Genomic DNA, 72,089 nt, shown 5'->3' with positions numbered 1-72,089 from the left:
AGCATGAAGGTATCCAGGGAGTAGTGTTAAATTTATAGCTGGCCCTTCTTCTAACGCTGTATATCTCTGTTCGTGACGACTCTCCGCATCAGGCATCAAAACTGTATTAAACATGATTAACGTCATTTAAACCTTTTAGTGCTTACTCGTTGTAGTGAGATCTCATAAAATTACCTTAATAGTATAAAAAACAGGAATTTAACCATTTTTATGTTGCTTTTGAGACAGACATAAAAGTCAGGATAAGTCGAATTTAGTAAATCATTATATGAATTATTTATGAGCGATAAATATGTTCATTTGCGCTATCGCTTCAATCCATCTTCCACGTGTTTAGCTCAGAAATACAGTGACTTAAGGCCTGTTCACATCTCGTTTCTTCCTCCGTCTCCGTTCAAGCAAGATTCCATTCATTTCACGAATTAGTGCCATAGAGAATAGTGTAATCCACTATGCTATATTCTCAAGGACAAATGCTGGAAATTAAATAAACACACTCAAATACAGACTTTTTTGGTCTCCGTTTGAGCAAGGGTCAATTCACACTGGGGTATTTCCTGTCCAGATTCAGTATGTAGTTTTACTAACTTAACACGGACGGAATTTGGACCCCTTAAAGGGGAATCTTTTAAATTGAATATACTGTCCAAACTGCCGGCATGATGTTATAGAGCAGGAGAAGCTGAGCAGATTGATATATAGTTTTATGGGGAAAGATTCAGTAGAACTTGTGTTTTATCCAGGGGCGTAACTAAACGTTCAGGGGCCCTGATGCAAAAGGTGAGCTGGGGCCCCCCTCTATCTGTACCCATACCCATACCTAAACCATGCTGCACAGAGGCATAACTTGAAGCTTCTGGGCCCCAATGCAAAACATGTAACAGGGCCCCCAGCTTTAATGCTTTATTCATAGTACTCGGCTTCCTATATGGAGAAGAGAGGCCTTATGGGCCCCCTAAGGCTCCTGGGCCCAGGTGCAACCGCATCCCCTGCATCCTCTATAGTTACGCCCCTGGTTTTATCCATTTATATCTCTGCATATTCTGAGCTGAGTGGTCCGGTGGGCGGTCCTAGCAGGGATTGACAGCTATTCCTGTATATACAGTCACACACAGATAACTGTCAGTCACTAATAGCTCCGCCCATTGGACTTTTCAGCTAAGAATTTGCTGATATATAAGTAGATAAAATACAAGTTCTACTAAGTCTTGCCCCATAAAGCTATATATCAATCTGCTCGGCTCGTCCTTCTCTATAACATCATGCCTGCAGTTTGGACAGAATGTTGAAGCTGACAGACTCCCTTTAAATTGGTGCATTTAAATGCGCATTTTTATATAATGTGCATGTGTGAAAAACACAAGGAACACATATGCAACATGTACTTAAAAAACGTACATATGCGCCAAAAACAGACCTACACGCACAGTTCAAATGGTGCGTTTTTCACAGACCAGAATTGCATACGCCTGTATGAGCAAGGCCTAAGGGAGGCCTTTGCTTTTGTCTAGGCTTCTGTCTGGATGTGAGGGTTTATTTGTGGTTAGTAGTTCTCTCTCGTTAGATATCCCACAGATGTCTGTTGTCTTGCAAAATGTCATGTTAATGTGAAATATTATAACATCCCTGACAATAGAAACATTTATATGTATCAGGCACTTTAGACTCAACATGACCCATTAGTATTTATGGTGGGGGAATCCGAATTTAAATGTTGCTTTTGGAGTATAGAGAATTCCTGGCTTATGTCTATACTTCTAACACTGGCCTTTCCCCTTCCCCAATATATGATGCTTACAGTTTGGCTGAAGGGCGGGTTGTGAAATGTCTCATGGGACTATGAGAATAAGAGGCCAAGAGCAGTGTGCAAAGCTAAATACCCAATGCCAAGAATATATTACATAAAGCACTTTATATCCTGTGCTGAGTCACGCTGGGACTTAATGGACCGATGATAGAGAGCACGGGTCATTCTCTTCACTTCTGAAAGTGGGGCATTATACTGAAGAATAACTTATTTTTAGTGAAACTTTTGTGATTCTTAGACATTGTTTTCAAGATGTATTCGCATCTCAGTGTTTCCTGACTGAGAGGAGAAAGCCATGGCTTGGTCCCCGACCACCTCACCGAGTGTTACGGAATCAGTGAATGGCAGTTATGGAAATAGCGCAGCACAGTTCTCATGTTACGGAAACAGCGCTGTTTCTGTATCCCCCATTCACTTCAATGGGAGTTACGAAAATAGAATAAAGCTGCCGTTTTGGTTCTTTCCATAAGGACTTATTCACACAGGCGTATTCATGCTCCATATTACGTATTTTTTACACGCATAGCACAAAGCATTGAATCCCCATTGATTACCATTGTGGCATTAAGATCTATGCTTTTCACATACGCAGGAAAAGAAGCAGCATGTCCTATTTTGGTCCGTTTTATAAACTGAAACTGCTCATTGAAGTCAATGGGACTGCACAAATACCTGCATGTACATGCGTATTCACGCATAAAATCAATGCGACCTGCTTACGTTTATTTTGCGCTCATAAATACACAGTGATTACGCGTGCAAGAAAAATTGTAATCAGGGCCAAAATATGTAGAGTATTCACGGACCGAAACAAAATATGTTTTTCACTGATCTTCAATTGGTGTTTCCTTTCATGACTGGGAATACAGGGCTAACAGTGTGGAGTCAACCACCCTGTTGTATTCCCTATGTAATGGCTCGACAGCTGCGACAGGGTGGTGCTTTAACGGCCACGAGGCAGAAATGAACTAGCGGCACAATGTCAGCCTGAGCCACGTTATGACACTTTTTGGGTTGCATGTTTGTTATGCCTTAAGGTTCCCCTGTCATTTCTAAGGCCCAGATTCAGGACGTGGGGCCGTCCTTGTTGGGGCGATCGCCCCACATTAGGCAGGGTTTTTCCCTTTTGGCTGTTAGGGCTAGATTTCCCATTCTTTCTCCTTGGCGTGTTTGGTGGTGGTTTTTGTGTTACATAGTAACATAGTAGGTTAGGCTGAATGAAGACAGTGTCCATCTACTTCAGCCTGTTTCAACCCCTTTGTTAATCCAGAGGAAGGCAAAAAAACCCAAAAGGTGTTATACATGGGACCTACTGATCTTTTTTTGTCCCATATGAACATTGCCTTGCATCAGTGCTGGGTGTGGTATGTTAACACTCAGCACACACATAACATCCTACCCTCAGAAGGGCATACAACACTTTATTGTGTTTCCTTTTTACAGCATTAACTGTGTGATAAAAATTCCATGTAAATTTTATTTTGCAGATCGGTAAGATTTTGGTGATAACAAAAACTATTTACGGTAAATTTGGTATGTTTTACTACTTTTAAAGAATAAAAATAAATAAAATGATCCTTTTGCTACCACACACACACACACACACAAAGCCTTTTTGGCAATGGAGCTTGCTGTTGGCAGAGCAAGCTTTAGTTTTTATTCGTAACATTTTGGGTTGTATATGAGTTTTTGATTATATTTATTCCATTCTTGGGAGGAGCGGAGTTTAATTTTTCACAGTCTTTACAGTGTGGGATAAATAACATTATATTTTATTAGTATGGACCTTTTGGGATACCGCGATATCAGTTATGTTTTTTTTATGTCCGAAATAGAAAAATGATTATTTTGATTTTTTTTTTTTTTTTCTTTACATTTTTTTTACATATCTAATTAAAAATGTAAACTTTTTCCACATTGAAGTTTATAAAAAGCTGGATCTGTATAAGATGATAACTATGTTTCACGCTTTAAATCAAGCATCTCTTTTAGGTATGACTGGGGGTATGGTATTTGATAAACAAAGCCAAGGCTAATTAGCATAATTTATACAATACAAAGTACAGTGAGTTGAAGCTAAAGGTATAGGAAGCAGAAGTACAATCTATTGTAATACAGGAATAATTGTTCTATTACACCCCCTTGTGCATGCCGCAAAACAACTTGAGGAACTGCCCAGTGGACAGCTACAATTTATGGTAACCTCTTTTTAAAGGGGTTTGCGGGGATATTTTTATTGATGACCTATCCTCAGGTTTTGGTGTAGATTTATTGATGACCTGTGGATTTGGTGCAGATCTGAAGCAGACCTCAGCTGTGGATCTGCACCAAAATCCATGTCAAAATCCACACCAATGGGATCTGCACCAAAATCCATGTCAAAATCCACACCAATGGGGTGGATTTTGATATGGTTTTTGACAGTGAAAGGATGTCGATTTTGTGCACATGTTCTGCTGTGGAAAATGGGCAATTCTACTATATTTGAATGTACTCTTACACTAGTTTTATTAAACTACACTAGGTAGAAGCGGCACAAACCTAAATCAGCTCATAGCAGGCATAGAATTATTTGTTTATCCAGAGATGGGTAAATCAGTCCAACCACCTCCTTTTCATATAGTGATGTGAAATACCACCGGTCTTCTAAAATCTGGTCCGTTACTTTTTTTCTTATGGAACATTGCAGCTATTTATTTTCCAGAACGTTCCCTCAGGGCAGCCACATTGGAGACAACACTTCATTCCTGCATTGTCTGTACAGACAGTATAGTGTCCTCCAAGGCAGCTTCAATGAATGTTAATTTATTGACAGAGAAACTTTATCAATTATTATAGTCTCCAGGAAGTGTGGAAGTGCAGCCCTATCCTGAGGAGGCCAGGTAGTGAGAGGAGAGATGTACAGTAGATACAAAAAGTCTAATGCCATGTTTCTGTCATGTTAAAACAATCTTTGCCCACTCTTCCTTGCATAAGCACTCCAAATCTGTCATTGCGAGGGCATCTCGTGTGCAGCGCCCTCTTCAGGTCAACCCAGGTCAACCCACAGATCTTCAATGGGATTTAGGTCTGGGCCTAAATCCCAAGACTTTGACCTTCCTCTGGCTAAGCCATTCTTCTGTTGATTTGGAGGTCTGTTTTGGGTCGTTGTTGTGCTGAAAGGTGAAATTCCTCTTCATCTTCAGCTTTTTAGCAGACGACTGAAGGCTTTGTGCCATAATGGACTGATATTTAGAACTGTTCATAATTCCCTCCACCTTGACTAAAGTTTCAGTTTCAGCAGCAGAAAAACAGCCCCAAAGCATAATGCCGTCCCCACCATCTTTACTGCGGGTATGGTGGTCTTCTGGTGATGCGCAGTGTTGGCTTTGCGTCAAACATACCTTTTTGAATTATGGCCAAAAAGTTCACCCTTGGTTTCATCAGATCAGAACATGTTTTCTCACTCACTTTTGTCATACTTGATGCAGGTTTTGGCAAAACATAGCCGGGCATGGATGTTTTTCATTATTAAAAAAGGCTTCCGCCTTTCCACCCTACCCCACAGCCCAGACGTGAAGAATATAGGAGATGGTTGTCACATGCACTAGACAACCAGTACTTGCCAGAAGTTCCTGCAGCTCCTCTAATGTTGCTGTAAGCCTCTTGGCAGCTTCCGGACCAATTTTTTTCTGATCTATTAAACAATTTTTGAGAAGCATACAGTTCTTCATAATGTCACTGTTGTGCCAAATTTAATCCACTTCTTGATGACCGTCTTCACTGTGTTCCACGGTATATGTAATGTCTTGGAAATGTTTTGGTACCTTTCCACTCTAAAAGTTTGCAGTTTGTTTTTCAATGGCATTGTACAGATAACGGGTGACACTGAAGGTGGAAATAAATCGGAAATAATTCATCTTTGTTGGATTTTTTAAAATGACAAAAACATGGCATTTTAATAGAGGTGTATAGACTTTTTATATCCACTGTATACAGAGCCTTACCTGTTTGTATAGTGTTAATATCCTGCCTCATCTAGGCCTCCAGCAGTACAACAGACCTGTCATCTGTCATCAGCTCTTCCACTTTCTAATGATAACGAGCTGACTCTGCTTATACTATCACAATCTATACAGCAAAACTGACAAGTAAGCTACAGAAAACAAGAAGTCCCAGCTTATTTTGCTTGCTTTGATGGACAATGCAAAAACTTAAATATTTCAAGATTTCCTTTATAGAAAGTAAAGAAGAATACAAACACAGCGTTAAAAAAAAATAAAAAAATAAACTATTTAAAATTTTTCGAATAACTCAATTTTTCCAGTTATTTTTGATATTAACACAGTTCAAGTATAGAAATAATGTGAAGTGGTTTAAGCCTGGGTTCACACAGGGCGGATTTGCCGCGATTTTGCCGCGTGGAATTTCACCGCGGCAAATCCGCCTGCAGCCGCTAATCTCGGGATTAGCCAGCCATGTGGACGAGATTTCTCAGAAATCTCGTCCACACAGGACGGCCAATCCGCTGTGGTAAGTCCGGCTGGAACCGCGGCTGCAGCCGCCGCAGCCGTGGTTTCAGAATATGCAGCATGTCCATTCTTTTTTTCATTCCACTGCAGCCGCGCTCTCCTCTATGGGAGCGCCGGCCACAGCGGAAGAGCGAGCGGCCGGGCCGCTTCAAAGCCGCCGCGGCTTTTTCCGCAGCGGTTCTCCCGGCTGAAATCTCGCGGTTTTTGCTGCGGCCAAACCGCGAGATTTCCCACGGGAATCCGCCCCGTGTGAACCCAGGCTAAAGGGTTCAAAAGTCAGTTTAAAACATAGAAATATTATGAAATTTTAACCTAAAACGCAACAATATTCTGAACTTATGATTTTAATCAAAGGGCTTTTTTCAGGGAACATATTAAGGACAGCGGCTCTGCAGCAGAGTAAACAAATTATAGTTTGAAATTGGATGCAAACTATTCGTACAAGTGTTTCAATTTTTGTAGATTACTTTCAAACCGTCTGATTTTATATAACCAGTGTTGGAAAAGACTGAATTACAACACCTTCTCGGGCAGGATTTGGACAGTTTTGCTCTTCGGGACAGAGCACATTTCTATCATAATGGCAAGAAAAAGGCAATAGATGAAATAAGGGCTCTTCCTCACTTGCGTTTTTTTAACGCTGCGATATTGCTGCGTTTTTTTAACGCAATTGTCAATGGGACTTTCTAATGTTAAAAACGCATCACACAAAAATCGCAAAGCACAAACTTGCGATGCGTTTTTAACATTAGAAAGTCTCATTGACAGTTGCATTAAAAAAAGGCAGCAATATCACCGCGTTAAAAAAACACAAGTGGGTAGAAGCCCTAAGGCAGACAATTATAACCTTTAGAAGTGTAGGTTTGTTCCACAGAGAAATTGCCAAGAAAGCCAAGGTGGCAGACAGTACAATTTCCTATGCCATCAAAAGGCAGTTGGAAACTTTGACAAGAAGAGGTCTTACAGACCCAAGGCCCCTGCAAAATCAGATGACAGTCAACAGTTTGCATGATTGGTGACTCACAGCACAAAATCTTCAAGCACAGCTTAATACAGCAAAAAATAAACAAGTCTCCATCCCAACTGTGAAGAGAAGACATCTATCTGCAGGTTTGACAGGTAGAGTATCTGTAAGAAAGCCACGGCTAAGATTGTAAAATATAAAAGAAGACTTGCCTGGCCCAAGCATCACCTCCAGTGGACTACTGTAGTGTGGAACAAGCTCTTATGGACAGAGGAATCAAGATTTGATATCTTTGTTGCATCGCGCAGGGTTTTTGTAGCCGTTGAGTAGGTGAAAAGATGGTTCCTGAGTGTGTGACACCAACTGTCAAACATAGAGGAGGAAGCGTGATGGTCTGGGGCTCTTTTACTGGATTTAAAGTTGTCAACTTGAATGGGGTGACTGGTACAGTGGACAAAAAGAGCTGCCACAGCATTTTGATACATCATGCAATATCCTCTAGTGTATGCCCAGTTGGTCAGAGGTTCATATTACAGAAAGATAAGAATCCAAGACAAACATCTAGGTTATATCAGAACTACTTAACAGGACAAGAAGAAGACGACAGGCTTCAAAGAATAGAATGGCCTGCACAGTCTCCAGACTAAGGGCGAGCACCCACTGGCGTTTTTTTACCTGCGTTTTGCGTTTTGCGTTTTGCGTTTTTCCTGCACAGGCATAGAGATAACATGTGTTCCTGTCCACTGGCGTTTTTTTTGCATTGCGTTTGCGTTTTTAACATAGGAACTGTCAGTTGCATATGTGTCCTTATTTTTCTCCATGGAAATTAATGGCAAAGCCGCGAAAACGCCGCGAAAACGCCGCGAAAACCGCCGCGGAAAACGCGCGGAAAAAACGCGGGACACGCGGCGAAAACGCTGCGTTTTTTTCCCGCGGGAAACGCAAACGCCAGTGGGTGCTCGCCCTTAGCCTGGATTCACACTGGGCGTATTCCCGTCGGAAATCTTGCGGTTTGGCCGCAGCAAAAACCGCGAGATTTCCACCGGGCGAAACGCCGCGGAAAAAGCCACGGCGGCTTTGAAGTGGCCCGGCCGCTCGCTCTTTTGCTGCGGCCGGCGCTCCCATAGAGGAGAGCGCAGCCGCAGGGGAATGAAAAAAAGAATGGACATGCTGCATATTCTGAGACCGCGGCTGCGGCCGCGGTTCCAGCCGGACTTACCGCAGCGAATTGGCCGTCTGAGAAATCTTGTCCACATGGCTGATTTGCCGCGGCGAAATTCAGCGCGGCAAAACCGTCGCAAATCCGCCCTGTGTGAACCCAGCCTTAAACTGAATTGACTTTGTTTGGGATTAACGCAAAGCAACCTACCAGTGCAGCACATTTATGGGAACTTCTGCAACAATGGTGCACAGAAATTTCTGAGCAATTTCTGAATGCACTTGTAGAAAGAATGCCTCCATGTGTAAAGCTGTTATATCAGCTAGAGGTGGCTATTTTGTCAAAAATCTTGATTTAATTTGGTAAAACAAAGTTAATCCACAGTTTTCTTTCATTTTAGCTTGTTTATTTGTTCTATGCTTTTATTTCAAAGGACATTTGAGATTTCACATTAGCCTCCTTCTACTATGATAGATGCATGAAGCCATTGGACTTGTGTTCACTTCAGTTACTCTCAACATGGATCGGTACCTGAATCTTCTGTGGACAACTTCCTGGATGATCTGCCCCTATCATAACAGTCATAGCAGCGGCCCCACGGGACGTAGAGAGACACACAGAGACGATTTCTGCTTCTCACTTTCTACTCTTCAACTTTGCAATAAGGTTTTACTCTCTCTCTTACAGGGGCCACAACACAAAATTTAAATCCATATTCTGGGGCCTACCATACTATATTGTAGTGCATCAATGCTTTCCTATTCAAGTACACTATTATTATTTCAATACAGAACACCAGTACTGAGATATAGGGCTGGATCAGTATTTTTGACTACACCCTGTATATGCACATTAGCTTTAAGGGGTTTGGTCATTCCAAAAAATTCTATACTCACCTATTCCTTCACAGGCAGACTCTTAAGGTATCTCCTCCTCCCTGATCTTCTACAGTGCCCGGCTCACATCCCCTCCAGCTGGCCGGTTTGTTATGAAGCCGACAATCCTTGCATTCTTCTTTCTGCAGGCCAGTGAAGGTCACATCCCTGTGACACAGCATTCACTGGCTAGGAAGGAATGCTGATCTATTGCAGAGACAGCAGGCATGCGCAGTCTCTGCAATAGCTCGGCACTCCCTGCTAGGTTGTGAATTGTGTAACGTACATTGGCTGGCAGGAAGGAGACTGCCTGTGAAAGTACCTAACGTCACAGGAAGTAGAGGAATCAGCCAGCTGGAAGTGAGGTGACCTGGTGGACTTGGGGGCCAGGAGAAGATAGGTGAGGTGAAGATCTGGTAAGTAGACTGATGGGGGAGGAATAGGTAAGTATAGATTTATTTTTTAATGAGGGAACCCCTTTAATGCTATTGTGTCTTATAAAAGGTATCATAAACCTACAAGAAACTGTTTTACTGTGCTTTAATGGTCTGAATGAATAGGATTTGCAATTCGATGTCTCACAAAAATTATCATTTTGCTTTCAACCTCTTATACATAAAGCTTCATCATCAACTAGGTGTGATTTCAGCCTGCAGTCATGTTTCCACTTATTGACAGCAGACAGATTTTTAAAACGGTGTATAAATGATATAAAAGAGTTGCATACATTTTCATTACCAAGCTTTGTTTACAGCCAACTGCTTTACTGTCTGTTATCCATTGTGCTACACTGTTATTCAATAGCAATGTGATTGCGAGACAGAAAAAAAAAAGATTTTCTTTTGCATTTTTGCTCCCGAGTCAAACTCCAGAACAATGCATCAAAGTGACAGTAATTGAGATTATTAAGCATTCCTTACTTGTATAGTAAAATTCACAACAGCTAACATTATTCAATTCTGCTAGCTCCCCATTAACCATGCTGTCCTGACTAAATGTGCCATACAAAGTGGAAAATAACGTCGCTATTAATGGCTTCTGTACCAGGCGCTCACCTGTCATATTTAATTCAGAAAGTACTTAAAAAGGGATTTATCAGCCTTATGGAACTATGGATTCAATTCACTGGGCATTTACCTGTCATATCCCAATGCAATCTCAAGTTCTGAACAGTAATAAAGGGCTGGACACCTATTAAATAAAGAGCACATCATGCAGGAGAACGGAGAATCCTCACCTTTACCATCATATTAAATATCATTTACATAGGGACATTCATCAAATTAAATATACTATAATTTACTTAACTTTTACAGACCCTAAGTTACAGCAATGATTACATAGCCCATCCTTATACCGTACATGTGGGAAAAACTAGAACTAGAGGTGTAGCTAAAGGCTCGGGAGCCCGAATACAAAGGCTCAGCATGGAGGCCCCCACCCACAACTTTCCTCTGCATCGTTGGGTCTAGGATCTTAAAAGGTCAGGCAAAGACTAAATGTAGGAAGCCCCAATGCAAAATCTGTAAAATGACCCCCCCCCCCCCCCAACCATCCATATGCATTTATAATACTTGTGCTTTCTTATATGATAGAGGGGCCTCTTGGAACCCTAAGGCTCCAGGGCCTAGTAGTGGCTGCTATCTCTGCACCCCCTATAGCTACTCCCCTTTCTAGAACTTAGTACAATACGCATTATGGGGGCCAAGTTAGACAGGTATTTACATCTGAGAATGTTATGGCACATCTCTGGGATATCCTGTAAGCTGCAGGTATGTGATGGTGCAAAAGTTAACCAAAATAAACTTTACTAACTATAGACTAGGCATTGTGTTACTCCTCAAGAAGGTACACATTACATAAACATTGCAGATTTTTCGTAACGGAAATTCAATCATATTACAATATTTAATCTCCATACCAGAGGGACGATTCAGAGTGACAAGGCACTCAACATGTCATTTGCAACTATTCATAGTCATCGTTGTACTCTATACTGTATTTACGAAGGTCCATGGCATTACAACATACTCACGGCCTCATGCACTGTAGGTGTCAATGTCTGCACAAAATACAGAAAGTCACTCTTGTCTACTTGGCTTACTGCAATTTAGGAGCTCTGAGGCAGGATATGATATTGTGGGCTCAACGCACCATAGGTGCATAAAGTACATCTCCCATGCATCATTCCCGTCTCATGTACACTTCCATCGGCACATCATGCCACTACTACATGTGCCTTGTCACCCTCACTTAACATTAAACGATACAGGACTTCCTAACTCAATTTCACACACCGTCGTTTACTAATACAGTTAACTCTACTGTTATGTCACAATCCCTGTCTCACGACAATTCCTTTGGGCAGAGGCGTAACTTGAAGCTCCCAGGCCCCGATGCAAAACTTGTAACAGGGCCCCCAACTATAATGCTTTATTCATAGTACAGGGCTCCCTATATGGAGAAGAGAGGCCTTATGGGCCCCCTAAGGCTCCTGGGCCCGGGTGCAACCGCATCCCCTGCATCCTCTATAGTTACGTCCCTGCCTTTGGGGAAATACTTCCCCAGCCCTACACATCTGTCATAGTCCCTACAGTTTGCCCACACTAATATCTCATTGGACAATTTTTAATGTGTCTAGCAGCTCTGTCATTTGTCCTGGGTCCATGGTGCCATCTGCATCTTCTGGGACCGAGTATCATACAGGAAGAGAGCCTCCTACCTCCCTTTTCTTCCATGTGGAGTATCATCTTCAGCCCCCGGGTCATCAGGGTCCTTTGATTCTTTCTGAGCCTCCGGTCACATGGCCCTGACCTTCCCTACTATGCGACTGGTCGCACTAGTAACTGGCACCACTTTGTCTGTTAAACAACCTCATGGCTGCTCTCCAATATGGGGATATGGCTACACTCGAGACTGGCACTGTTTCTCCACACTTTCTAAACAGCCTCCACTACTTCTGTTGTCTGGCTCCAGTGCTGCCTCTTATGCTGTTCTCCTTCTCTCTGAACTTGAGTCCCAGTCCCGAGCTGACCTTTCCTCCACTGAGTCACATGGGGTTACACAGCCAATCAGAGCCCTTTTCTGGAAGCTTTCCAATAGTCTCTAATAGCTCCATTCAATTCTTATAGCAATAACCTTTGCTTGTGTTAGAGCTTTCTCTTGTGGCCAACTTTAATAGTACAGACAGTTTCTTAAAGGGATTGTGTGAAAAAAAGAAAAACAATTTTAACATCCAGACAAATAACAGAATGAAAAAGACCACATATTCACCTGTCTTCAGCACCCCAGGACCTAGCTAAATGGCTCACACTACCCTGTCACCATCCTCCACCACTGACAGTCACTGGAAGTCAGGGGGAGCCAGTCAACTGAGTCCTAGTGGGCAGAAGACAGCTGAATATGCAGTCTTTTTCTAACACAACCCCTTTCATTTAGAGCTCCATCTGAAGTGCCACAGAGTGCCTGATAGTGGCAATGGATAGGACTTATCTCCAAAGAAGACCATTGCTCACTCCTCTTACAATTCCGTAACACAAGTAGTGGCAGGCTGACCTTGGGTTATGTCACCAATTCTGAGGACAGAGAATGGGGTCCTTTTACACAGCACCGTTCTTGGTCCCCTGTGTTTTTGTGACACTTTGTGCAGGTGTTATTTTCTGGCATTTTTGAAATTCTATAGACAACCTGTGGAAAGACTGCTTACAAAAATGCGCTCCTAAGGCAACATATACACGAGCGAGCAAGATATCGGCACAAGAAACTCTGCTTGATATCGCATTCATGAACGTGCAATTTACCCACAGATGAGGGTGTTTTTCAAGCAAAAACGCCTTGCATTGCATCTGTGAAATTCCAAACCCCCCACGTGATAGAGGATCGGGAGTGTTTCCCATTGATTTCAATGGTAAACCTCACAGCACATGGCATACAAGAGCCATGCGATGCATTAAAGTTCCTATTGAAATCAATAGGCGATGCCTTCCGGGGAACGTATAGGACTTGTGTACATTACTCCATTCAAAAGAATGGGGTTCATATTCGCACAAGATTTGTGCATCTTGCAATGCACAAATCTCACACGATTTTCTTGGTTGCGTGAAAGCGGCCTAAGGGTGCATTCAGACAACCGTATATCGGCCGGGTGTTCATGCCGGCCGATATACAGTGTCTCTCTCTGCAGGGGGAGTAGGCTGGAAGGGCCAGGAGCAGTGCTGAGCTCCCGCCCCCTCTCCGCCCCTCTGCACTATTTGCAATGAGAGGAGGCGGGACTAAGTTCCAGTAATTAGCCCCACCTCCCATCATTGCAAATAGTGCAGAGGGGCGGAGAGGGGGTGGAGATGGGGCAGGAGCTCAGAGCACTGCTCCCGGATCTTCCAGCCTCCTCCCCCTGCAGAGAGACGCCGTATATCGGCCGGTGTGAATACGCGGCCGATATACGGTCGGGTGAATAAGCCTTAAAGCTGGATTCACACACAGGGGGGATTTATCAAAGGTAAAATTATGGTGCACACCACATTAATTTATAACTTTTTCCACTTTTGCTCTGATTCGCCACTTTTCCAAAGTGTCAATAAAAGTGAAAAGGTAGTAACACCAGAATGCGACAGGGCCTCCCGCAGCCCAACAGATTTACTACCATTTATGTCAGAAATTGGTGTAAATTGTAGCACAGATCTCCACTATTCTCATATACAAAATGTGTGCATTGTGAGATGCACAAATATGAACCCCATTCTTTGAATGGAGTCCTAAACATGAGCAATTATTTTTTTTCCCAGGAAACAATTGCGGCACGTCCTAGTTTTCAGTGTGCCCTCGTGTCACATCTCCCATCGTTCTCAATAGGGCCGGCGGCATCATCACACCACACGGTGTAATTCCATCCTGTGTAAATGGTTCCTTAAAAATAATGGATTGCACACACATAACGAGCTGGTGATCTGTTTTAAAACACATGTAAAACACATGCCTATAAATTTGGTACACCTTGCATTTTTTTTCTGTACCCGAAGAACAGATCCAAAACGGATGGAAATCATACATGAAAAATCAGACCATTTTTTTCCGATTGTAATCACCTGTGCGAATACAACCTTATGGCAATTCTACCAAGCTGTGTGGAGTCATCCTCTCTGGGCAAAGTAGGTAACATTCAGGAGAGTCTTATAGCTGACCCACAGGCTCCCTGTATACAAGCCCAGTACCAAGCTTACTATATTTGCTGTTCCAGGATTTCGCGCAGTTCCTGACACTTCCTCATCTGCCCTGTATTTATGCCATCTAGAGTATATCAGATCCATCAGCTTCCTCTGCCTGCAGTGGGGAGTGACCACAATAATAGCTTGTGTGAAGTCTCCTGCTCCCCTCCCTCTGCTTGCACACAGTTCAAGCATTGCCTCCTCCGCTGAGGATGTAAGTGTCAGCTCCTCCGCACCCAGCAGCTGCACAAGGACTGGGGCACCTTGTGCCTCACACCTCCCTGCATTCTCCTCCACTGCAATGCTAGGATGGGCTGCCTCTCTAGGCACTCTCCTGCTCCTGCTCCTCTGGTCCTATAAGAAGCGATTCCTTACTAGTTTTTTAGCAGTTGTGGATGAAAAGGGTGAAGATTATAAACTGATCTGCAAACCTTCAGCTTTGGCCAACTACCTGCTAAAACAGTGCAGAAGTTTTGGAAGTTACTCCCATGTCAGGTGGCTGTGGAGGACTTTCCCCACCCTGCAAACTTTGGTTGGGGTGCTTGGACCTGTGGATAATGGGGTGCACTTTGTTAGAGAGTACCTGCAGCTGAGTGATGAGGGGCTGGTGGCTCTGGACTGGGCTGTCAAACCAGGACAACTTCAGAGGAGGAGGAGGACATCCAGTAACTCCACTGTGCCCATCCTGCTGGTCATCCCAAACTCTTTTGGCAAGATCACTAGGAACACCAGTAAGGTAATAATAACAGGGGAATTTCAGGTGCGCTTAGAGGGAAGGGTTAAAGTTGTATTTTATAGACTTTTTTTTTTTTCTACAAGTAGTAGACTAAGTTCTGCTGGTCATTATGCTACAGGTGGAGGAGCATTGTACTGGGGGGCAAAATCTGTTATCCAAGGTAGGCCGAACATATATTAGCTCTGTGTTTTGCAGACTGTAATATGGAGCTAATATTCACATGGCCGTATTCTTCAGTCATTTTTATAAAAAGGCAGTGTGACCTATTTTTTTTTTTTAACAAAGTCCACAACTGCACTGTGGGATGTCAAAAATAGAACATGCTGCAATTTTTATCCTCGCAACACACAAAAATGCGTGAGATTCTCGCCCCTGTGAATAAGTCCTTAGTGTTGTCACACCTGCATGTTTTGTTCAGGTTTTTTCATGCACTGCAGGATTTTGCTGCAGAAAATCTGCCTGCGGCTGCTAATCCCGGGGTTAGCTAGCCATGTGGACGAGACTTGTCAAAAATCTCGTCCACACGGGATGGCCAATCCGTTGCGGCAAAGCCGGTAGAAGCTGGCGCTGCGGCGCACACTTCCCTGCCGCAGCATGTCAATGCTTTTTCTTTTTTTTTCTGTTCCTCTATGGGAGCGCCGGCCGCAACGGAAAAGCATGCCACCAGGCCGCTCCAAAACCTGCGGCTAAGTGCCGCGGGTTTTGAAGCAGCGCTTTCCAGGCGAAAATCTCGCAGTTATTCGGTGCGGCCAAACCGCGAGATTTCTAGCAGGATTCCGCCCTGTGGGAACCCAGCCTAACTAAACCTATACATGTGACAGCACCCATATGATATTTCCTATTATAGGGGTTTTAGCAAAATTGCAAGTTATACGCTTTTCACAGGACGGGATAACTTGCTGATCAGTGTGGGCCTGGCTGCTGAGACAACCATTAATCTCAAGAACGGGGGTCCTGTGCCCAATGTCCACCCTGCGGAGTTACTGCAGCGACCACAGTGAGGAGGAGACTAGTTGGAGCAACCTAGCGATCTATTCACTGTCAATGGGACTGCCGAAATACCCAAGCAGCACCTCAGGTATTTTCGGCACCCCCACTGAAATGAATGAAGCGCTGACTGCGCATGCTTGACCGGCGTTTCATTCACAGTGACGATGGGGGAAAAAAGCAACAGTGACAGAAGAGTGAAACGCTGGGATTCCCGTTGTTGAGATCGTCTTGGGTCTCAGCTATGAGACCCCTGCCGATCAACAAGTGATCCCCTGTTTTGTGGAAAGAAGATAACTTGTAATTTTGGTACAACCCCTTTAATGTCATAAGACTGTTTTGTTTATTTTCCTTTTCAAAATAGAATTTAAGTACACAAAGTTCTTCCAAAATTCCATTCATGCCCTGACAGGCGGAGGCACTCAAGCTGGAACTGGGTGCAAAAGTTACATCATCCACTCGATTGCAACTATACAACCTATACACCCACTATTTATATATGTCACTCCCAGTTCTTTATAACACCTGCATGTCTTATCTCTACTGTCTTGTGGAATATGAGGTCGTGTATTCTGCTCAGACGCTGCTATGGATGGTGGGAATTGTAAAAACGCCATTTGTAGCACAGAGACCCGGTTTGGTATTGCAGTTCTCTCTTCTATTGAAGTAAATGGGAGAGAACTACAATACCAGACTGTGCTCTGCACTACGGATGGCTTTTTTACAGTTTCAGCCAATCCTATCAACTGCATGGCAGTGTTCCCAAGTGTAGGAACCCTGCTGTTCTCATATTGGTGACCTATCTTGTGGATCAATCACCAACAGTCATTCTCCTGGCAAAAACCCTTTAAAGGGATCATGTCCCTCCAGTAGCCAGAATGGAGAGCCGCTAAGGCAAATCCAGATTATCCGTACATCACGTTTGGCCGCCATGTGCATTGGCAATGGCTGCTGGTGAAATGAGTAGCCAGATGTGGCAATAACAGCTGATCCCTGAGGGGTTAGACAGAATTTGGCTTTAAAATGGGAGTGTCTTAGGGCTTCTTGCACGTTTTTTTTAACACAAAAGTCAATAGGACTTCCTAATGTTAAAAACACATTGCGATTTTAATGCGAGGCATTTTAAACATTAGAAAGTCCTATTGACGTTCGCATTTAAAAAACACAGCAAAATTGCGTGAAAAAAATTTGCGAGAAAAACGCCAGTTTGAAGGCACCCTAAGTAAGACAATGACTTTAAAATTAAAAGCTAATGACTACACTGCCCCAGAATTCCTTTCCCATGGACAGAAGAGGCTGTGATATTACTATGTTTTATTGAGGTTTTATGTCCCTTTCCTGAGTTCCCCAAGATAAGGGGAAACAATGTATAAGTATGGGGCTCCACACAGACTTGTTGTGTGCAATGGCTTAGGATGAGTGATAAAAGTCTGATCAGTGGGGGTCTCTCCATTGAGATCCCCACTGATCCCAAGAATAGGGGTCCTTCATCCCCTTTTCCCCTCACTACGGGTTTACTGCAACCCTACAGTGAGGCTTTATTCACAGGGGGCGGTTTATGGTGGCGAATGAAGCCTCACTGATAAAACGCTGGCTGAAAAGCGTGACCATCTGATGCATTGGATTACAAAATGGGAAATTTTGGGAGGCGTAAAATCGGTGCACATTCCAGATGGCCAATTTTACGCTGACCGGAAAAGATAGGTCTGGACCTACCTTTTGCCTTGAATACGTCGGCCGGTCCCATAGACTCTTATGAGAGCTCCCGGAAAAAGGAAGTGGGAGGGAGTTTAGCAGCAGCTCTGCTAAACTCCCTCCCCGTCTCCACCCCTTTCTAGCTCCCAGCAAAGGGAGGGGCCGGGAGATTAGCACACTGGCTCCCGCCCCACCTGACTGTATTTGGGGCTGTGGCATATATATACGCCACATTCGGCTCGTCTGAACAGGTGTTTAAATGGGAGATGCAGCCGCGACTTGGTCGTGGCTGCCTCCCGTTCATTCAATTTTCGGCCATGTACGATCGAAAATCGCATTGCCCGTGTGAAGGAGCACTGAAGCGGAGACTGAATGGAGTGGCAATTGCATGTGCATAGCACCGCTCCATCTATTTTCAATGGCACTGCTGGAGATAGTTTAGCGCTCGTATTTCCATGAGCCCCATTGAAATGAAAGGAGCGGCACCACACTGCTGCTCCATTCAATCTGACTTCACTGTGGATGACTGCAGGAACCCCCACAGTGACGGGACCCCCATTCTCAGGTGGTGAGACCCCCACTGATCAGACTAGGTGATAATTGTTTTAAGTACAACTCCTTTAAATCTCCACGTGCCACACTGAATATTTCATGGAAGTTACTGGATATATGAAGTGCTAATACTTTGTAAGGTACTTTGGGAGAGATTTACCGTAGAGCGTCTGAGAGGATGAGCCTACTTCCATTGACTTCTGTTGAAGAGAGACATGGTGCAGCTGATTTACAAGCTCCCTGGACCCTCCGCTTATTTTGTAGTTTGTCTCAAAATTTGATTGCAAAGTATGGCATTAAAGATAAACATTATATTTATGAAGCCCCCAAACACCAGTGACATCTTTGGGAAAAGTGCCTTGTCGTTCAGATATTTATAGCCATCCATCTTCAGCTGCATGTTATCTACAGTACATCTTAGCCCCATTTATTGGAACGGGTCTGACCTGCAGCACCTTTTGCATCCCATGTACAAGAGTGGCGCGTTTCAGGAAAAAAATAGATTAGGCTTGTTCTTTCTTTTAGATGCCAGACAACCTCTGTAAGAGTTAAACATGCCAGACACTTGTCTGAGAAAGGGTTTATTATAGGGAGGGGTTCATCGCCATTTATCAAATTGATGGCAAGTTAAACTTAATTGCATGTCAATGTGCCATTAAACGTATTCGTAGTTGTAGGAGGTATTGGGAAATATTTTACTAGATTTAAAAAGGGGTTGTCCCGCGCCGAAACAGGTTTTTTTTTTTTTCAATAGCCCCCCCGTTCGGCGCGAGACAAACCCGATGCATGTGTTGAAAAAAAAAACCGGATAGTACTTACCCGAATCCCCGCGCTCCGGTGACTTCTTACTTACCTTGCGAAGATGGCCGCCGGGATCTTCACCCTCGGTGGACCGCAGGTCTTCTGTGCAGTCCATTGCCGATTCCAGCCTCCTGATTGGCTGGAATCGGCACACGTGACGGGGGCGAAGCTACGAGGAGCCGCTCTCCAGCACGAGCAGCCCCATTCAACACGGAGAAGACCGGACTGCGCAAGCGCGGGGTTGTCCCGTGTTTCGCGGGACAACCCCTTTAATAAGACTGAGATGAGTTTAGTGCATTTAAATGATAGGAGCTGGGATGCATAGAGATAAAAGCTTTCTTCTCTCTTTATTCAGTATGTGCCCATCATAACAAGGAGAATACAGACGCAAGTGGGGTTAAACACTTCTGTATGGCCATATTAATGCACTTTGTAATATACATCGTGCATTAAATATTGGCCATACAGAAGTTATTTACTTACCTACAGGGCCCCCCCCCCCCGTGCTGGCGTCCCCGTTTCCATGGCACCGACCAAACTTCTCCTCTGGTCGCAGGAACAGTCGCGCTTGCGCACTGAAGATTCCTCTTCTGAATGGCCCGGGCTCATTAGCTGCGTCCTGGCTCCTCCCTCTTCTCCACGGCATCGCGTAGCTCCGCCTCCGTCACGTGGTGCCGATCAGCCAATGAGGTGGCTGTAATCGGCAGTGGAGCGCAGACTAGAGAAGAACATCCACGGTGCACCATGGGAGAAGACCCGCGGTGCACCGTGGGAGAAGACCAGTGGTGCCATCTTGGAAAGAAGAATCTTCACAGCTGCAGAACGGGGATCTAGGTAAGAGAATTTTTTTTTTAAATAACAAATGGATGCGGTTTTACTGTTTACTAAGTGGGGGTCTGTGCAAAAAAAAAAAAAATTATGTTTCGGCGCGGGACAACCCCTTTAACCCTGAGTGCAAGCACAAGAGCATGGGCACCCCGCTCCTATGGGAGTTACCACATATATGCATTGCTTCTCAGATTATATTAACCTTAATAATATTCAGTATTATATAAAGTTTCAAATATTGCATTTGCTCATTATATTAAACAGTGGAATAATAATAAGGAAATCTGAGAAGCAATGCATATATGTGGTAAGTCCCATAGGAGCTGGGAGCCCATGCTTTTGTGGTTGCACTCAGGGATATGTAAGAGTTAATTACCAGGTGAAAATGTAATAAGATTACTATTTAAGGGTGGATTCAGACGACCGTATATCAGCTCGGTTTTCACGCCGAGCCGATATACGGCGTCTCTCTCTGCAGGGAAGGGGGGGAGGGAGGGTGGAGGATGGAAGAGCCGGAACTGGAACTGAGCTCCAACCCCCTCTATGCCTCCTCTCCGCCCCTCTGCACTATTTGCAATGAAAGGAGGCGTTACGGGGGTGGGGCTAAGTTGTGTGAATTAGCCCCACCCCCGTCCCACCTCTCCCCATTGCAGATAGTGCAGAGGGGCGTAGAGGAGGCAGAGAGGGGACGGGAGCTCAGAGCACTGCTCCTGGCTCTTCCAGGCTCCCCCCCCCCCCTGCAGAGAGAGACGACGTATATCAGCTCGGCGTGAAAACCGAGCTTATATATGTTCGTGTGAATCCAGCCTAAGGGCGAGCACCCACTGGCGTTTGCGTTCTCCGCGGGAAAAAAACGTTTTCGCCGCATTTCCCGCGTTTTTTCCGCGCGTTTTTCGCGGCGTTTTCGCGGCGTTTTCCGTTAATTTCCATTGACATTCATGGGTGCATTAGGAGAAAAATAGGGACACATATGCAACTGACAGTTCCTATGTTAAAAACGCAAACACAACGCAAAAAAAACGCCAGTGGACAGGAACACATGTTATCTCTATGCCTGTGCAGGAAAAACGCAAAACGCAGGTAAAAAAACGCCAGTGGGTGCTCGCCCTAAGGAAGGAAGTAACATATTGTGAATGAGCTGATCAAGACCTGAGGAGGTTGAAACACGTCCTCAGGACGTCTGTATTCTTCTTGTTATGATGGGCACATACTGAATAAAGAGAGAAGAAAGCTTTTATCTCTATGCATCCCAGCTCCTATCATTTAAATGCACTTGTGTCAAGAAACTGCCTAGGATCGAGCGGTATGGATGAGAGACTGCTTTCTTCATGCTGAAAAGAGGACACCACAAGGAATGTAAGACTGGAGCTAACATAACCTGCTACATAGATGAGATCATTACCTTTATTTGAATATTTGAGATGAGTTTAAAAGGACTGCCCAACTGCAAAGTGTTGATGGCCTATCCTCAGGGCAAGTCATCAATAGTAGATGGGGGGGGGGGGGGGGCGTACATTGCTAGGGAACCTCGCCGATCAGCTGTTTTCTGAGTCGGTGCATTGAGCTGATGTGTGCAGCAAGCGGACAGCTCTGTGCCCACTGTAGTGAGCAGGTTTGGTATTACACCCATTTATTTCAACTTGGCTTGCAGTTCCAAATCTGGCCACTACAGTGAGAACAGAGTTGCAGAAAACAGCTCCGTTTGAGTGTACCATCCAGAAAACAGCTGATTGTCGGGGTTCCCAGGTGTCAGACTCCACTGATCTTGAGAATAGGCCATCAATAATTTACAACTGGACTACCCCTTTAAGGTTTGGTTAATAAATCTGAAGAAATATCATAGACAGGTTTCCAATCGAGATACTGACTTTGGGAGGATTATGAGTAGATTAGCTGAAGTCTTTCTTTCACTCTTTATTTGTGGTCATACTATATATAAATGTTTTATGATTTTGCAGCTTTCTACAAGCTCCCACTACATCAGTCAGCACCGACCCGCAGGTGAAGTAAACCGGCCATAACGATGTAAGCCACACGTGTGACTGTCTAACGTGTGAACTAGCAAGCAGTTCACTGACATTAATTTACAATGAAGCTATAATTCTCCGGCTGCATTACCTATTGAGTCTCCCTCTTGTTCTCCCTTCGCAGACATTGATACTTGGCCAGACTGCCTGCAGGGTTGGGGGAGGCTGTCTGAATGGCGGCTATTAAAATTAAAAACTGCAATTAAGTGACTAAGTACAGTCCTGCGTTTACTTTGTTTGAAAAATCAGCTTCAAGATTAAAAGGGTTATATGAGAAAAAAATCTCAGACAAGACCAAAATTGGCTTTTTTTCCTGTAAGATGTAAAAGAGGACTGTTAAAGCCACTTTCTGCTTTTCTCACTTTATAGAATAAATAGTTATGCAACTTTGTAACAAAGTTTTTCAATTGCTCACCCTTGTGAAGATCTCTCTTCTGGAAAGTAAATGAGATCCATACATAATAAAAGGCTCCTTTACACGTGTATATGAACCTCAGCGCAACTTTTTTTATGCACTGAGCAAGGCTTTTTTGCACATGTACCGCTGTATTTTACCGTAATTTTTCTGCCTGCAGGGCATGTTCATTTGCGCACGGCAAGCAGATGTACCACTTAAATTTTCTAATCTACCGTCGCTGGTGGGGTGCCATAAGGTTCAGTATTAGGCCCCATTCTGATCAATATATTTATCAATGACCTGATAGGGGGACTGCACAGTAAAATATCAATATTTGCAGATGATACAAAACTATATGACAATTAATACAACGGAGGACAATGTACGGCTACAAACAGACCTGGATAAGCTGGGGGCTTGGGCAGAAAAATGGCAAATGAAGTTCAATGTGGATAAATGTAAGGTTATGCACATGGGCAGGAGAAACAGATGTCACCAATATACACTAAATGGAGTACCGCTAGGGAGAAGGGAGCTGGAAAAAGACCTGGGGTACTAGTGGACTGTAGCTTTAACTGGAGTAATCAATGCCAGTCAGCAGCTGAAAAAGCTAATAAAGTCTTGGGGCGCATTAAAAGAGGTATAGGGGCGAGGGATAAGAACATTATTCTCCCATTTGTTAAGGCACTTGTCAGGCCCCACATGGAATACTGTGTACAGTTCTGGACACCGGTGCTCAGGAAAGATGTTGCAGTGCTTGTGGGGCTTCAAAGAGAACTGAAATACCCAGAGAGGCTATCAAAATTGGGATTATTCATCCTGGGAAAAAGACAGTTAAGAGGCGAGCATATACCGCGTTTCCCTGAAAATAAGACAGTGTCTTATATTAATTTTTGTTCAAAAAGGTTTAACTTTTTTACATGTATAGCTGTCTGGACACTATTTAAATTGACTTTTTTAATTAACTGCTAGCAGGGCTTAATTTTGGAGTAGGGCTTATATTTCCAGCATCCTCAAAAAGCCTGAAAAATCATTTTGCATCCTCAAAAATTCTGGAAAATCATGCTATGTCTTCTTTTCAGGGTATGTCTTATTTTGAGGGAAACAGGGTAGCTATGTATAAATACATTAGGGGACAATACAAGGATCTCTCCCATGATCTGTTTATACCCAGGACTGCGACGGTAACAAGAGGGCATCCGCTATGTCTAGAAGAAAGCAGGTTTCATCACCAACTTAAAAGGTAGTTCTTTACTGTAAGAGCAGTGAGACTGTGGAACTCTCTGCCTGAGGGCTTATTCCCATGAGTATACATCAGCTGGTGTTTTCACGGTCCACTTCCAAGCAGTTTCCTCCTACCCTCCCACTCACCGACTCTCTGCCTCTCTCCTCCACTCCTGTGTTTGCAATGGGAGGGGCCGGTGGTGGAGCTAAGCTCTGCTCTGTCCCGCCCACTCCCATTGCTGGCTATGGACTGAACTAGATGGCCATTGTCTCCCTTTAGCCTAACATACTATGTTACTATGTACTATCTAATGAGTCCAGATGTGTTCTTTTTCCAATGGCATTGCGCAGTGTTTCATGTATCTCCTAGCACATTGCACGTACATTTGCACCCCACATGACTTCTGTGGAGACCTTTGGAGCACCAATGTGCAGAAAAGTATAGCGTTCTGCGGTTTTGCTTTTTTGTTTTGTGTGACCGAATTGAGCATGCAAAATTCGGTAATGTGGTGCAGATTTTGATATGGATTTTGGTGCAGTTCCGCAGCTGATTTCACCCGTTCATTTGAAGGATTAAACTCTGCTGCAGATGCACATCAAAATCCACATCAAAATCTGCATAAATTCCGCTACATGTGAAGTACCCTAATGGGAATGGTGTCTCCAAACTTGGCCGCTTCGAGTAAGGCCGGCTTCACACGGCCGTGACGGGCTCCGCCGCGTAATTCCACGGCGGAGCCCGTCACGGCGCCCCTCCCTCCCCCCAGAGACCCCAATACTTACCTGCGGATCCGGCGTCCTACGTCCCGCAGGACGCTTCAGCGCGCATGCGCAATAGAGCACATGGCGCGCCATCTGCGTCATATGACACGCCCACAGCGTCACATGACGCGTCGGCCGTCATATGACGCGGCTGCGGTAGGCGGGGAAGCGGTTTTTATGCTATCTTCTGCTGTGCTACAGCGGAAGATACTGCAATGGAAGCCGTCCGCGCGTACACCCGCGGCAAATAGAGCATGCCGCAGGTGAAGACGGGTGATTTTTACGGTGCGGAATTCCGCACCGTAAGCATTGTGCTATTAGGTCCAATAGAACCTAATAGCTGCGGGCAACGCGGCGGAAATCCGTCCGTGGGAAGGAGCCCTAACAGTGCTCCAAAAGTGGCCTCTTACACTAGTACATCCTCTGGCTACTTAGCCTTGCTGTGAGTGCAAACTTCATGTCACCGCGCTCATTCACTTAATTCATTTGATGCTGCTCAGTACCTAACCAGCAGCATGAGAGCCCGACTTCCCTTCTGACCGCGCTGCAGACACAGACGATCAGTCGGGCTGTTCTACAGCAGCGTAAAGTGACTTAGTGCTGGTAGCCGGCAGCGATAAGATGATATGGGGGGGGGGAGGAGGAGCGCACGCTGCCAATATATCAATGTGGCTAAGGGAACCCATGGGCCCCCTTGGCTTAGGAACCAGGTCGCCATTGCTGGAGCGTCGGGGTCACCTCTCTTCATACAGCGGGGGCTTCAGCTGTTTATTACAGCTGACACCTGCGGGCAATAGCTGCAATACCTTCAATTCTGAGAGCTGCATTTAAATACCCCGAATGATGTTTGGGGGTCTCGTACGGCCCCCCCGCGGTGAGATCGGAGGAGCTGTGAAGGTGTCATGGCAGCCGGGGGCCTTCTGAAAGGCCCCAGGGCTGCCTTAGGAGACAGCATATCAAGCCATCCCCGTAGGGTGGCTTGATAGACTGCCTGTCAAATCGCAGTATGACATAATGCAATAGCATTACGTCATACTGCAGGAGCGATCAAAGCATCGCATGTTATAGTCCCCCAGGGGGACTTAAAGGAAAAATGAAAGTGAAATCAATAAAGTTTTATTAATTGTAATAAAAGTTTAAATCTCCTCCCTTTTGCCATATGTGTAATGAAAAAATGTAAATCATAAAAGAAAAATATGTATTTGGTATCGCCGCGTCCGTAAAAGTTTGATCTATCAAAGCAGCACATTATTTACCCCTCACGGTGAACGTTCTCTGAAAAAAATAAATAAAGAACGCCAGAAATCACTTTTTCAGTTACCCTGTCTCCCAGAAAAAACGCAATAAAAAGTAATCAAAAAGTCGTATGTATTCCGAATGGATACTAAGGTAAACTACAGGACATCCCGCAATACGTCGACAGGAAAATAAGTTATTGTGCGCAGAAGATTGGAGAACAAAAAGTAGTACAGTAAAAAAAACTATACAAGTTTGGTATCATAGCAATCGTACCGACCCATAGAATAAAGTTTTCATGTCGTTTTTGTTGCAATTTGTGCGCCGTAGAAACAAGACGCACTGAAAGATGGCGGAATGTTTTGGGTTTTTTTGTTTGTTTTTTTTTTACTCTGCTTAGAATTTTTAAAAACTTTTACCAATTTTTTTCCTGACCTATATCGCACTTGCCCGTCTGAATACCTCCATCTTTTGTTTACATATTGTGACCGCTGTTGGCATTCATCTGTGAACTAAATACATCAGTAACCAAAACGCCTCTTCTGTCCTGCTAGTTTGCTACAATGTATCGCTGTAGATATGTTAGAGTAAACAGTCCATTGGTCACAGGATTGCTAAACTTATTACAATTGTCGCAAAAATGTAAGTTATGGGAAGTTAGGTCTGTGTTTTTGGATTCGCTGACAGTGAGCGGACATCTCGGAGATAGTAAGAATTGAAATAGGTTTTTAGAAACGTCTCGTTCGAGCACAGGTCTGATAAGCCCCATTAAAAACAATGGGACCGTTGTACTGCAGTTAGTGCAGCACTTGGGACGCCGCGGTAAAAAGCGGTGTGTGAGAGTGGCCTTATGGTCTCTGGATACGTTTTATATTTACTTATTCGTTCTGTTTGGTCAATTCTCACAGTGGTCAAGTGGGCTATTGTTTTGATTGCACTTTCTTAAAACTCATTCAATCTGCACCAACACAGCAGATGTGAACAGATTTGCCAAATTTACACAAGCATATAAAAAAATCGCTAGTGTTGCATCTGCAAAAGAAATTCATATAATGTCCATATACTGAGCTTTTGCATGTCATTTTAATTTTCACTTTGCAAAAAAAAAATTTTGGAAGAGGTCCCAATTTTTCTGCCCCAACAACGACCTATTTTTTTCTGCATCTTAAAACAGAATAGTGCATGCTAGGATTTTTTTTTTTTTTTTTTTTATAGCAAACTGCTTGGCTGTGTGGGAAAAAAACCCCGTTGTGTGAGTAATGGGTGCTGTACAGTAATGATAGTGCCAATTCTTCTGTACTGTTGTCTACTAGTAATGAGCGAGCATACTCACTAAGGGCAATTGCTCGAGTGAGCATTGCCCAGAGCGAGTACCTGCCCGCTCAAGAGAAAAAGTTTGGGTGCCGGCGAGGGGGAGCGGTGAGTTCCGGCAGTCAGCGCGGGGAGGGGGGGGGGGGGAGAGAGGGAGAGAGAGATCTCCCCTCCATTCCTCCCCGCTCTCCCCTGCAGCTCCCTGCCCGCCGCCGGCACCCAAACCTTTTCTCTCGAGCGGGCAGGTACTCGCTAAGGGCAATGCTCGCTCGAGTAATTGCCCTTAGCGAGTATGCTCACTCATCACTATTGTCTACCTGTCCCAGGTTGAACTTCTGTATTGGCCACCAGGTGAGGATGACTCCCTGTTTTTATTAGAGTACGGGACTCTGAGAAAGCTCTTATTTCACAGCTTCCAGACTTATTTGCTTATTTTACTTTAGCTCTTTTTTTCCTTAATTTGGGTTGACATTTTGGTGACAGCTCTGGCTACATAGAGCTCAGACGTTGTAGGGCGCTATGTTACTATAGTGCGCATGAGCCCTAATTGGGCGTCGTCTTACATCTCATGTGTTCGTCATGAAAGGGCTTTTGGAGGGGGGATCGGTGTGCGTTCTCCAGCTGACTCGTATTCTGCCAGTACATAGTTATGCATTGGTCCCTGTTGCTGTTTTTGTAACCTTTGTTGCGACACAACTAATAAATTATTGAAAGGCGAGAGGAAGAGGTTGTTTTTCTTTGTCATGGTGCAAAATAATCAGCTATTACTTTGTGTGGTTTATGACATGTGGTTGTGTTGCTGCTCTTTGTAGATTGTCGCTTCCTTTCTATACTGTGAACAGGATTGTTCTGTTTTCAGAGAATGAAAGATACTTAATATTATTAGTTTATTCTAGTTTATTCGCATGTTGCGTGTCGTAAACCATGCTACATAAGATGCCGAACCTTGGGGGTGTCAGCCATGGTATGTGATGGGAACTGCACACTATTGGATATACGGGTTATGTGGCTGCACATAAGCTGTCCATCATGAAGCGCAATGCATCTGTGTGGCTAGAATGTACAATGTTCTATGGAGTGGCAAATCGCACTACTCAATCTTCATATCAGATGGACATACCTGCGTGTGGAGGACGCCCGGGGGACGCCTTTTACTTGAGTGTGTTGTGCCAACAGTTAAGTACAACGGAGGTTCCGTTATGGTCTAGGTATGTTTTACGTGGCATGGTCTTGGTCCATTAGTTATAGTGGCAAGAACCATGAACACGGAGGTGAACCTTGTCATTCTAGACTATAATGTGCTGCAGACAATGTGGCAATACTCTGAGAATGGTCAGCCCTACTTCCAACAGGGCAACGCGCCTTGTCACAAATCTAACCCTGTTTTACGCTGGTTTGAGGACATGGAGGTTCCACGATTGGACTGGCTGCACAGAGTAACAACTTGAATCCTAGTAAACCTCTTTGGGATGAACTGAAACATCGGGTCAAGAAATATAAACTGCATCAATCCTCTTTTAGAGAACTCAGGAGATGTTTCCAGGGTGAATGGAGGGAAATGCCAGCTGAAATGAATCAGACGTTAATAGAAAGTATGCCACGGGGAGTAACCAATATCATTAGGGCCAAAGAAGCCCCACTAAGTATTAACATATGGAAATAAATACTACTTTTGATTTTTGCTCAGGTGCCCAATTACTTTTGGTAGTTTAGTGTATGTAGAAAATATGATATGAATGCTAATCAATTGGAAATTCCATAAAAACATAACGGCTAAGGAAAAGTGGGTTCCTACAAATGGAAGAAACAGTATTGATGACTTATCAAGCACAATCGATGGACAATAATACTAGGTTTACACGTGTCAGATTCACATACTGCAAATCTGACACCCATTTTGCCATAGGAGCCACACAGAAATACGAGGATCTACAGCAGATTCACAAGGGAATTTGGCCTTATGTTATCCAATTGGCGATTTAATCTTCGGGATTTCCTTTCAAAACAAGTAACATGCTACTTAATTCCGGGGTTGCAGTAACCCTACTCACATGCATGAGGTGCCGATTGTTAGATTTGACACAAATTTCAGCATGAAATCGATTCTGAAATCTGTAGCAAATCCAATGTGTGAATACAGCCTATGAGAGCAAGCAGATAAATATGTACCAGTGGAATGGATCACATTATAGACATTGGTGGTCCATTTTTTGCCACTGTTCGGTTCCGTCATAAGACGGATCCATTCAGCCAGGGGATTCCCCTTTCCTGATCCCCGAACGGAACCCCTGAGCTCAGATGTGAAAGAAGCCGAACAACATAGTCTGTAAACCTGAAAAATAGTAATGCATCCATCCTGTTCAGCCTATTATCCTGAAATATTGATCTAGAGGAAGGCAAAAAACCCCAATGAGGTAGAGAAGCCAATTTTCCTCATTTTAGGGAAAAAATTTCTTCCCAATTCCAATCCGGCAATCGGGCAAAAAGTCATGGGAAACTGTTACTAAAACATTGATTTTCAGTGACTAGAAAGCCAGACTTGCACGTAATCAGTTGCAGTGTTGGCCTGGCCCTACAGCTTGTTGTTGTTGGCTCCTAACTTTTTGAATTGGCTTCTAGATCTGGATAAGCTATAAACCAGGATACTTGGACTTACCCTGGGGTGCACATTTGCTGTGTGTGCAAGTTTGGCCCTCGAGGTTCGGGCACGACACACTTCAGACATCACCTGGACAGCTGTCCGTGTCCTCTCCAATATGTGGACTCCCTACACATTGACATGTATTTGCATGTCCTTATTCTCATCTGTGATCTGGAAAAAAAAATAGGATATACCGTGAGTTTTTAAAAAAAATGTTTTTTAACCCTTTCCAATCCACTGTCTGACGTCTAAAGACATTCTGATTGAAGGCTATACAGCTCCGATGTTGGAAGATGTCTAGCAAGGTATTCTTACTGTATGTCACTGGCCGCTCTGTTGTCAGAGGCCTCTCTAGCATGTCCCATACCGCAGTACGGGCTCTAGCCAGCAGATGCCGCTATTGTATAATGGCAGAAAGAGAAAACCCCCTAGGAAACCCTGAATCCAAAATTGGATTGCAAAGGGTTAAAGGAGATGTCTCGAGGAAGCAGTGAATTTTTTTTTTTGCCCAGTCCCCCTAATTAAACATACATTACTAATTACCCCTGTAAATTACTTTCCTAGCTGGTTTCTACTTACCGTTCCAGCGTTTCAGCAACTTATAAAACTTTTTCCCAAGATGGCCACCAGCTCTTTTCGCATCGCTTGCTGTAGCCCGACGTGCGCGCTCCCGAGACGCTACCAGCTGTGTCTCCATGGCAACCAGACGCCCCGCAGCCGCCGACCGGACCCCTGGAGTGAACACGGCCGACCTGTCACCCACCGCCAGGCAGAAGGTAACCGGCGCAGCCCCCCCCCCATCACAGCGGCAGCCCCCCCGGCCCAGCGCTAGTTCCCCCGGCGCAGCGACAGCCCCCCCCCCCGGCCCAGCGACAGCCCCCCCCGGCACAGCGACAGCCCCCCCCCCCTCCCCTCGGGCGCAGCGGCAGCCCCCCCGGCCCATCACTTACCAGGACAGCTGGACGGCGGGACAGCTGGGCGGCTTCTCCGGACAGCTCGGCAGCTCTGCACCTTCCTCTAACAGAGGAAGGTACAGAATGGCCGCAGGAGCGCGCTCCCGAGCAGTGACAGCTCGTCTGCGCATGCGCAGAAGAGCTGTAGCGGGGAGCACACTGAAGCGGCTCGTGCTGAATGGAGAAGACCGGACTGCGCAAGCGCGTCTAAAAAAGCAAGCTGCCGGCGAATTTAGACGGAACCATGGAGACGAGGACGCTAGCAACGGAGCAGGTAAGTGGAATAACTTCTGTATGGCTCATATTTAATGCACGATGTATATTACAAAGTGCATTAATATGGCCATACGGAAGTGTATAACCCCACTTTGTTTCGCGAGACCACCCCTTTAATATTCATGGTCTGTGTTAAAAAACAGCAGTGTGCATAGCCTTGTAAGCTTTAACCCTTTCCAATCCACAGTCTGACCTCTGAAAACATTATGATTTAAGGCTCTACAGCTCTGATGTTGGAAGACATCTGTCGGGGTTCTCTTACTGTATATTGCCAGCCGCTCTGCTGTCGGAGCCTATCCAACGTGTCACCTCATGCAGTACTGGCTTTAGCCAGCAGTTAGCACCATTGTATAACGGCAGAAAAAGAGTAAGCCCCCTAGGAAAACCAGGATACAAATTGGATTGGAAAGGGTTAATGGGTCCATGTGCTGTAACATGGATAGTGCATGGATCCACACACTCTAGTGTTCTGGATACCTTAACAGTGCTGCAGTCAATAACACATTGTAGTGTGTGAAATTGTGGGAGAATACAAAAAGGGTAACTGACTAGCACGAGGAGTACACGTCTCGCTGTGAGCGGTCTACAAATGTCAGTGGGTTTTATTTTCTGATTTGTTTCAAAGCAGGAAGTATTGTGGTAAAGCGGCTCCCTTCACAGTTGTGCGCAACTTGGCATTGATCATAGAATCCTAGAATGGTAGAGTTGGAAGGGACCTCTGGGGTCTTCGGGTCCAACCCCCTGCTCAATGCAGGATTCACTAAATCATCCCAGACATCAACTTGTTTCTGTGGCTAAACTGGGGGGCAAAATGTATTGTAAAAAAATAAGCATTGTATTCCAGGCATTACATGTAGTCAATGAAGGGCCATCGTTGCAAAATGTTTTAATCTGACTTCCAACAAATATTTGGATTAACCAAACAAACTTTTTTTGGTATGCAAAATGTAACGTTGCTGTCCACTTTATTGACAGATGTGCCACTTGGCCCTCACTCACGGGTACCAGGCTGTGTTGTTTAATCGTCGATGTCAAAACGGCTGCCCTCTCAGCACAACAAAGTTACAACCTTACGGTGATCCTAATGACCTGCGAGAAGCCATTCGATACATCCGCCATTGTCAGCCTTCATCTCGACTGTTTGCAGCAGGTGAAGGCACTGGTGCTGGACTACTTTTGTCCTATCTTGGGGAGTGCGGCTCCTCTAGCTACATCACAGCAGCCGGCTGCATCTCTCCTCTCTTTCGTCTTCAAGACTGGTATGAAGCTGGATGTCCGTGGCTGTGGCAAGCAGCTTTACTCTTTTACCAAAAGATGTATTTGAGCAGGTAAGTGAGTTTGATCGAAGTAGATGTAGCGTATTGTCTGCCCTCCAATCATAATGCAGTTAGGAAAAAAAAATTGCTTAAAGGGGCTATCTTACATTGAGAAAAATGTGGCTGGCAGCTGGGGAAGGTACAAAATAGCAAACGAAGCCACTGATCCATTGTCCCCCAGGTCCATCAGGGCTATTCCAGAACCAAAAAGTTGGTTCAGCCGCCTTGTGCCGTTATAACTTCCTGGTTCCAACGTATGGTCCATGTGAAAAAAAAAGAACTCGCTGCACGTCCTATTCTTGTCCGTTTCATGCACAAAAAAAATAAGACTTCCCAACGCATCTCGGTGTGCAGAGACAGGTGTCCATGTGCTGTCCGATTGGGTTGTGTCCGAGTCTCTCTGGTGCAACTTGCATTACGGCTAATGAGCACTTGGCCTAACGCAAGATGCTAGGTTTCTACATAACCCTGAGCTAACTTCTTAAATGTTTCTTTTCAGTGTACCGGAGGAGTATTACCCCTGTAACGGCTGCCTTTCTGCCCCACCAGTCTATTCACTCTGTTCCACCTGGAGGAACAGGCATTCCCAGAAGCCTCAGAATAGTCAGTCTCCAACTATGGCTGCTACTGATCTGCTCCCCTCCCCTGTCCACCTCTGCAGTGTTTATGTATGATCTTTCACACCAACGCAGAGACACAGGCGTACATCTTTACACAGCAGAGGGTGCAGGAGTCCTGGTCAGGATCTCCAGACGAGGTGTTGCAACCCGAGCAGGTAGAGGCAACTGCGTGTGTGCATATATATGAGAGGGAGCCCAGCGTGGGTTGAAGTTAGAAGTTCTACAACAGGGAAAGTTTAAAGTCTGCCATGCGAAGTGGACAATCCTAGCCCCTAGTCGTCACTTGCAGGTTAAGCACTGTGACAAACGCAGGGAGGAAGCCAGCCAAAAATAATTGCAGCTGTGCTGAAGCAGAGGTGGCCATGGATTGGCACAGTGATCCAAGAGAAAAGCTGGCTTTGTATCACAGGGTCAGGTAATGATCATACTTGGCGTAAACTTGATAAATCAAGGGCACCCGGTGTAAGTAGAAATTAGCCACAAAAATATTTGGAAGCTGATGTATTAAAGGGGTTTTCCCATGACTTAAAATTTCTCCACAACCACTCTGTCCTTCTTGGTTACTGATGATCAGGACCTGTGACTGCTGTAGCCAATAAGTGACCACAGGAGTGACCTAATATAGCCAGTGATTGGCTGCTGCAGGCACATGTCATAATCTTCAGTAGCCAAGAAGGACAGAGTGGTTATGAAGCAATTTAAAGTAATGGCAAAACCCCTTTAAGTGTACTGTTGAGCTCACAAGCCAGATCTTGCTTTAGACTTTGCCTTATGTCTTCTTTACATGACGATATTTGCACATGTAAAATATACGCGAGCAAAACGCTGAGAATACAACCCATTGATTTCAATGGGTTCGTTCTCATGAGCGTACAGAAGAAAGTAGGACCTGCTGTATCTTTCTGCCTTTTTTGCAGCAAAGGCCCCCATAGAAGTCTATGGTAGGTGTACAACTACGCAAGGGGAAGGGTAAAACACTGTGCCAAAAAAACAAAACCACATATGGACCTCAATAGGATAAGGGCCTTTTAATCCACGGAAAGGGTGTGAAGTGTCCCTGCATGCACAAAAAGTACAGTACTATCTATGCTCAGACATGCACAAATGTACTTCATCCAACCTCGTTCATGCAGAAATATGTTGCAAAGCAGCGAAAGTTTCTGCGCATGCGCTCGTGTGAAGAAGCCTTGATCCTAAGCTGATTACATTCGGAGGTTGCTAAACTTCAACTGTTGGTATAATCTATAAAATACTATGCATATAATTGATTTGATGACAATCTAGATATAACAAAACTTCTGTAAAATATTCCGAGTTCCGTCTATAAGGATTGTGTTCTCCGCTTTCTGTTAAGCTTGGTTTGTGTTGTAGTTTGTTAACTTCAAAAATTTAAAAAAACATTTTGACCTTGCAACCTAGATAATAACATGAGCATAGAACAATTTCTGCTTTACAAAGAATCTTTCAATGCCAAATCTGTGATGCATAGGAACGTTCTGAGTTGACGCCGTGGATGTATTGTATGACAGTGGCTATACCTGCATGGCTTATCTAGAACCATATTCGTGCTCCTCTTTCCAAAAAATGTATTTAAGGGCAATTTTTCAGACACCCCTAATGGGAAAGGTTAAGACTGGCAGGTGACACTTTGTCAGATTGTAGTCATTAGGGCTTGTTCACGTTAAATCTTTTTCTCCATTGCTTGGCTTTATCTTAGAAGCCGAGCAAATGCAAAAATGGAAGGGTCATATCTAGCACCTGCCAGACTGGAACAGTGCCCGACCTGTCCTACTGGCTGTCATGTATTCCATTCAGCTGCAGTCTGGCATTTTAGTAAATAGTGCTTCATACAGTATTTTCATGGAAGTTAGCCCTTAGCATTCCTTTGTCTTCTCTGATTAGAGTTAAATCATAAATCTCCTTTTTTTTTTTTTTTCCTCTAACCAGCCCAGACCACTATAATAACTTCTTCCAGTCAAGGGTGTTCAGCATTAAAGTAGATTACCTGGTAGACTGGACAAGAATACAACTGGCATTACATTGTTGGTACAGTACTACTGCATCATGGATATACAAAGTGTTCCAACTGGGAACACTAAAGAGTTTGACAAATTGGTGAGTTACTGCATATGCCCTATATGCAACACGATGCATTTGCCTGGAACAATTACTATCTCTTCTCCATAAATCATTTTTCCTGCCAGCCAGCCACTTTCTCCACAGAGACATTCAGTCTAGCCTGGAATTAAGTTAAACTAAGCAGCACTGAACCACATGCCAGGATGTTCTGTCTCTGCTTAAGTAGCTATTAGTTACTGTCAATCCTAGGTTTGCACTTCCCTGCGAGTCTTAACAGTGAAGCAGCTGCCTGCTTGGGAGTGAGCAATCTGAGCCACTTTAAAGGGCTTTTCAGGGACATTAAAAAAATTATAAGGGTTAAAATAAAGAGAAATTGAATATTCGACTATCATGGCAACTTCCAATTCAGCGCTGCAGTCCCAGTGCCTGCACGGAACCGAGAAGAAGCATCGGGCGGTTATGTGCCACTTGTTGTGCACATGACCAGTTAGCCACGCACAGGCTTGAGTTGTGATCCTTCTATGGCCGCTGAAGCTTGTGAGTAGCTGAATGGTCATGTGCACAGTGAATGACACCTGACCGCCCACTACTTATGTGCCCAACAGTTGTCCTGTTTTTGTTCAAAGGTAACAATATAAGTTATTGAATGTTCATGGTGCGTTTACCGTTATAAGCTTATTGTCCATTCACAAACCCTGCATTTGCCTAAAAGGGCAGCTCTAGAAATGGAACAGGTGGACAGCTCTGGAAACATGACCCAGGGACTACAGGTGTAAAATGGGCATGGCTAAAGGCTCATGGCGGGGGAGGTAGGGGAAGAGTGTGTGCTTTTAACGTAGAGGCGTAACGTGAGGCTCCTGGGCCCCAATGCAAAACCTGTAACAGGGCCCCCAACTATAATGCTTTATTCATAGTACTGGGCTCCCTATATGGAGAAGAGAGGCCTTATTGCCCCCCCTAAGGAGGCTGGGCACGGGTGCAACCGCACCCCCTATAGTCATTCCAGTGGTGTAAAATATGACCTGGCTTTCAACGTGTAGTAAGTCGTTAGAATTGGTCCAAGGACACATGGTGGTGTTGGTTGCACGTAGCCCTGCTGGCAAAATAAAAGACAAGTTGCTCTTGGGTCATGGACCACATTCACCCTCGTTATTAGTTTAATGGAATGCAATGTTCATCTGTTGTCTGCAATGGGATGCAGCGCTGTGATTAGATAACACCATATTCCATTCCATATGACATGCGGCTGTATACACCTGGCCTGAGAACAGAGCACACATACTCCTTTTTATGTGACAAGAAGTGTACAGAGCTTGCCTTAGGCAATGTAAATCAGTAGTAGACCAAAGATTTTCATATTGTGACTCGATCCTTTTCTCTATGCGGGGCATGCAAACTAGACATACTATGACTAAAACTATTTGAAGAGCACATTCAGTGGACTGCACAATACAAACCTGCTCAAATGATGTAAGCGTTCTACAGGCTGCACTTCAGCAGGATCTAGTTATGTCCCCCTCTTGTTTATTATAGTTAATTTTTCATATAGATTAATTTGAGGATGGCTGCAATTTCTTTGCATTGTCAACAGTTTGCACCATGTCATCTTGTATTCTCCATATAGCAGCCTGTATTCTGCTGACAATAACATGCATGAGCTATCAAATTGCCCAGAGTTGTAGAGAATTCCTCAATATAATTTAAAAGTGATTTCAAAGATGGAGCCTCGCTTTTAATCTTGAAATTCTCCTTTATAAGGCCACCTGCAGACGGGCAGAAATTCCGCAGCGGGATTTCAACCGCTGGAAGCTGCCATATGATTGCGTTAACAAACGCAATCCTATGCAGACGGCCGCGCGAAATCTCGTGCGGCAAACAAACCGCGGCATGCCCTATTTCTGTGCGGGGCTCGCAGAGCTCCGCACAGAAACGTCACTCACCATTCGCTGGCTCCGCTCTGTGCATGCGCCGGCAGCCGGCACATGCAAGAGTCAGGGCCGCGGGTGAGGTGAGTGCCCGCGCTGCTCTCTGCAGGGGCTCGGGTCGGGTCCCGCTGCGAGAATTCTCGCAGCGGGATCCGACCCAGCCGTCTGCAGGCAGCCTGACGGTGCCAATTCAGATGCCATAATACTAGTGGCTGATTTCACACAGAAATTTGTTTAGTAAACTTGTTTTATTGAAGGATATTCAAAATAGAAAAAAAGAAACAGAAAAGTGTTGACATTTTGTAACAATTACACAATAGCAATATTCACACTTGAGATATAGCATAGAAGATTGCAAAATGCAGACAGCCTGAGATGTGTCACCACTTAACATCAGTATCGGAGCAATACAGATCTGGAATGCAAGCAACAGCCGAAATGAAATGGCCTTATCAAGAGGTGAAATTAGACAGATAGCCAAGAGGGGAAATTAGACAGATAGCCATGGAGAGCGGAGGACCAATGTACTGGGCAGTCGCAACATTTCCTCCACACTTTGTAAAACTTTTTGTTTTTGTAAAACTGCCTGTTTTTATATACAATATTTTGAAAAGGGATTAACTAACGCTTTCCATCGAGACAAGGAAGGGGGTCTGTCTCCATCTACTGCAGCACTATGGTCCTCCATGCTAAAAATAAGGTCCCTCCAAGTGGATTCCTATCCTGATGCTCCCACATCTCTTCATCTGGCAATCCAAAGAGGCAAATTTCAGGGTTGAAATCCAGAGGGGCTTCCAAAATCTCAAACCTACCCAGATTGCCACACGTCATGTCAACACCATATAAGATGTCAAAAATCAGCATGGGGAGCTTAATATCTGTGATGGTGGTCATCAGGAAGTCTACCCATTTGATATAATCTCGTTGAGGTTAAATAACTTTGGATAATATATATTTAATTTAATATTCATGGAAATATATTGGTGCGACTCAATTGCATCTCCCCATGACTAGTCAGTCAGGGACAGGATAAGACTTGGCCATTTAGATTGAATAGGCAGTGATGACTGAGACCTCCTGGCACTAAGCAAGAAAGTGTATAACGCAGAAATTAAACAGGAAGGGCCGAAAATACCATTTAGGGCTCCTGTCCACGGGCGATCTTGCATTGCGTTACTCGCGGCAATATTCTGGCTGCGAGTAATGCAGTGTACGCTTTTCATAGCATTTCTTAAGGATAAGCCTTAGCTACATAAAAATGCACATACATCACATAAATGCTGTCTTCTCCCCGGCACTTGTCTTTCAGGCATCTCTTTCTGGCCAGGAATATGAAAATCTGAGTCAATCAGAGCCGGTGCTTCCTGGAGGCGTGGATTTTTTTTTTGTTTCTCAATGTTGCATGCTACAAAACATCACTAATGTGAAGCAACCCATAGGAAAGCATGGGCTTCACATACGTGCGATTTGTAGCACTGTCACATCCCAAGAAAATTGCGCAATTTTGTTGCCCGTGTGAAACCGGCCTCAAATAGATGCAGCAGAGTGGAGACTCTATGTTACTTCCAAAACTGGGAGTCATGAAATTGATACAGATGAATCACACTGAAATATTTAGCAGGCAATGTTTGCATCATTTCACCATTTCTTGGTGGGGAACAGGGGGGAGCTCTCTTCACCCTTTTCGTCCGTGTAGTCAGTTACTCGGAAAAAGCGGTGCTCGAGTGCAAAAACACCCGAACCGAGTACGCTCACTCATCTCTACTCCCAACCATTACTGAAAATGTAATTTGGCTCAGATGGTATAGAAGGTTGGGAACCTCTAATATGAGATTTTATAAATGCAATGCAATACTATTAGCCTTTGGTGGTAATAGGGGAGCATTTAACATTGGGTATAAGCAAGTGGCCAAAATATATTAAAGAAGCATAACCCCTCCTCACCCAGCGCTGGAGAGGTATATTCATCTTTCTTTCATATATTGATGTACACTTGTATGTGAAAACTTATGATCCATTATACATCAGCTAAAGAATTGAGTTAAACCTCTAGGAAATGTGGTTTTTAAAGTTCTGCTTCCATATACTACAGTCTTTAGATGCAAAGTGTACCTACAATAAAATGAATACTCTTGACCATTTTGAATCTCAGATAGCGGGACATGTGTAACCCCATCCTCATCCTCATCCTGACTTGGAATGCCCACAAACTTGCAGAAACTCCTCAGTTCTGTTCATGTGTACAAACCTCTCCCATTCCGTGGGCCAGTTCGGTGAAAAATAAAAGCAATGATTAGAATATATTCTATTAGCCCATCATACAGCTGTAAGGAGGTATTTCGTGTCATAACTATTTCTGAGAGTGCAAGAGTGTGACCAGTTGAGTCACTTTCCTGTTTATAAAAGTCTCACATACAAAAATGACAGCGCTCTGGAATTCAAAGTGTGTATAAATAGAGATGAGCGAACACCAAAATGTTCGGGTGTTCGTTATTCGGAACGAACTTCCCGCGATGTTCGAGGGTTCGTTTCGAACAACGAACCCCATTGAAGTCAATGGGCGACCAGAGCATTTTTGTATTTCGCCGATGCTCGCTAAGGTTTTCATGTGTGAAAATCTGGGCAATTCAAGAAAGTGATGGGAACGACACAGTGACGGATAGGGCAGGCGAGGGGCTACATGTTGGGCTGCATCTCAAGTTCACAGGTCCCACTATTAAGCCACAATACCGGCAAGAGTGGGCCCCCCCCCCCCCCTCCCAACAACTTTTACTTCTGAAAAGCCCTCATTAGCATGGCATACCTTTGCTAAGCACCACACTACCTCCAACAAAGCACAATCACTGCCTGCATGACACTCCGCTGCCACTTCTCCTGGGTTACATGCTGACCAACCGCCCCCCCTCCCCCCCACAGCGCACACCAAAGTGTCCCTGCGCAGCCTTCAGCTGCCCTCATGCCACACCACACTCATGTCTATTTAGAAGTGCGTCTGCCATGAGGAGGAACCGCAGGCACACACTGCAGAGGGTTGGCATGGCTAGGCAGCGGCCCTCTTTAAAAGGGGCGGGGCGATAGCCCACAATGCTGTACAGAAGCAATGAGAAATAGAATCCTGTGCCACCGCCATCAGGAGCTGCACACGTAGGCATAGCAATGGGGAACCTATGTGCCACACACTATTCATTCTGTCAAGGTGTCTGCATGCCCCAGTTAGACCGGGCTTTTTAATTCATAGACACAGGCAGGTACAACTCCCTATTGTGAAGTCCCTGTCGACCCACAGCATGGGTGGGTGCCAGGAAGCCACCGGCGGTACATAGAAATATCCCATTGCATTGCCCAACACAGCTGAGGTAGTAATGTCGTGCGTAATACAGGTGGGCTTCGGCCCACACTGCATGCCCCAGTCTGACCGGGGTTCTTTACAAGTGGACACATGTAGGTTACACTCCGTATGCACCTACAGCATGGGTGGCTCCCTGGAACCCACCGGCGGTACATAAAAATATCCCATTGCATTGCCCAACACAGCTGAGGTAGTAATGTCGTGCTTAATGCAGGTGGGCTTCGGCCCACACTGCATGCCCCAGTCAGACTGGGGTTCTTTAGAAGTGGACACATGTAGGTTAAACTCCCTGTGGACCCACTGCCTGGGTGGGTGCCAGGAAGCCACCGGCGGTACATAGAAATATCCCATTGCATTGCCCAACACAGCTGAGGTAGTAATGTTGTGTGTAATACAGGTGGGCTTCGGCCCACACTGCATGGCCCAGTCAGACTGGGGTTCTTTAGAAGTGTACAGATGTATTAAAAACTCTGTGTGCACCTACAGCATGGGTGGCTCCCTGGAACCCACCGGCGGTACATAAAAATATCCCATTGCATTGCCCAACACAGCTGAGGTAACGTCAGCTGTAATGCAGGTGGGCTAAAAATTAATTTGATTACACTGTAGGCGAGAGCCCACAAAAATTGCTGTATCAACAGTACTAATGTACATCCAAAAAATTGGCCATGGCCAGCCAAGAGGGCAGGTGAAACCCATTAATCGCTTTGGTTAATGTGGCTTAAGTGGTAACTAGGCCTGGAGGCAGCCCAGTGTAACGAAAAATTGGTTCAAGTTAAAGTTCCAACGCTTTTAAGCGCATTGAAACTTATAAAAATTGTTCAGAAAAATTATTTGAGTGAGCCTTGTGGCCCTAAGAAAAATTGCCCGTTCAGCGTGATTACGTGAGGTTTCAGGAGGAGGAGCAGGAGGAGGAGGAGGAGGAATATTCGACACAGATTGATGAAGCAGAAATGTCCCCGTTTTGGATGGTGGTAGCTTCCATCCGCGGGTGCAGCCTACGTATTGCTTACGTATCGCTGCTGTCCGCTGGTGGAGAACAGAAGTCTGGCGAAATCCAGCCTTTGTTCATCTTGATGAGTGTTAGCCTGTCGGCACTGTCGGTTGACAAGCGGCTACGCTTATCTGTGATGATTCCCCCAGCCGCACTAAACACCCTCTCCGACAAGACGCTAGCCGCAGGACAAGCAAGCACCTCCAGGGCATACAGCGCTAGTTCAGGCCACGTGTCCAGCTTCGACACCCAGTAGTTGTAGGGGGCAGAGGCGTCACCAAGGATGGTCGTGCGATCCGCTACGTACTCCCTCACCATCCTTTTACAGTGCTCCCGCTGACTCAGCCGTGACTGGGGAGCGGTGACACAGTCTTGGTGGGGAGCCATAAAGCTGGCCAGGCCCTTAAAGACTGTTGCACTGCCTGGGATGTACATGCTGCTCGATCTACGCACATCCCCTGCTACCTTGCCCTCGGTACTGCGCCTTCTGCCACTAGCGCTGTCGGCTGGGAATTTTACCATCAGCTTGTCCGCAAGGGTCCTGTGGTATAGCAACACTCTCGAACCCCTTTCCTCTTCGGGAATCAGAGTGGGCAGGTTATCCTTATACCGTGGATCGAGCAGTGTGTACACCCAGTAATCCGTCGTGGCCAGAATGCGTGCAACGCGAGGGTCACGAGAAAGGCATCCTAACATGAAGTCAGCCATGTGTGCCAGGGTGCCTGTACGCAACACATGGCTGTCTTCACTAGGAAGATCACTTTCAGGATCCTCCTCCTCCTCCTCCTCCTCCTCAGGCCATACACGCTGAAAGGATGACAGGCAATCAGCCGGTGTACCGTCAGCAGCGGCCCAAGCTGTCTCTTCCCCCTCCTCCTCATCCTCCTCATGCTCCTCCTCCTCCTCCTGTACGCGCTGAGAAATAGACAGGAGGGTGCCCTGACTATCCAGCGGCATACTGTCTTCCCCCGCCCCCGTTTCCGAGCGCAAAGCAGCTGCCTTTATGGTTTGCAGGGAATTTCTCAAGATGCATAGCAGAGGAATGGTGACGCTAATGATTGTAGCATCGCCGCTCACCACCTGGGTAGACTCCTCAAAATTACCAAGGACATGGCAGATGTCTGCCAACCAGGCCCACTCTTCTGAAAGGAATTGAGGAGGCTGACTCCCACTGCGCCGCCCATGTTGGAGTTGGTATTCGACTATAGCTCTACGTTGTTCATAGAGCCTGGCCAACATGTGGAGCGTAGAGTTCCACCGTGTGGGCACGTCGCACAGCAGTCGGTGCACTGGCAGCTTAAAGTGATGTTGCAGGGTGCGCAGGGTGGCAGCGTCCGTGTGGGACTTGCGGAAATGTGCGCAGAGCCGGCGCGCCTTTACGAGCAGGTCTGACAAGCGTGGGTAGCTTTTCAGAAACCGCTGAACCACCAAATTAAAGACGTGGGCCAGGCATGGCACGTGCGTGAGGCTGCCGAGCTGCAGAGCCGCCACCAGGTTACGGCCGTTGTCACACACGACCATGCCCGGTTGGAGGCTCAGCGGCGCAAGCCAGCGGTCGGTCTGCTGTGTCAGACCCTGCAGCAGTTCGTGGGCCGTGTGCCTCTTATCGCCTAAGCTGAGTAGTTTCAGCACGGCCTGCTGACGCTTGCCCACCGCTGTGCTGCCACACCGCGCGACACCGACTGCTGGCGACATGCTGCTGCTAACACATCTTGATTGCGAGACAGAGGAGGAGGAGGAGGAGGAGGAGGGTGCTTTAGTGGAGGAAGCATACACCTCCGCAGATACCACCACCGAGCTGGGGCCCGCAATTCTGGGGGTGGGTAGGACATGAGCGGTCCCAGGCTCTGACTCTGTCCCAGCCTCCACTAAATTCACCCAATGTGCCGTCAGGGAGATGTAGTGGCCCTGCCCGCCTGTGCTTGTCCACGTGTCCGTAGTTAAGTGGACCGTGGCAGTAACCGCGTTGGTGAGGGCGCGTACAATGTTGCGGGAGACGTGGTCGTGCAGGGCTGGGACGGCACATCGGGAAAAGTAGTGGCGACTGGGAACTGAGTAGCGCGGGGCCGCCGCCTCCATGATACTTTTGAAGGACTCCGTTTCCACAACCCTATACGGCAGCATCTCAAGGCTGATGAATTTTGCTATGCGGACGGTTAACGTTTGAGCGTGCGGGTGCGTGGCGGCGTACTTGCGCTTGCGCTCCAACAGTTGCGCAAGCGACGGCTGGACGGTGCGCTGAACTACACTGCTGGATGGGGCCGAGGACAGCGGAGGTGAGGGTGTGGGTGCAGGCCAGGAGACGGTAGTGCCTGTGTCCTGAGAGGGGGGTTGCATCTCAGTGGCAGGTTGGGGCACAGGGGGAGAGGCAGGGGTGCAAACCGGAGGCGCTGAACGGCCTTCGTCCCACCTTGCGGGGTGCTTGGCCATCATATGTCTGCGCATGGTGGTGGTGGTGAGGCTGTTGGTGTTGGCTCCCCGGCTGAGCTTTGCGCGACAAAGGTTGCACACCACTGTTCGTCGGTCGTCGGGCGTCTCTGTGAAAAACTGCCAGACCTTAGAGCACCTCGGCCTCTGCAGGGTGGCATGGCGCGAGGGGGCGCTTTGGGAAACACTTGGTGGATTATTCGGTCTGGCCCTGCCTCTACCCCTGGCCACCGCACTGCCTCTTGCAACCTGCCCTGCTGATGCCCTTGACTCCCCCTCTGAAGACCTGTCCTCCTGAGTAAGCGTTGCACACCAGGTGGGGTCAGTCACCTCATCGTCCTGCTGCTCTTCCTCCGAATCCTCTGTGCGCTGCTCCCTCGGACTTACTGCCCTTACTACTACCTCACTGCAAGACAACTGTGTCTGATCGTCATCGTCCTCCTCACCCACAGAAAGTTGTTGAGACAGTTGGCGGAAGTCCCCAGCCTCTTCCCCCGGACCCCGGGAACTTTCGAATGGTTGGGCATCAGTGACGATAAACTCCTCTGGTGGGAGAGGAACCGCTGCTGCCCAATCTAAGCAGGGGCCCGAGAACAGTTCCTGGGAGTGTTCCCGCTCCTGAGCAGGTGTTATTGTAGTGGAGTGAGGAGGCTGGGAGGAAGGAGGAGCAGCAGACAGAGGATTCGGATTGGCAGCAGTGGACGGCGCAGAACTGCGGGTAGACGATAGGTTGCTCGAAGCACTTTCTGCCATCCAGGACAGGACCTGCTCACACTGCTCATTTTCTAATAACCGTCTCCCGCGTGGACCCATTAATTGGGCGATGAATGTGGGGACGCCAGAAACGTGCCTCTCTCCTAATCGCGCAGCAGTCGGCTGCGACACACCGGGATCAGGAGCTCGGGCTGTGCCCACACCCTGACTTGGCCCTCCGCATCCTCGGCCGCGTCCACGTCCTCTAGGCCTACCCCTACCCCTCAGCATGCTGTATTACCAGTGATTTGATTTCACAGGCAGGAAATAAATTGGCGCAAGACTGCAGGCCAAATATAATTTTTGCCCTTTTTGGAAAACGAAAGGCCCCACTGCCTCTAGTGAATGAATTATCTAAGTTTAATAACTGTGCTGTGTCCCTGCTAATGTGTCACAGAACGTCAGGGTAGCAGAGTTATTATAACTCTGGTAGAGCAGGTATTTTTTTCCCAATTAAGGAAAGCAAATGGCGAAGCCAGCAGTAAAGCGTAGCTGGGTGCGTCTGATTTAGCAATGTTGTTCACGCAGCTCACATGTGTCCACAGCCCTTAGGACGGACAGAGGCTGGACAAATAGATTTGTTTTCAGTTTTTTTCCACCAAAAGGCAGCACTGCGTATATTCAATGAACATGAGAAGTTTAATAACTGTGCTGTGTCCCTGCTTATGTGTCACAGAACGTGAGGGTAGCAGAGTTATTATAACTCTGGCAGAGCAGGTATTTTTTTTCCCAATTAAGGAAAGCAAATGGCGAAACCAGCAGTAAAGCGTAGCTGGGTGCGTCTGATTTAGCAATGTTGTTCACGCAGCTCACACGTGTCCACAGCCCTTAGGACGGACAGAGGCTGGACAAATAGATTTGTTTTCAGTTTTTTTCCACCAAAAGGCAGCACTGCGTATATTCAATGAACATGAGAAGTTTAATAACTGTGCTGTGTCCCTGCTTATGTGTCACAGAACGTGAGGGTAGCAGAGTTATTATAACTCTGGCAGAGCAGGTATTTTTTTCCCAATTAAGGAAAGCAAATGGCGAAGCCAGCAGTAAAGCGTAGCTGGGTGCGTCTGATTTAGCAATGTTGTTCACGCAGCTCACACGTGTCCACCGCCCTTAGGACGGACAGAGGCTGGACAAATAGATTTGTTTTCAGTTTTTTTCCACCAAAAGGCAGCACTGCGTATATTCAATGAACATGAGAAGTTTAATAACTGTGCTGTGTCCCTGCTTATGTGTCACAGAACGTGAGGGTAGCAGAGTTATTATAACTCTGGCAGAGCAGGTATTTTTTTCCCAATTAAGGAAAGCAAATGGCGAAGCCAGCAGTAAAGCGTAGCTGGGTGCGTCTGATTTAGCAATGTTGTTCACGCAGCTCACACGTGTCCACAGCCCTTAGGACGGACAGAGGCTGGACAAATAGATTTGTTTTCAGTTTTTTTCCACCAAAAGGCAGCACTGCGTATATTCAATGAACATGAGAAGTTTAATAACTGTGCTGTGTCCCTGCTTATGTGTCACAGAACGTGAGGGTAGCAGAGTTATTATAACTCTGGCAGAGCAGGTATTTTTTTCCCAATTAAGGAAAGCAAATGGCAAAGCCAGCAGTAAAGCGTAGCTGGGTGCGTCTGATTTTTACAGGTTGCAGACGCAGCTCACACGTGTCCACCGGCGTTAGGCCGGACAGAGGCAGGACAAATTTAATTATTTTCCGTTTTTTGGCACCAAAAGGCAGCACTGCGTATATTCAATGAATAACAACTGTGTTGTGGCCCTGCCTATACAATTCTTTCCCTGCAGTATCAATGGAGGGTGCAATGGTCTGCAGAGGCGATTTTGAGAAGCAAAAAAAAATGCAGCACAGCTAACAGCAGCCAGCACAGTACTGCACACGGATAAATATGGCCCTAGAAAGGACCGTTGAGGTTCTTGAAGGCTACACTCACTCCTAACACTCTCCCTGCCTATGCAGCACTTCTGTCCCTAATGCCAGGTGCAACGGTCTGCAGAGGCGATTTTGAGAAAAAAAAAATTGCCACTGCTAACAGCAGCCAACACACAGCTATCAGTGGCCCTAATAAGGACCTTTGGGGGGTCTTGAAGCCTACACTAACTACCAATTCTTTCCCTACAGCAGCTCCGGTACAAACAGCACTGTCCCTCATCTAACTCACACCGCATCTGAGGCGAACCGCGGGAGGGGCCGACTTTTATATTCGGGTGACACCTGATCTTCCCAGCCACTCACAGCAGGGGGGTGGTATAGGGCTTGAACGTCACAGGGGGAAGTTGTAATGCCTTCCCTGTCTTTCAATTGGCCAGAAAAGCTAACGTCTCAGGGAAGGAAGTGAAAATAACCAGAACACCGCATGGTGTTCGTTACGAATAACGAACATCCCGAACACCCTAATATTCGCACGAATATCAAGCTCGGAAGAACACGTTCGCTCATCTCTATGTATAAACTATATACATTGTCGACTAAATGCAAGGATGCACCAGTAACCTACATTTGTTTATGTAGATCATTTTTAGTTATAGAAAAATCTGCTTATAGACATGTTGCAGCTAGTGGTATCGCGAAGCAGCTTCATGGTACGATGCAGCAAAAGGAGTTACAAAACAAAGCAAATAAACCTTGTAATCAAAGGCATGAAAATGAGTAATGTTATTAAATATTGATTAGTGCAATTATTACATTGTCCTAATCTAAATATTAGATTAGGACAATATGCAGCTACAGATGGACCTAGACAAGCTTGGGGCTTGGGTAGAAGAATGGCAAATGAAGTTCAATATTGATAAATCTAAGGTTATGCACATGGGCAGAAGAAACGGATGTCACCAATATACACTAAATGGGGTACTGCAAAGGAGAAGGGATATCGAAAAAGACCTGGGAGTACTAGTGGACTGTAGATTTAACTCGCGTAAGCAATGCCAGTCATCAAATAACTATCATCGATCAAATAACTATGTATAAATACATGAGGGGACGATACAAGGATCTCTCCCAGGATCTGTTTATACCCAGGACTGCGTCAGTAACGAGGGCATCCACTACGTCTAGAGGAATGAAGGTTTCATCACCAACACAGAAGAGGGTTCTTTACTGTAAGAGCAGTGAGACTGTGGAACTCTCTGCCTGAGGACGTGGTGATGGCAAAATCCATAGAGGAGTTTTAGAGGGGACTAGATGTCTTCCTAAAACACAATGATACTACAGGATATAGACATTAGGGACCAGCGGGGTTGCTGATCTGGGTCATGGAGTAAGGTATTTGCCCACCAAGTGCTCCATACAAGTTTATGGGAGGTGTCCAAATCCGCACTCAATATGTGCGCAAAAGCGCAATACTGTGCACAATTGAGTGTGAAAAAAGAACACATCTGGACCTCCTTCGACTTAATAGCCTTTCAAATCATGGAAGGGGTGTGTGAAATGGCCCTTCATGTGCAAAAAGTACAATACTGTGTGCACATAAGCGTGCAAATCTGCCTCATCAAACCTTGTTCACGGAGCAAATATGTTGCTCTGAGGCGAGTGTATTTGTGCATGCGGTCGTGTGAAGCTGCTTTTACAGTCCCTGCACTATGTACTACTGTGATGCAGTAGCAAATCCTTTTATATGGCACCTGTTGCATGGAGAACATTCAGGGCTCGTCCTCTAATTGAGGTGGGGTTTAACCAGCACTGTCTGTTTCTGGAGCTTGTTGTGCCTGAATTCGTTGCCATGCACCTGAATGTGCTGCATAGCTCTCTCTTCCTCACTGCGCCCGCCTGCTTTGTTTGACAGTAGGGCGGAGTCTAGCGCAGGCAAAGTGGCCACTCAGAGTGTCTGCCAACTGCTTCCAGTAGTAAGAGGGGGCTATTTAGTGCTTTTCCCTTTTACAATAATGGAGATAAGTCGAGTGGTGAATGTAACATTTCGGAAGTTCTCATGATAATGGAAAATGTCAATTTCTTTAATTTCCATATTATCTCATCCCATTCTTTCTTTCTAGATATGCCACAGCTCTGGGAGGGCAAATCAACATGGAAAGACTTCTAGGGAGTCGGACTCTAAAGGAACTTGAAGAAACTTTGTTTTGCCAGACCAAGGTTCCCAATGGTTTGACATGGGATGCCTATTGGGAAAGAAATGACCCTTTAAGAGACATTGATGAAGTGGCTATTCCAGTCTTATGCATTTGTAGCCATGATGATCCCATCCGTGGGGAGGCCCATAGCACTGTGCCTTTTGAGCTTTTTGAGACAAACCCCCACTTCTTCTTGTTAATGAGCCATTATGGTGGTCATTGTGGCTTTATCAAAGACAACATGTTCGGTACTATGTGGAGTCACAGTGCACTATTGGACTTTTTCAAGTCTACTGTTGACTTTTTTGCTATGGAAGAAAGGTTGAAAGGTCTCTCCAGGAGGAAAGGAACCCTCTCAAACTCCATGAACAGGACACTTCAGGACAGGGTATCTTGCAGAAAAGAACAAAGCTGTCCTCACAATATTCATCAAATCTATAACTGGCAGCGGTCCTACACAAGATGACAGAGGACTTCACAATTTGCATTTTTGTATTTTTGGTACAATTTTAGACTGTTGAGCCATTTGGGTTCATAAGATTTTGCTTGGATCTCGGTCTACGGATTTTAAGGGAATTGGTCTTATGTAACCCTTTTAAAAATACTATAGGAAATTAAAGGCCTTGCCATAGTAAACCTACTCCCTGTTCCTGGGATTTCTTACACATTGCAGTAAACTAATGCAAAGTTCAGTAAAATACGTTTCTATAGGTAGCAGCTAACTTGGATAATATAGTATACTGTTTATCCCACAGATAATATGCTCTGTTGGCTTTCCCAATGACATGTCATCAAATAAAAGCACATGTGTTGTATCCCATAGCAACAAAGTCAGTTTTGCCCGTTTTGCTTTTAAATCCGTTCCAAAAATAAAAATCCATAATGAAGTGGGCGATCTGATGGGATGTTATCTTGCATCTCCATATTCTTGCAGTCTTCGCTTTGATGGAGTTATTTTACATGTCTTGCAATATTCTAGAAAGTCATGCATTCCAATCAACAATTCTTCCTGCAATTAAAACCAAAAACTGGAAATCTCCCTCAGGCACTTATATTTTGTCTTGTGTGAAGTCTGTTCATATTGTTTTGTCATTTTAGATTTTCCGGGTAACAACCAATAATGACAGCTGCCACAGTTCTTATAGAGTTTGTCAATTAGCTTTCCACAAACTCAGAATGGCCTATAAATCATTGTTACACTCATTTCCAGATCTATGGAATGTTCCCAACCAGTGAATATCACAGCATTTGGAATTGTGGGAGGACACAAAAAAAGAGTGACTGTACAGACTATATGTTACCATACAGCGCGGCACGGGGTCCCGCGGTCGGCGCGCGTCGCTCCGGCGTCGGCTCCGGTGGCCTGGAGCCCTGTGTCGAGGTTATCCCAGCAGCTTGGGGCGGCCGGTGGGCGGCGGCGTGGGCGTGTCCGCCCATAGGGTGCCGCCCGCACTCCTCCGTTCTTCTTATTCAGCAGGGGGTGGAGTGGCCCCCTCCCACTCTCTGCCCCTGGGCGGAGCCGTGTGGTTAAAAGACTGGCAGTGAGTTGAGTTCACTGCCAGTTATTGGTTCTGCATGCACCTAGCCAGTCTGTCTGCGGTTATCCTCAGCCAGTCCCTAGTTGCCGGTCAGCTCCTTCTGGTTCCCTATTGTTCTGTTTGTTCTTGTTAGTTCGTTTAGCCTCTAGTCTAGTTTGGCCCAGTCAGCACTAGTTGCTATCCAGCATCTTTCCAGTTTTCCTGTGAGCTCCATCTCCAGCCTTGTAAGTTTTGTTGGTCTGATCCATCTGCCTCCCCTGTCGGCACTCTGTTCCCCCCATTAGGTAGCTTTCTTCTTGTCAGCGGCCAGGTCCCTAGCCAGGGCAGGGACCGCCGTCCAGTTGTCCGCCTGGGGTTAGCCAGGGCCGAGGCAAGTAGGCAGGGACAGTGGGGTGCGGGAAGATCAGGGCACCCCACTTGGCGCTCGGGGGGCAGAGTACCGTAACATAACTGGCCCTTAAAATACTGTTTTTCTTTTCATGGCGGTGATCAGCGCCCTTGCAAACCAGCTGCAAGACCTGGTGCCGGTGATCCGGGATTTGTCAGCTCGCATGGTGGCCCAGGAGCAGTGGGCGTTGTCACAGGGGCAGAACGCCTTTACCAGTCCCGAACCCAAGTGCCCTCTTCCCGAGGTGTTCTCTGGGGAGAGGAACAAGTTTTTCGTTTTTCAACAGGCGTGTCGCCTGTTTTTTCGGATGCGTCCCCGTTCTTCTGGCTCAGAGGCCCAGAGGGTCGAGCTTATAATGTCCCTGCTGCGGGGCCTTTTCCATTCCCGAGGGTCGCCTAGGACCACAGGTACGTCCTAGACTTCTGATACCCTGCCAGGTTAGATTCGGGAACTTCGCCCGCCTAGGGCAGGCGTTTATTGATTCCGGAGCAGCCGCTAACCTGATAAGCATGCGTCTCGTTGAGCCCCTGAGGGCTGAATTTGTGGCGCTGAAGACGCCAATTCGTTTTGCTAGCACTGATGCTACCCCTCTTGCTTCGGGCTTGGTACGATGGAGGACACCAGTGTTACAACTCACGGTGGGGGGTCGCCATTCGGAAGGTCTATCATTCCTGGTGATGGAGAAAATGTCGGTAGACATGGTACTAGGGATGCCGTGGCTGGCGTTGCACAACCCCCAATTCGATTGGGCCACTGGGGAGCTAACCCAGTGGGGGCCGTCCTGCCATAGCCATTGCGCTCCCCTTCCTCCCTGCTCAGTCGATACCGCACTCAGTCCCTGAGGTCTCACTTACCTTCACACCCCGTCCGCCTGTCCTGCTGCTGATGTCGCCACCGATGCTCTGCAGGGGGGACGGAAGAAAGGGGTGGGGTCTCGTATGCAGTTGCGTTGTGAGGAGAGTCTATCGGTATTTGAGCCGTACAGGGTGGGACAGAAGGGGTACCGGTCCTCTGGAAATCGCAAAAGGGGGGGTCGCAGGGGGCTCCATAAGCCTTTGTCGAAACCTGTTGTCCCTTCGGTGATTCTCCAGTACTCACTCAGCAGGACTGTCTGGAGGATCTCTGTTCTCTGCAGCTTGCAATGCTGTGTCTGTGTTGGCTGTTTGGTGGAAGCATGGAGGGAAGGCACAGCTTGGAAGGATTTCAGGTCCTGAAGACAAGTGCAAGCTTCTCTCGGCATAGTAGGTGATTGATCAGCTGCACACAGGGTTTCTTGAAGTTGTAATTAAGCTTTTCTAGCTACAGGACAGGGGAGAAGCCAGTGAGATGGCTTCACCTGGCTGCAAACATCCTCCTCCCCCCTCCTTCTGCCTCTTTGTCTCACTCTCTCTCCACTGTCTCACTTGTTCCTGCCACTCAACACTTTTATAATTATCTACTGCGCCACAGATCAGGGGAACTGGAAATTTCCCCACCTCCTCCACTCAGGGACCTTGTTTCAGCTCCGCTGTGGTTAGCTCAGCCCCTCGACCAATTGGGGAGCTTCTTTTTTCTGCTGAGCTAGGCGAGCCCATTGTAGTCGAAGGTCCTGTTTGCTACATACAGAGAGGTTTTACCCAAGTCCTTCAACAATAATTTTATAGTGAAATGACTAAGTTGAATTAACTATTTGGTTCCCTATTCTGACCCCATCTTCTTATTAAACAAAATCCAGCATCACTGCCCTTTTGTAAATGAGCTGAAGCTAGGACAGTTGCTCTTGACTTGCAATTAAGTATTTTTACTGTAGTGCCACACTTCATGTCACTACACATACAGTGAGGCTGTTTTCATATTTGCAGTGGGGGTTCTAATATCCTGCTCCATTTGGGGAGTAGGAAAGAGGGAATTCCCTGGCCGAATGGGTCCGTCTTATGATGAAACTAAAAAGCGCTGAATGGACCCCATTCACTATAATGGGGTGCGTATGGTTTCTGCTCAGCTGCCTGGCATTTTACTAGAAGAAAAAGCGCTGCACGCAGCGCTATTTCTTCCAGTATTTTGTGCCGTATCTGAAACTCAACACGGAGGTTCCAGCGCAGATGTGAACCCGGCCTGAGACTGTCATTTCACAGTCATATGATAAACAGCCTTTACTGCTTTTCTGCAGATCTCTGGGGTCCAAATGTTATTTTCAAGCCTCCATGCTTCAAAAATTGCTTTTATTTTAGTACACGGCTCCCTATACACATTTTCAAAAGCTATATTTATAAACTAACCTAATTACTTCAGCAATTGACTTGCTTTGCTGGATTGGTATGCTATGCCTGGCATACCTAGACGACGTTACCATCTCAATAAATCACAACTAACAGCTTCTCCCCACTCCTGTGGGAGAGCGCACATGGCAGACACAGTCTGTTCAACTACATTTCCTTAACACCATGCGAGATGAGAAAGAACATATGACTGCTAACATTGCTGCCAAGAAAAGCCCCCTATGATATACATCCACCCCAAGACTTTGATTTATAAACCTGCCTAAAGGGCACTTCATGCATTGCTATTGCTCTTCGCCACTAACAGCACTAGAGATCATTATGGAGTTACTTATACAGTACATACAATCCTACTGAAGGGGGCATGGAGTCTCTGGGCAAAGAGAGGACCGATCGTGTCACTATTGGATTTGGCTTCGGGAATCCTTGGTTTCTGTCCTTAGAATTCTCTCCAATATCAATTGCTGACAGCTTGCAAAAAGTATTGTAAGGCATAGTACAAAGTTGTAAGACTAAAGCGTGGTCATACAAATTCAGGGCAAACAAATTTCAAGAAAAATGAGTGCAAATAGGGAAGACTGAACAATACCTCTGCAGCACCACCTATTGGATGGCAGCCTTCATGGAAATCTACGTCCAACCCTTTATACTAAGTCTCCTCACTCACCTTTTAGGTGCTCTTCTTAAGGAGTGATGATACCCTTCCTGACCCATGTCTGTAGGCCCCTCACTAGCCAAGCCAGAATCCTACTGCACACTGATAAGGGGCAAACCCCCCGAAACAGCTGTCTGTGTATGGATTCTGGCTTGGTTTTCAATTCCCAATCATTGTTTTAAAGACCTGTATAAAGGGTCGGACATTGATTTGGAGAGATGATACCCGTCCTGAAGCAAAATGAAAACACATGTAAGGGACTCAATCCTAAGCATCTCTCCTAAAAAAAGGGTTTTCATGGGAAAATATTATTCATCATGACCTATCCTCATTAATAGTTGATCGGCTGAGATCCTCCGCTCAGATGCCTGACTGATCAGCTGATTGTGTGCCCGTTGACAGTGCCACAAATACATCGGAGTTGGATCGGAAGCAGTTGCTCTGACCCCTGTGTAGTGGTCAGTGCTTGTAAATGCAGGCAAGACTGTGCGCTTGTAATTGGTCCTGCAAGAGTGTGGGCGGAGTACATGTATATCCCTATAGTGATGTCACTGTAATGCAGTGGCATACTGAGTGTAAAGGCAGTCCAGAGCATTGCTATGGGACCTGTGGTGAGAGGGTGCTCAATGTTGAGTAAAAAATTAGTACATTTGTCAGAGCCTTCAATGGGAATGGGTCCCATGATTCTGCTGTATGCCAGGTATCAGAGGGAGACGCCAACCGCAGAGTTAGTTAGCAACTATGCTGTTATAGAAACTCTATAAACTTGTCATGGGTAGTAGTGTTGTGATGCAGAATTCAGGATACAATAAAGTAGATGGAGTAACCAGCATATACAATATTTATTTAAAACAAGAAGATAAGGTGGAACAATAATATGAAAATACTGAGTATACAGTTCAACTTTCACCCTCAAAGACCTAGGCACTTAGTATCGCTAGCTAAAATGTAGGCATTACAACCCTTTGTGAGTAGTCTGTAATAACAGTAATCCCTTGTGACCGATAACAGTACTCAACTAAGAACAATACCATTTGAGAGAATAGAATATACAGCTTTCCCTCTAAGTGCAATGTCCCTTTAAATTACAAAGTCAATGAACATGTCTCAGAAACTTAGCAACAGTTCAGTATCCTTAGTACAAGCCATGTCTTCTGCTGCAGGCCTGCTGACTAACTAGACTTTAATCCTTCACTTAGTGTACACACCTAGCGGGGGTTTTTTCTGCGGCTGGCCTCACTTAGATTTCCATGGGTTGGGAATCACCGATGCTACCAAACCCATCTTGTCTGAGGTCAGAAGGGAAACTCTACTGCACTGTTCTCGGTCCTTATCACAATCAAGTTGCTCCCTCCAGGTTGGAATTGTAGTGCGTCTGCTGTCTCCTTCTTGGCTCTATGCAATAGGCAAAGCAGGTCTCTCACCCCCTCTCTGGTTCTGGCACCATTCCTCTGTCATCCCGATGCACCTTAGAGGAGAGGAATCTTCAGTAGCAGCCTCTTCTTCTCCTTTATCCAGCACGAGTCCTGCTTTTTTTCACAGCTCGAACAACTCACTATGCAGCTCAAAGTCTGACAAAGGAAGAGTAGAGGGGGATAATGACCTCACGTGATCTAGACTCTATGCTTCTATTAATACATCCTAGAATTGTGTTTGTCTTTTTTGCTGCTGCATCACATTGTTGACTCATGTTCAGTCTATGATCTATTAGTATATCCAAATCTTTTTCACGTGCTGCTGCTTAGCCCAATTCCTCCCATTCTGTATGTGCTTTTTCATTTTTCTTGCCTAGATGTAGGACTTTGCATTTCTCCCTGTTAAACACTATTTTGTTAGTCACCATACACTGTTCAAGCTTGTCTAGGTCTTTTTGAATTCTCTCTCTTCTCTTATATTAACTATCTCTCCTTTGTGTTATTGGCAAAATTGATCAGTTTCCCTTTAATTCCCTCATCTAGATAATTTATAAAACTGTTGAACAACACTGGGCCCAGGACAGAGTCTTGTGGTACCCCACTTGAGACATTCTTTCATTTAGATGTGCAGCCATATATAAACATTTACAATCACTGATCAAGCTTCGAATGCACCAAGCAGTTGCCTTGTTGATCGCGTATTTGGTCATTTTTTCAATAAGGATGGTTTTACTAGAGTCTAGTTATACTTTATCCACCGCATTTCCCTGATCAAGCCAGTCTGTGATTCTGTCATAGAAGAAAATTAGATTAGTCTGGCACAACTTATTTGTTACAAACCCATGCTGGTTCTGGGTAATTACATCATTCTCATCTAAGTACTTGCGTACATGCTGTTTAATAATTATTATCTTTGAACAAATTATTATTTGTTCAAAGATCTTTCCCAGTATAGAAGTCAGGCTCACAGGCCAGTAGTTTCCTGGGTCCACTTATTTCCCTTTTTTAAAGATAGGGACAATATTTACCCTTCTCAAACTCTCTGGGACTACTCCTGTTTTCCAGGAATTTTCAAAGATTATGGTGAGTGGTTCAGCAATTATCTCTACCTCTTCCTTCAGTAGCCTAGGATGTAATTCATCTGGACCTGGATTGGAATTCATATAAATTAGCTAAGTGTTCCCTCACCAAATCTCTGTTAATGAATAGTCTGCATTCTTTTATTCCTTCAACAGCACAGGGAAGATAGTTGCAATGTCCTTTTTTGCAGTGTTTGCAACTATTTGTAGAGACTTTGAAGACTTCAGCAGGAAAGTGAAGGAACTGAGAGAACATCCTCCCAGTGGATGGCCATGGAACAAGGAGATGGAACTGGATTCTGGAGGTGAACAACTGGCTACATCATTGGTGCCGTCAGCCAGGATTTGGATTTCTAGACCATGGAGTGAAGTCATGCTGTAGCAAAGACGGTGAGTTTTATGAACAAGAAATAAAGCAATTGTCCCAGCATTAGTATCTGGGTCTCTGTCATACGTTTATGCTGTTCTCTGATAGGAGCGCTTAAACCTGGCAACAGAATTTCTTTATTCATTCGCAGAAAGAACTAGCTAAGAATAAGCACAATCGTTTTTTAACTACCTTTAGAGAAGAAAGCAACAAGGATAAGCACCCAGTGACCACATCCTGCTTATTAATGCAAATATTTAATCAACCAACAATGTGGCACCAATTCAATACATAAAAAAACAGAATGGGTAATATGTGTTAGACTTGTATGTGGTCTGACTTTAACTATAGATTGACACTCTACACCTTAAAGGGGTTGTCCCACTTCTTCCTGATTTGGTGTTGAAAGCAGACAGCTCCATATATTGCACAATGGCAGGGCTTAGTACTGCAGGCTGAGTCCTATGGAAGTGAATAGGACAAGGCCTGCAGTACCAATCCAGACCACTGAGAAATATACAGAGCTGTCTGCTTCCTGGAGCAAAACAAGTAAAAGTAGGACAACTTCTTAAAAGGGAATTTATCACCTGTGCATTTCACTAGTTAAAACCAGATACTGATATATTTTTTTCCAATCTGTCCTTATTTTCTGATTGTAGATTTATCATTCTGTTTTTTATACATGATTATGAAGGCAGCCATATTACCTGAGCTGCAAATATTATTCAGAGATATACCCTACAGGAGCCACCTGAACATAAGGACATGTAGAGTGAAGATATTCATTCACTTCTAAACAAGAATGTTCCAGGTATGCTCTATGACCTGTGTAGAGGTAATTGTGCAGTGAGGATGAGGAGGTAGGCTTTGTCCATTAGATACTGTGAATGGTGGATAGCTAGTACTAGGGCTGGGCGATTAATCAAATTAATTAAATAAATTTGTCATTTGAAAGCCCCTCCCACATAGATAAAGAAAGAAAAAGAGAAAAAAACCGTCAGAAAAAAGGATCCGCGCTCACAGGTGAAGTGCACTGAGGACAAATTCACGTGTAGACAGTGGTGAAATAAAACACTTACTTGGAAGGAGGGGGGTATGATGTACAGATGCCCCCTCCTCAGAGTGTCCACCACAAGGTATAGAGCTGTGCTCCAAGTAGCAAGATGATTCTCCAGTTGTTGAAATCAAACAGAACTTTTAATACGGCAACGCGTTTCGGTGCAGAATAAGGCACCTTTCTCAAGCCATTAACATGTAAAACCAATACACAATACACATATTTATACACAATTAAGAAAAGACATACCCTCCCACATAGATGTTATAGCGGTGGTGGTGTCTAAAGGGGTGGCAGATCGTGCATCTGCTGTGTCCCCCAAGCTTACAGGACTCCCCTTCCTTCCAAAACTGTGGCGTCAAGTGGGAAAAGCAGCACCTCACTCTCACTGTGCTAACAGGCTGCCTCTGCGCTGCTTTCTGGACATCGGGAGCGCACCGCAAGTGAGCTACAGCAGAGTAAAGGTCCTTTTACACAGGGCAATGGTTGGCCAAACAAGTCTTCATATGGACGTTCTTTCCCTATCTTTGCCCCATGTAAACATCCCAGCTCATTTGTCAGCTGATTGCTTCCCCACCATTGGGCCTCCTCATCAGTCGGTCCAGCAGTAGGCATCATCTTCATCAGATTACTCCTAGTTGCACAGGACTTTCCTGGCATTACTCTGTACACAACATGCCTGGCTCCTTCCCACTCTCTGACTCTGAGTTCAAGATGGGAGGGGTGCTATATCCAAGTAGGGCCATGGAGGAAAGCACTGTATACAGCTGGGAGCACAGAGGGTAGCACTATATTTAAGTTGGGCCACGAAGGGATGCACTGTATCCAAGTGAGGCTACCAAGGGGATCACTGTGTTTAGGTTGGGCCATTGAGAGGAACATTACAACCAAGTGGGGACATGAAGGAATGCACTATATGTAAGTACGGCCATGGAAGGCGGCACTTTAAGTGAAGTGTGGCCATGGAGGGGAGAACTATAACTAAGTAGACCAAAGAGGGAAGCACTATACCTAAATGGAGCCACAGAGGAAAGCACTACAACTAAGTAGGGCCATGAACACTATTACTTTGTGGGGTCTTAGAGGGGGCACAGGTACTATAAGAGGTTACTGAGAGATTAGTTGCAGATAGAGGCATGATAGGGTGAATGGCAGAGATGAGATTGGATGGAAGAAGTCTTCATGGCTGTCTGGTTCCAGAAAAAAAAGAAATACAGATGACTGCAATCAAAGAAGAGGTCAACTGTGATCGTTGGAGGTAACTGCACTGTAATCACTATCACTGCATAGGCCTGATATCTGACTATTATTTAGAGGTATATTACTATGTCAGGAAGTGACAAAAGATCACTACTACAGTGAGGCCATCACTTAGGTAACTACTACAGTGAGGCAGTCACTGTGGGGAATTACTACCATGGAGGATCACTGAGAAGCACTATTACCATGAGTGGTCACTGAGGGGCACTACTATTGTCTTCTATGCAGAAATTTTAATATGATCGGAGACCTGGACGGAAACATTGTTTTTAATTTGTGAAACAAAGACGTCTTTGTTTTCTTTTTTCACAAGGTTTCCATCCCAGGAAGCATCCCAGGCTAAATATCATCATCAGTGGTCCGAGCAGGAAGTCTGAGCTCTGGTTTCACTTCCATCAATGGGAGCGCCATACTGCTCTTACACATCCTGATCAGGACAGGACGTTATGTCCTGAACATGGTCCTGAGCAGCATGGCGCTCCCCTTGATTTTCATGGGAGTAAAGCCAGCACTCCAACTTCCTCTTCTGACCACTGATGATGACGTTCGGCCTGCTGCACTGGACAGTGGCTGGACAATCAGCTGATGAATGGGGGTCCTGTCCATCCACCACTGATAATCTATCCAGGGGATAAGTCATGAACTAAAAAAGGGCAGAAAAGCCTTTTAGAGGCTATGGAACCCTTTGTGCATGGAAAATGAATACACACATATCCTAATAAGTCCCTGCAGGAAATAAAATACATAATTATCTATTTTTGCATTGAATTTTCCTTCTCATCACATTTAGAAAACCTCATACTTGGTTTGCAGGCTCTCCTACATTCAAGTTTTTGACTTGGGGGGCATTCCCAGCACTGATATGCTGCTCTCTCTCATGAATGTGCACAAGCTTAGCTCCCCCTCCCCTATTCTTTTTCAGAGGCTGTGCAGCATAAACACTCCCACTGAATACTACACAGCTATCTCTTCTTTATCTCAACTTATTTCTAATTAGGTGCTTGTCCCATTCCTCCTCCCTGCAGATAAGGGCAGAAAATTCACCTGGAGTGAATTACAGCCCTCCTGATCTCCTTCACCATTCCCTGACACTGCCATACACCCCTCTGTGATAGGTCAGTGGAAAGGCAGTTAATGCACGATCACAGCAGGGGAGCAGGCAAGGAGCGTAGCTGTCAGTTTATTCTGACTCACAGAATTTGGAAAGATTTCAGTCCTCCAGCCTGCAGTGCCTTGGAAAACAATGCAAGCATAGAAATCAAACAATCAGAATTTTTTTATGAAAACCAATTACCAAAACTTTTTATTTCCAAAAACGCGTCAATTAAAATTAAGCAGAGTCCTGCTGGAAGAAGGTGGGAGATCTCCTCGTGGACAGCAACTAGGTAAATTATATATTTTCAGACAGACTCTGTTTAGAGTTTACCTTTAAAGTAGTATCCTTACTCTCTTCATAACAAGGTCCTTCTGTTGTACCAACTGACCCAGAGAAGAATGTTTTTTCAAGATATGACATTTTTAACTGCATTCAAACATAAGATAACCATTGTAGGCCACATAAGACAATGAGACCAATACATTGGAATGCAATATGGAAGCAGTGGTCTTGAACTGCTGAAATATAGTCCTAACTTAAAAGATCAGAAGATATAAAATAGTGTGAACCTTTAACCTATCCTGCATGCATGTACCGAACATAAAGCCATCTTAGATTTGTTGGCATTTTCATTTCTCTCATCCTTTTCTGCTAACCACCTATAGAAAAGTTAAAGTTCTTCTCATGTATTAAGATGGAAAGTTATATTATTAAACTGGTTATATTTTTAAACTGGCTAAAAGTAATAAAAAAGGATTTGGGGGTTATGTCAAAAGCAGAAGAAAAGTCAAAGATGCCATAGGATATTTACAAGATGAAAATGGTGAATTAGTTAAAATGATGTTGAGAAGGCTGAACTATTAAATTCCTATTTTGTATCTGTTTTCTCACAGAAAGTAAATGCAACATCAGCTGATCTTCCCAGTGCTATTGGGGGAATAAAAGAATGTAGGCTATCTATAAGCAGAGAGATGGTGATGGAACACTTAGCTAACAAATTAATTCAAGTCTCCAGTTTCAGATGAATTACTTCCTAGGATACTGAAGGAAGCAGCAGAGGTAATTGCTGAACCAGTCTCAGTAATCTCTGAAAATTCCTGGAGAACAGGAAAAGTCCCAGAAGATTGGAAAAGGGCAAATGCTGTCCCTATCTTCAAAAAAAGGGAAGAAGGTGGATCCACCAAACTACAGGCCGAATTCTTGCAGCGGACTCCGACCTGCGCTCCTGCAATGATCAGTGCGGCTCACCTGCTTCCACTTCTGCTCTGTGATGTGCTGGCTGCCGCCCAGCCGGCGCATGCGCAGAGTGGAGCCGGCACGTCAGTAGTGACATTTCTTTGCAGGCCTTTGCGAGACCCGCACAGAAATAGAGCATGCCATGATTTTTTTCCGTGCGTGTTTGTACGTGGACAATCCGTGGCTGTGTGCATAGGATTGCGTTTTTTAATGCAATCCTATGCAGGCGGGCACTGGCAGAAATTATGCGAGAAATCCCGCTGCAGAATTTTCGCCCATGTGCAGGGGGCCTAACAATAGAGAAAACAGCAATAGGATTCAAAAAGATCTTGACAAGCTTGAACAGTGGGCAGCGACTAACAGAACGGTATTGTCAGAACCTGCAACTCTCGGGGCCGCCGTGCCCACACCACCGGTCCTGCCACCCGGGTTACAGGAGTGCGGCATAGGGGAGCCCCGGTTCTTGTGATCTCCCCGGGCCGCTGTAAGACTGGTCGCCGCCGGGTTGCTAGGGAGGCAGCTGGTGCTTCTAGTCACTTGACTACCAGGCTGGCTTCCCTAGTAACTGTCTGTGCAGCAAGACTGGGGGCGTGCCCCCAGCACCTCCCTGATTAGCCCTGCTGCTGTCAGGCTCCCCGCCCCAATCAGCTTCTGGGGCGGGAGCGCTGACAGCATTTAAATATGTGTGTTTTCCTTTCAGCCCTTGCCAGTGTTAGTTTGGTTCTCCAGCTGCACCTGCGTTTATCCTGACTACTCTTTGTGACCCCGGCTTTCCTGACACCTGCTTTTGGACTTGACTACGTTTTTGCCTGACCCCTCCGTACTGCGTACCCTCTTGTTGCCAACCCGGATTGTCTGACCATTCTACCGTTGTTTTGTCTCAGTGTCTGTTTGTCTTCCCGTGTCCCGCTTCCCTAGTGAGGGTAGGGACCGCCGCCCAGTTGTCGCCCTGGGGGTTAGCCCAGGGGGGCAAGTAGGCAGGGACAGGGGTTGCGGGATATCTCAGGGACCCCCATATCCCGGACACTGTCCTGACAGTAACACTGGCCGAACGAAGGTCAGACCCTTGCATCCGCCCGGCAACTTTGAGCCCCTCGATGGAGGCCGTGGCGGCTTTAGCGAACCAGGTCCAGGTCCTTACGACCCTTGCCCAGGACCTAACAGCCCGCTTGCAGCTACAGGAACAAGTGGCAGCTGCAGGTCCCATGCAGCCCCCTTCCGCTCCAGGAACAATGTCAGAACCTCGAGCCACGCTTCCGGATTGCTTCTCCGGAGAGAGAGGTCAGTTTTTTGCATTTAGAGAGAGCTGCAAGCTCTACTTTGATCTCCGCCCCCACTCCTCTGGTACTGAATACCAGAAAGTGGGAATCGTAATTACCCGCCTGAGGGGAGAGCCCCAAAATTGGGCTTTCTCGTTACCAGCTGGCTCTCCCACCCGACTATCCCTTGACGCCTTTTTTTCCGCCTTGGGTCAAATTTATGACGAACCCGACCGGGCCGGCTACGCAGTCTCCAAGCTTCTGGCCCTGCGCCAGGGTCGCAAGATGGCGGAGGACTACTGCGCTGTATTCCGCCAACATTGTACAGAATCCGGGTGGAATGATGCCGCCCTAAAAGACCTATTTTTGACCGGTCTGTCTGAGGGTCTTAAGGACCTACTCGTGGCCCACCCGGAGCCTAGAACCCTGGAGCAAGCCATGTCGCTGGCTATTCGGGCCGACCGACGTTTGAGGGCCAGACACGCCGCTCGGACCACCCCACTCCCCATGCCCACTTCTTCGACTGACCCGACCTTTTTACCTCCCACCACCGAGGCCATGGAGCTGGGAGCCATGAACCCCAAGCAACGACGGGAATACCGCCTCAAGAAGAACCTCTGCTTCTACTGTGGGGAGCTGGGTCACCGCATTGCAACCTGCGCTAAGAAGCCACGGCAGGAAAAACTTCCGCTCCTAGGCAGTTGTCGGGAGGACTGTCTAGGAGCCAAGGTACTCCCTGTGTTGTCCAAAATGTTATTGCCCTGCACCCTAGAATTTCATGCTTTCCACCGTACTGGGCAAGCCTTAGTTGATTCTGGGGCTGCTGCTAATTTCGTTAACTTTAATTTCGTTGCTCAACTGTCCGGGGTTTTGTTACGTTTAGAGACTCCGATTTTTGTTTCAGGAGTGGACTCCACTCCATTGCAAGCAGGGGTTGTTAATCTGGTTACCCCTGAAGTAAGGTTTACTATAGGAGCCCTACACGTTGAAACCTGCACTTTTCTGGTGATGAGAGATTTGTCTGTGGACGTCGTCCTAGGCCTCCCCTGGCTCCGGGAGCACAACCCGGTAGTAAATTGGGACACGTTGGAACTGGTAGAGTGGGGTCCCCGCTGTGCCAACCACCTTTGTCCAGTGAAGGTGGGAATCTCCACCTGCGAGGGGAGTCCCCTACCTGATTACCTCTCTGAGTTTTCTGACGTGTTCTCCAAGCAATTATCTGAAGCTCTGCCCCCTCATAGGGAATGGGACTGTAAAATCGACTTGATTCCTGGGGCCAAACTTCCTAAGGGCCGCATTTATAATGTTACGGTTCCAGAGAGAGAATCCATGAGGGACTATATCCAGGACAGCTTGGCCAAGGGGCACATCCGGCCCTCAGAATCCCCGGTGGGTGCCGGGTTTTTCTTCGTTGAGAAAAAGGATGGGGGTCTCCGGCCCTGTATTGACTATAGAGAGCTAAATAAAATCACAGTCCGAAACCAGTATGCTCTTCCACTCATTCCTGACCTCCTCAACCAGGTCGCTGGTGCCCAATGGTTTTCTAAACTTGATCTCAGGGGAGCATACAACCTCATCCGCATTCGGGAGGGGGATGAGTGGAAAACCGCCTTCAATACGCCCCTCGGTCATTTTGAATACCTAGTTATGCCTTTTGGATTGTGTAACGCCCCCGCCATTTTTCAGGGGTACATGAATTCAGTGTTTCAGGATATCATGGGGGTGTTCGTTGTTGTATATCTAGACGACATTCTGATTTTTTCCTCCGACTTGCCGAGTCACCATACTCATGTTCAGACTGTGCTAGCTCGACTCAGACATAACAAGCTGTTTGCTAAACTCGAGAAATGTGTTTTCGGGGTACAAAAGATATCATTCTTAGGGTATATCATCACGCCATGCGACTTCCAGATGGATGCTGAGAAGGTGAAAGCCATCACGGAGTGGGCCCAGCCAGGTTCATTGAAAGCCCTTCAACGCTTCCTCGGCTTCGCCAACTACTATCGCAAGTTCATTAAAGACTTCTCCGTGGTGGCTAAACCTCTAACGGACCTCACTAGAAAGGGAGCAGATGTGAGTACCTGGTCTTCTGAGGCTCTGAGGGCCTTCGATACCCTAAAGGCGGCGTTCTCTTCTGCGCCCGTCCTAGTACAACCGGATCTGTCCTGCCCTTTTGTGGTGGAGGTAGATGCCTCTGAGTTTGGTGTGGGAGCGGTACTGTCCCAAGGTCCCTCCACACTCACTAACCTTAGACCGTGTGCCTATTTTTCTAGAAAGTTCTCTTCCACTGAACGGAACTATGATATAGGCAACCGGGAATTGCTGGCTATTAAGTGGGCTTTCGAAGAGTGGAGGCATTTTTTGGAAGGAGCCCATCACCAGATCACGGTACTCACAGACCATAAAAACCTCACCTATTTAGATTCCGCTAAGAGGTTAAATGCTCGGCAAGCCCGCTGGGCCTTGTTTTTCTCTCGGTTCAATTTTGTTGTTACCTATAGACCCGGTTCTAAGAATGTCAAGGCTGATGCCCTGTCTAGGAGTTTTGGTTCTCCGGAACCTTCCGAGTCTGAGCCTGAGAGCATTCTCTCCCCTGGGGTGGTCCTCGCTGCTGTCTCCTCCGACCTTTCACCTCTCATACACGCCGCTCAACAATCAGCTCCTGAAGCCCTTCCGGAAGGCAAATTATTTGTCCCGTTGTCACTGAGATTGAAAGTGTTAGAGGAGACACATGCTTCAGTCCTAGCTGGACACCCCGGCATCAGGGGTACTCTGGAGTTAGTATCCAGACTCTATTGGTGGCCGCTCATGGCCAAGGATGTACGGTTATTTGTGTCCGCGTGCCCGGTTTGCGCAAGGGGGAAGAATCTCAGGAGACGTCCTGAGGGTCCTCTTCTTCCCTTGCCCATTCCGTCCAGGCCATGGTCCCATTTGTCCATGGATTTTATTACTGATCTGCCATCCTCGCTGGGGAATACGGTCATTTGGGTAATAGTTGACCGTTTCTCTAAAATGTCACATTTTGTTCCGCTGTGCAAGTTGCCTAACGCCAAACTTCTGTCTGAAATGTTCATCAAGGAGATTGTTCGGTTACATGGGATCCCCGAGGATATTGTGTCAGATAGAGGGGTTCAGTTCGTCGCTCGCTTCTGGCGAGCTTTCTGTAAAAATCTAAACGTTAATTTGTCTTTTTCCTCCGCTTTCCATCCCGAGAGTAACGGACAAACGGAACGGATGAATCAAGAACTTATCCAGTACCTGCGACTTTTTGTCTCTGATAACCAGTATCAGTGGGCCAACTACTTACCTCTCGCCGAATTTGCTATTAACAACCATGTTAACTCGTCGACCCAATTGTCACCTTTTTTTTGTAACTATGGGTTCCATCCCCTTTCTACTCCTTTTGTCTCGAACAATCCGGCCGCTGACATATCCTCTGAGGAACTGTGCACAGTTTGGGCCCAGGTTCGTAAGAACCTTCAGGGTTCCCAAGAGAAACTGCGTAAATACTCAAATAAAAGATGTACTATCTCTGCACCTTTTGTGGTCGGGGAGCAAGTTTTATTGTCATCCAAGTATCTGAGACTTAAGGTTCCCTCCCTGAAACTTGCTCCTCGGTTCATTGGCCCATTTACTGTTTCGCAGGTTATCAACCCGGTGTCATATAAGTTGGCACTTCCTGACTCCTGGAAGGTCCACAAGGTTTTTCACAAAAGCTTGCTTAAGAAGTATGTGACTCCAGTTCTACCCACCCAGAACCCGCCCCCTCCTTCTCTGGTACAGGGGGAACTGGAGTATGAAGTAGAAAGGCTTGTTGATGCCCGACGGGTTACAGGTGTGCTGCAGTACCTGGTCCACTGGAGAGGATTTGGCCCTGAGGATAGGACGTGGGTCCCTGCCAGGGACGTTCATGCGCCACGCCTAGTCCAGTCATTCCACAGGGCTTTCCCGCTTAAGCCCGCACCTGGCCATGGGGGTCCGGTGTCCCCCCGTAGAAGGGGGGGTACTGTCAGAACCTGCAACTCTCGGGGCCGCCGTGCCCACACCACCGGTCCTGCCACCCGGGTTACAGGAGTGCGGCATAGGGGAGCCCCGGTTCTTGTGATCTCCCCGGGCCGCTGTAAGACTGGTCGCCGCCGGGTTGCTAGGGAGGCAGCTGGTGCTTCTAGTCACTTGACTACCAGGCTGGCTTCCCTAGTAACTGTCTGTGCAGCAAGACTGGGGGCGTGCCCCCAGCACCTCCCTGATTAGCCCTGCTGCTGTCAGGCTCCCCGCCCCAATCAGCTTCTGGGGCGGGAGCGCTGACAGCATTTAAATATGTGTGTTTTCCTTTCAGCCCTTGCCAGTGTTAGTTTGGTTCTCCAGCTGCACCTGCGTTTATCCTGACTACTCTTTGTGACCCCGGCTTTCCTGACACCTGCTTTTGGACTTGACTACGTTTTTGCCTGACCCCTCCGTACTGCGTACCCTCTTGTTGCCAACCCGGATTGTCTGACCATTCTACCGTTGTTTTGTCTCAGTGTCTGTTTGTCTTCCCGTGTCCCGCTTCCCTAGTGAGGGTAGGGACCACCGCCCAGTTGTCGCCCTGGGGGTTAGCCCAGGGGGGCAAGTAGGCAGGGACAGGGGTTGCGGGATATCTCAGGGACCCCCATATCCCGGACACTGTCCTGACAGGTATTTAACAAGGAAAAATGCAAGGTCCTACATCTCGGCAAGAAACATGGAAAAAAACACATACAGAATGGGAGGAACTGAGATAAGCAGCAGCACATGTGAAAAAGACTAGGATATACTAATAGATCACAACTGAACATTTCAGTCAACAATGTGATGCAGCAGCAAAAAAGGCAAACATAATTCTGGCTTAGCATAGGGTCTAGATCACGTGAGGTCATTATCCCCCTCTACTCTTCCTTAGTCAGACCTCATCTGGAATACTGGGTCCAGTTCTGGGCACCCCACTTTAAAAAAGACATAGACAAACTGGAGCAAGTTCAGAGAAGAGTTACCAAGATGTTGAGCGGTCTGCAAATCGTGTTCCATGAGGAACGGTTAAAGGATCTGGGAATGTTTAGTTCGCAAAAAAGGAGGCTGAGAGAAAACTTAATAGCGGTCTACAAATATCTGCAGGGTTCCAAAAACATACATGATGTAGAGCAGCTTGACAAAGACTGGAGTGCTCAGTCAAAACGTTGCAGGTGATGCAGTGGACTGATGTCTAGAATAAAGTTTGTATCATGAAGGATTGGCTGTGAGTATCGTCATCCTCTTTTGCTTGCACCTCAGTTGCTGCTCTATACCACGTATGTATTTGGGACTGTATCTCTTGGATCATGAAGTTCGGATCCTGTTTCAGAACGTGCAACATTGTTTTTCTTTGCTCTCCCAGCAGGGACTCGTCTGTGGTGCCGCAGTTACAACTTTGTTTCTTGTGGGTAGAATATCTGAAGGATTGTCAGAATCCAGTGGGATCAGCCCTAGTCTAATTTGCACAAGGAAAAACTATAATGAGATAGAACTGAAAGGAAGGAGACACAGATTAGATATTAGAAAAAACTTTCTGACAGTGAGGGTGATCAATGAGTGGAACAGGTTGTGGCTGGAGGTGGTGAGTTCTCCTTCAATGGAAGTCTTCAAACGGAGGCTGGACAGACATCTGTCTGGGATGATTTAGTGAATTCTGCATGGAACAGGATATTGGACCGGATGACCCTGGAGGTCCCTTCCATCTCTAACATTCTATGATTCTATGGTTTATCCCACCACTGATCACAGAGCTCTGGCTAGTTAATGTACCAGTTTTAGCCACATTTGGTACTGCAAAGCTAACCATAACACTCACATTAAGGTTGTATTCTCAATAGTGTTATAATTCCCTGTCAGTAGTTTCATCAGTGTTTCTGTCATGGCTAGAATAGCACAGCATGGAGGTTTATTCTTGCTATCAAGATGAAGGAAGCCTAGAAGGAACGCCAATGGACTGTATTAAAAGTCATTGGGACCTGATGTATGAGCTCAGTGCTGCCTGCGTCAAGACACAGATTCAGGATACGATGCAGCAGATGGGGTAACCAAAATGTACAATATTTATTCATGAACAGAAGAATGAAATTGAACAAAGTTATGATGGCATTTAGGCAGTTTACCTTTTACCTTAAAATGGTGTGTCGCTAACTATCGCTACGTAAGTCCTAGGATTAATACTACTTGCTACTTAATACAAAATAATACCAATACTGGAAAAACAGTATCAATAATGCTGTAAACAGATCAGTCCCATTGAACAGAAATATAACTCATGTGACATAATACAATTTGTCTTTAAAGGATTTAACACTCTGCCTAACTGGCGCACTGCCCTCTGTATAACATATCGGTCCTACTGCAGCAGTGCACATAATGAAAGTTGATTCATCCATATCGTAGGATCTACACAGTAAGGTAGATTAGTTAACAGGCCTGTTGACTACCCAAGTTCATCCCTAATGGAATGCACACCACCTAATGTTTGTGTTGAGGCCGGCCGCACTTACAGTCCGTCACTTTGAAATCACCACTACTACTGATAAAGGCTGATCTGCGGTCAGGAGCTTGACTTTACCATGGCTCTCTTAGATTCTTGCTGTAATCCAGTGGTTTCCACCAGGCTGGGGTTATAGCATAGCCACTCTCTCTCTATGTTGGTTCTAGGTTACAGGCAGTCTTCAATTCCTCATTCCAGTGCTGTCCTCACCAAGTGATCTGTGCTTCTCACATCTTAACCAGCAGCAGCTCCCCCTTGCCAACATTTTAACCCTTTAGGATAGCCCTCACACCTGTAGCAATGACCACCAGGTGTCCCATGTTGAATCATCCATAAACTACCAAGATGCTGAATACCCAAGATGCATAGAAGGTATATGTACCACTGAAAGCCAATAACCACTGTGACATGTAGCTTTTCATACCTGCCTTATTTCAACAGACTATGACAGAACTATTATTCAGGCAATGACAAGGAATACAACTCCTGTATGTTGTACAATGCCTACGTATCTCCCGTTTCCCTGTTAACTAATTTTTATATGAAGTCAGCAGTTCTATTTCTACCTAATGGTGTACTGAGAAAGCTAATCCTAGTGTAAAATGTGCCGACTCTTCACATTTATCGTATTCCTGCTTACCTTTGTGAGTGGCACATGCCTGGCATGATAATCCATTGAATTAATACTTAGACATACATTAAAACTTATATTAGTGTTAATATTCTTAAAATAGTAGGAATACAACTTTTCCTACTCTTTAAGTGCTGAGTTTTATATACCCTGTTTCCCTGAAAATAAGACATACCCTGAAAATAAGACATAGCATGATTTTCCAGAATTTTTGAGTATGCAAAATGATTTTTCTGGCTTTTTAAGGATGCTTGAAATATAAGCCCTACTCTAAAAGTAAGCCCTGCTAACAGTTAATAAAAAAGTCAATTTAAATAGTATTAGAGTATTATTACAGCAGCATCTCATCATGTCTGGCAATGTTTGTGGAGAAACTGTCCATTCTGCGTTTTATTTTTTCACTTAACTTTATTAACAACAATATGACCTACATCAGCTGGAGAGAGTGGAGTGTGTGTTTTTTTGTTTTTAAACAATGTTGTTAATAAAATTAACAGTAGAACATGACGTTTCGTGGGTCACATGACTGACCTCCATTACTATGGACAGACCAGTCCATGGACTACATCATTTAATTATGCAGATAGAGGTCACTGGTATAACAAAAGTATATGCAGAGAATTTTAAATACAAGTAAATTAGAAAATGGTGTAATTACCTGTTCTATAAGTAAAAACGGTAAAAATAGTAGAAAGTGGACAACCCCTTTAATGAGCAGTTAATTTTTTGTTCGCATTTTTGCCTCTCTGCATTTCAGCAGCAATAAGATTTTTTTACTATTTCATTGTCAGCATGGCGATATGATGCCTTGTTTTATGAAGGGATAATTAATTCTTTAAGTTTTTTTGTGCATACGTAAAAATAACTGTTTAATTTATCTACTTTTTTTGCATTGTTAATCTAGAGAAAAAATTTGTCATTTTAGACATTGCTCATTTTTTTTTCATATTGTTCACATTTCACACTGAATAACTTGCTAAGTTAATTTTTGGGTTAATACCAAGTAAATGTAGCGTTCTTGTTTTTATGTGATGCATACACAATAAAATGTGTTGTACTAAATATTCACAGCCAGTCTCCTACTATCAGCTGGTCCCCTTACGCATCCACACCCATACAGTAATGCCTCCCAAAATCTATCGTCTCTCTTAGCTTTCCAGCTTCTTCCTCAGCAGCAGTTACTGAGGCCTAAGGCTACCTATAAACATGAAATTTGACCAACAGCTATCTGTCCCGATCCTCACATACACATTTATTCTAAGTTTGGGTGGGCACACATGTGTAGGGGATACCCTGAAGGCAGAGGCGTAACTTAAAGCTCCTGAGCCCCAATGCAAAACCTGTAACCGGGCCGCCAACTATAATGTTTTATTCATAGTACTGGGTTCCCTATATGGAGAAGAGAGGCCTTATAGGCCTCCTAAGGCTCCTGGGCCCGGGTGCAACCGCATTCCCTGCATCCTCTATAGTTACGCCCCTGCCTGAAGGGTTAAGTATCTGCCTTGGTAATGGACTGCGACTTGCACCAAAAATTGCTGGGTGCGCCAAAATTTGTGCCACATTTTTGCAATATGGAACTGAGCATGCTCTGTGGGAGCATTCAAGAGAGGTGTTGTCAGAAATATGTAAGGTGTGGATGCTACATCACAGCAGGGAGAGTGCAGCCAGGGCACTGTGACAGAGCGCGGTGGTGCTGCTGCGACTACTGGAAGCAATAACCTGCTGAGAGAGTGCAGAGAATGACATGAGGACCAGCAGGAGTTGCTCTGGAGGATGCTGGGAACCACTATCTGAGGCTCAGAGACCCCTTAGTACCGTGGAGAAACAGCTGCAGAGGTGCTATTGTCTGTGCAGGAGCTACTATCCAAGGTGAGAGAAAGAAAGAGAGCCAGCACTAAAGGTACAACTACAGAAGGATGTCTGGACAACTCCTCCAATATTTCCAGGAATTGTGGTCAAGAAACACTCCTGACTCTGAAGTAGCTTGAGTCAGTCAAAGCTAGTACTTAACGTAAGTGAGGCCTGCCTCGATAAAAGCTGATTGATCTGCACATCATTAATGCATTACTATTTAGTCATCAGGCCTGCTGTCAGGATAGTGAGAACCTCCACGCTATTCATTTGGATAAGAGGGATTTTGTTTGGGTTCAAACTGTTATGGGCAGACTATAATTGGGACATTAGCCAGAACCAAGCCTGGACATTTACAGACAACCGCAGAAGATTATTTCTCTAACAACAAACTGTGCGGACTCCACTGTGATTGTTTGTTTTATTATCCTGTGTTGATGTTCAAATTGCATCGCTACCCCTGTGTGTTGCCAGCATTGTGGTTATCCATAAACTTAAGTGTGAAACATTAATAATTCTAAGTGCACATAAAGTAATAGTTCTAAGATTTAGCTAGAAGTAGTTAGTATTGAGGAACGGAGCCCTAAAAGTTCATTCACCTTCTTGTCATCATGCTGTTGTTTCTTTATAGTTGTTTGTTCTGAAACAAATATTGCATATTTTTGTAACTCTGTTTACTACATCTTTGGCTATGGCTCATCCTGTAATTACAGAATGACTGGGCTGTAAGATTTCTTTATCTCCCCAAACATCTGCAGTTGGAAACGCAGCTGAAAACGCAGCCAAGGAAGCTTTCGGACAATTATCATCACTGACAGAGCATCTTTTGCTAGTGACGGGGTTTGAGAACCCCACCTCCAGCACAAGATTGCTCTAATTGGCTGAGCCAGCATTCTATCTGATTGGCTGAGCCAGCCCTCAAGGAACCAATCAGAGCAATCTACTGCTGGAGGCAGAGGCTTCAAACCCCATCACTAGTAAAAGATGCTCTGTCGGCAA

The 72,089-nt window shown here is 45.7% G+C and overlaps 1 protein-coding gene across 1 annotated transcript; it reads left to right on the top strand.

The window, feature by feature from the left end:
- The first annotated feature begins 14,703 nt into the window (after positions 1-14,703).
- Positions 14,704-49,529, top strand: LOC136625482 (protein ABHD15-like). The gene is made up of 3 exons (XM_066599685.1): positions 14,704-15,253; positions 31,919-32,271; positions 48,403-49,529. Exons 1-3 carry the CDS (start codon positions 14,819-14,821, stop codon positions 48,941-48,943), a joined length of 1,329 nt encoding a protein of 442 aa, XP_066455782.1. The 5' UTR covers positions 14,704-14,818; the 3' UTR covers positions 48,944-49,529.
- Positions 49,530-72,089: the final 22,560 nt, after the last annotated feature.

The sequence above is a fragment of the Eleutherodactylus coqui genome, chromosome 4, assembly GCF_035609145.1.
Source record: "Eleutherodactylus coqui strain aEleCoq1 chromosome 4, aEleCoq1.hap1, whole genome shotgun sequence".
In the NCBI taxonomy this organism is placed as follows: domain Eukaryota; kingdom Metazoa; phylum Chordata; class Amphibia; order Anura; family Eleutherodactylidae; genus Eleutherodactylus; species Eleutherodactylus coqui.
This window is presented reverse-complemented; position numbering and strand designations above follow the sequence as displayed.

Coding starts and splice junctions, on each gene's coding strand:
- LOC136625482 (XM_066599685.1), top strand. CDS start 14,819: ATGCTAGGATGGGCTGCCTCTCTAGGCACTCTCCTGCTCCTGCTCCTC. Junction 15,254..31,918: donor TCACTAGGAACACCAGTAAG/GTAATAATAACA, acceptor CTTTATTGACAG/ATGTGCCACTTGGCCCTCAC. Junction 32,272..48,402: donor CAAAAGATGTATTTGAGCAG/GTAAGTGAGTTT, acceptor CTTTCTTTCTAG/ATATGCCACAGCTCTGGGAG.